Source organism: Convolutriloba macropyga, chromosome 4 (genome assembly GCF_964194025.1).
Source record: "Convolutriloba macropyga chromosome 4, txConMacr16.3, whole genome shotgun sequence".
NCBI classification, from domain to species: domain Eukaryota; kingdom Metazoa; phylum Xenacoelomorpha; order Acoela; family Convolutidae; genus Convolutriloba; species Convolutriloba macropyga.
Genome location: NC_134471.1, coordinates 4117533 through 4189621, shown reverse-complemented (window position 1 = coordinate 4189621; position 72089 = coordinate 4117533). Strand labels below are relative to the sequence as shown.

The following is a 72089-nucleotide window of genomic DNA, read 5'->3' as shown; positions in this document are numbered from 1 at the left end:
TCGGCTTAGTTTGCATTCACCGAAAGATCCGTTTTCTCTTTGTGATTCGTGAAACCAATGGAGTTCACATTTCAACGGAACCGTCGCTAGCTAGTGTTTCGGCGTTTTAATAAAAATGAGAGCGGGATTAATTTTGTGAAATCTGTTTCCCAGACTAATGTTTAAATCTGTCTAGGCTTCAAAAGAAGAATTAATTGTAATCTAAAAAAACTCATAAGACATTAACTAAGTCCACAAAACTTTTAGCATGTTTCCCGTTATTGACACCCTTTGATTGCATTACTTACACACACCCCAATTTACACAGCACTTGCAATTACGTCGTAAATCATTTAAAAAAAAAAACGTTGCATTTGCTCTTGGGGGTGCAAATAATTTGCACACTCTAAAATGGGAGGAATAAACTTCCATAAAATTCACTGAGTCGCATCAAGAACAAATTCGAGCTAAAACATAAGGAAAAAATAAAAAAAAACGGTAAGTTATTAAATTCAATCCAAAAATTTATTGTCATTTTTTATTAAACACTATTAAGATCTTGACATACTAAAAAAACTGCGTTTCAAAAACTCGCTTTAGAAGTGAGAAATGGTGGTCCAACTTTTGACCGATACGGATAAATTTTCTTCGTGAAAACAAAATACTTTGCTTTATTTTCTTCACTCTCTTGCATATAAATTACGAAAACAATTAAACAGTTATGCTGCAATCAAACGATTTCAAAATTTTGCCAGTAGTAAATTGTATGAACGCTACTTTTAAAATGCATCTTTACAAATTCGAGAAACAATTTTTTTTAAAAAAGTCAACAGAATATTGTTACACTGAAAAAAAATTATATATATTTGACAACGAACTTTTCATATAGAGTACCTACCGTGCTTCATGCTAATGCTAAGAAAAATTTGTTTTCTTTGTTTCAACATTTCTATAACGATTGTTGGTTTTTGAGAAATTTGACTCTTTGCTTTTTGGGCAATCTTATGTTCAACACAATTATCCAAACACAGTAGTTATATCAATCTTTTAATTGATAAACAAATAGCGCCTTTTAAAAAGTAAGTTTAGTAGTTGCGCATCTTAAATTCGGGCGTTCATGTCCAGACTTTCGTGCGTTCACCAGACTTTCGTGCGTTCATGTTCAGACTTTCGTGCGTTCATGTCCAGACTTTCGTGCGTTCATGTTCAGATTTTCGTGCGTTCGACAGACTTTCGTGCGTTCATGTTCAGACTTTCGTGCGTTTTGTGATGTTTCCAGACTATGTAATTTTGAATGCACGACGCCCCCATCGTGCGTTCATCTTCGGTCTGGACATACTTGCTTCCGTCTGGGACCTCAACCTGGGTTTCATTAAAGTTTGTCAACACAACCGTTTAGGCAAAATGATCCAGCGATCAACGATCATCACTATTTATGAATAACCTACGAACATCGACAATTGCATTCCATCATGCTTCTTTTCCATTTAAGAAATATTTAAACAGTGGGAAAACTGGAGTGATTTTTGAAAAAAGAAGTTTAATTTTACGCACGTTTATTTATTGCCGGGTGTTCTAAAAATAGATTAACTTCAAAACCTGTAAATGTTGTTCAAAAATTAGGAATTATATCAAAAACAAGATTTCCTATATCTGGTGCTTTTTGATAAATCAAATAGCGGGTAAAAACTTTACCAATTAAAAAGAAAAACATTTCGCGAGTTCTTTTTACTTTAAATTTGAATATGTTTTAATAGAATGGTTGTGGCTCAAAACGTGCAGTTTAAGAAAGCATGATGCAAAATGATATTTATTTTCTCTCACTTGTACAAAGAGAATAATATTCTTATGACGTTAATGTTATTAAAAATTTTATTGATCTCAATTTTCGCGTATGAAAGAATATGCACGTGGTAAAAAATGTTGCATAGAGACAACCACTTGTATAAAAGCTTACTTTCTGGATCAGTAGGGCTTCTCTCCGGCTTCAACTTTTTAATTTTTCAAGAAAAACAAAGGACCCCAATTTAGTTATTCAAATGACAGTTTTTCTCATATTTGTTCCACTTACTGTTAACGGATTCTTCTGTTAACGGATTTGCTTTCAATGAAGCAGTTTCAGGCAAAATTATTTTTAATATTATTTGTGTGATGATAACTAGTGATCCAATCGCTCTCTTGGAATTTCCAGCTGGACAATAACTTCAATTCTGTTCGAAACATTTGGTTATCGATCGTAAATTATTCTTTTAATTAAAAGTTAATCTAGTATAGTCTGTCCCATAAAGTTGAAATAAGCGAACGTTCGAAAAACGCCAAAAACGTGCAATTGAGCATCAATATGCTCATTTGAATGTTAGCGTTTTCTCGTTTAAGTTTTCAGTCATCAATTTTTTCTACATATTTTAAATTTGAAGTTTGACCTTTGAACTCTAATTTATGGCCTTTGAAACGTTCGCTTATTTCAACTTTATGGGACACGCTATATAAACATGGTTTACAATTTAGGATCTTCTGATACTGATTTTTTTTTATAGTACATCTTATACAAGTTAAAATGGTGTTAGAAATTCACTTTTGGATGAAAAATCCAGTTTTGTGACATAAAAACAACTTGCGCAAAATGCGTGGAATATACGAAGTATAATTATACAAAACAAATGAAAGTTGTTAGGAGAAACACACGCTTTTGAGAAATTTCCTCAGCAGTTTTGTAAAAAAAAATTGTGCAATGAACGATTGCTCATTTTAAGAGTTCATATTCGGCAGTGAAAAGATGCCATACAATCTTTTAAGATATTTAGTTTTTTTTTCTGTTGGGACAATACGTCTGAGAGTAAACACAAGGGTTCCTTTAGCAAAACAATACAAAAACTGATAGCGCCATGGTATCCCAATGACTGTAACAAAACAAGCGCGACACTCATTTCCAGTTTTGGCTTAATTTCTACCTAGCGCTCAAGCTCAATAAAACTCCTTTTTGACTACACAAATCAGACTAAACAGATTGAAAGCACAGCTTAGAACAACCTGATGTGCATATCTGGATATGGCCTTGATGAGAATGCAAGCTTTACCCCCGCTTTACCCCCCCCCCCCCCCCCCTATGTACGACCAAAGTCGTTCTGATTTTTTGTTATTGCTTATCTGGTGAATTTCTTTGTTACACAGATTAAAGTGCCTGATCGAAGTGCCCTCTGATCAGGCTATCCCAAGAACGAAGTTACCTTTTATCAGACTTATGTGAGCTGTAAACCTCGTGTGCACCTCGATTGCACTTTAAATTGTTCCTGATCAAGACTTTCCAGACGGAAGTCATCACTGATCAGGCCGATATCAGACATTTGTGCGACCCTGGCCCAGACCAATTCCAGACCGTTGTTAAGATATTTTTCGCACATTAAATGGTCTCTGATGAGACAATCGAAACTGCCACTGATCAGACGATTTTCGACATCGTGATACCGCGAGGACCCAATATTTTCCAGACCGTCGTCAAAACGTGCGCTCGAATTTTGTCTGATCAGGCCATCGTTGCGCTCAAAACTCACTCCTGACTATTGTGCCCTCGAATCCACCTATAATCAGAATCAAGTGCTCTCGAAAATGCAGCTGATCGGACTCAAGGTCACTCGAATTAGTTTGATCAGAGACTGCTTGTAAATGTAAACACGAATTAGTTTGATCAGAGACTGCTTGTAAATGTAAACAAACTTCTGGATATGGCTATATTATAGGACTTTCATAAAAATTGATGTTTGCAGTAATGTTTTCAAATAAGGAAAATCCAACTCTAAGAGTACTGCCTGTCATTAAAAAAACCAGAGTGTTAAAAAAGTAATTCGTTTAATATGCCATTTGTTCATGTTCCTAAATGAATAGATGAACTTAGATGGTTTTTCACGAAAAACGACTTGAGCTGCGTTATTGAACACACAAGGTTGAGGTCTCAGTCGCAAATGACCTCCAATCAGGCCAAATTCGAACGCACATGGAGTATTTCTAGAACAAAATTACAGGGCCTGCAAACTGGTTCGAGCGCGTATACGATCTGATTTCGGTCTGATTAGAGGTCACTTCGGTCTGGGATGGTATTACCAGGAGTTACTTTTGGGTGGACTTGAGGATGATCCACTCATTGGGTGGACTTGAGGATGGTCCAATCAGCGGTCTCTTCCGTCTGGTAATACCCGGGTCGAGGTGTCACCGCCATTCAACGCAAAATTATCGACCCGGGTAGTCTGACTTAGGTTCTTTTTGAGCGCGGAATAGCACTGGTAGATTGTCAAACTTTCCTAACCTTGACTTTTTATGTACGGTTTTTCAAAACGTTGTGGTAAGCGCGGGAACAAGTTATAAATTTTGTGGAAAATATTTTAGAAACTCGCCTTGCTTTCGTTTGCAATGGTCATGTGTGCCGCAATGACGACCTCAACAAACTGGCGAGGAGGGGGGCAGGAGGAGATATCTGAGAGGCAAGACGGGGGTGACAACTCAGTTGCCCGAATGGCATTTGGAAAGAGACAGTACAACTATGACGTCACTCGCACTAAGACAGCTCTCACTGCTAGTCGCCATTTGGACCTCATTTTTGGAAATAACGGCGAAACAAGAAGACAACATCCACAGTGAGTATTGACTGGGTCCGTGTTGGTATTTCGAATCATTCCCGGAGGAGGGAGAGAAAGGTCCATGGTTCGAATCCCATCGTGGTCAACTATTTTTGCACCCATAAAGAAAAATTGATCTAGGCTACAGCCCCGGAATTAAATTGCCTCGCCTGTCGTTGAGGAGCAATTCTTCCGACATTAGTCGGTTTATGTTTTCCATTTGGGCATAAGCACATTTCGGTATAATTCCGAGGACACTCAAAAAACTTTCAGCCACATCCAGTACAGAGCAAATATTTTATCTGCAGTTTTTGAACGTGATCCCGAACAATAATAATGCTGGTAATTGAAGTCGCTGCGGCTATTAAGAACACATATTTTGCCCAAAAATATTTAATTTACGTGTTGCAATGTATACAAAATTTGCTTCGCTTGATACGCCAGATTTGTTTAAAACTACGTCGCAGAATCGATAAAAACAAAAGTTGGAGAAGGATTTGTTGCTAGGGTTAATTTTCTTCCATTTTGTTCACAGAAAACGCTGGGATGGGAAAGAGGAACAACCCGAAACATTCTACCCAAGTGAGTTGAGCTCGTTCTTCAAGGACGGATTCATCGGCAGAAAGTACCCGAAACAGGGCTCATTCTTTGCATGGAAGGCCATGTATTAACTAACAAACACGAAAGCAAGCAGTGATAGTCGAAATCAGTAAAAAAAATTATTCACAGACATACTTGTTTTTTGTATCCTTTAATACAGCAGCGCGAGAAAAACTGTTCTTTATGATACACAGCATTTTCATTACTAATCATTGATAAGGGATATGAAACAAATGACTTGTGGGCTTAACAATTGATCAGATTTTGAAAACTGCTTTTGAAACCCGTTTAAAAGTTTCCCTATTTGGCCTACTATGGCCCAAATTCAATCACGACTCGAATCGTAAACAAGCCGCAGACAGCTAGAGACCAGAATATTGTTCTGAATTTTTTGTACTATCATTGGAGCCTGATTTACATTTATTTAGTAATCTTCAATGTTTTTTATCTGAACCGAATATTAAAAATAATTAGACGTTGGGCTTATTTAAGTATCTATATCGCATATACAGGTCAAAAATTGCTTCTCAACAATATTCAATGTTATAAACAATGTTATACACTAAGTGACTAAAGTAAACGCACAAAATTTAATTTTTCATGGTAAACTGTCAGTCAACATAATTTTGCCCTTTTTTTAAATTGTTTTTATATTCAATTGTCTGTTTGAGGTAGTACAATTAGTCCCAATGGAAATCTGTGGGATTTAATCATAAATTTGTTGGATTCAAAACAGGCAGTACGTTTTTGTACGTTTACTTTAGTAAAGGAGTCTAGGTTAGCGAAAACTTGTCAGGTGCGTTAATCTGTTCAATCTTCGTCTGGGTGGTATTAGTACTACAGATTCTATTTTCAATGAAAACAAAAATGAAATGAAAACAAAAAGCATAAAATTTATGAAACGCTTGAACTAATAAAATTTGGAAATCTTGTTCTCCCAACATTCTGGTAATTTTTTTTACATCATCGGTCTCAAATTGAAATATACTGATTTTAGCGAAAGTGCCATATCAAATATAAGCTGAACTGAATAAACTTTTGACCTAATATTTAACCAACTCATGATCGGGCTTTGAAAACAAAAACTGCAGCTTTGATGCCTGCAATAGTGGTCTTGCGTAACTTTCAAATTGAGATGATACGCAAAATTAACTCACCGGATAGCCCAAGGTCAAGTTGATAATAAACTTCATCTCAGTTCCAGAATTTAAAAACGTCTCAACGTGCAAAACGTTTGTTCAACTATGATGGAGTTTAAATTTGCATCTCTGCATTAAGATAACGGCTACATTAAAATTACCTTCAACTTTCTCAAGTTAAATGGGATGCCAGACCAGCAGTTTGCGAGGTCGATTCTGGGGAAAATTGCTTTCGAAAATTGATTGAAGAAGTTGATGCATTAATAGAACTAAAATTGAAAGTAACAAAGGGCTTTTAATTAAATGGTTAAGTTTCATTTAATTTCTGTCCAACAGATCCGGAGAAAAATATCTAACTTAACATATTTTGTTTTATCCTTAGCGGTGGCCTTCACGTAGCATTTTCTGGTGTTTACTGTTCTAAATCATGAAAGGAGAATAAAACGGATAAATACCGATACTGCAAAATGTGGTAAACAAATTAACTTTTACAGAAACATTGATAAGATAGTAATCGAATAATCCAGGATTGCGACCTTGGGAGTCCATGAGTTTGGCCGTAATGCACCCAAAGGAGATTACGTCATTTTATATGACAATTTGTAAATAAAAAATTTTAATAAACAAAGGGGAAGTGAATCCCATATTATGACAAGTCGATTATAAAGTTCCCAAACGTTAAGTTCTTAGGGATGTCAATGACCAAAATATTCCGATATGAACTTGAAGATATATTATATTTTCTGAAAAATTTCTGAATGAAAAGCCTGCTGCCAGAAAAAATTATATGCTAAGTTTTCGCGCTTCGTGTTTTATGTACGCTATATTGTTATAAATAGTTTTGATAGACGTATGGTAGAACTGCTGAGATCTGAGGGTATCTCAACATAATTGAAAGGGAAGAAAAACGATGAAACATTAAGGAAAATATTGATAGAATATATGTGAAAATAATTAACATTCTTACGATGAACGTTCGACCACATCAATCAGCATCCAGCGCAGCCAAAGCTGTCTATCAGATGAAAATCAGAAAACAGTTGCACTCCTCTAAATCGATTCAATCAAGAGGACCCTATGAACAAAAACGTCCCACAAATGAAATTGAACTAAACTAGTTTTGTTATAACTTGTTGCTTCCATCTTGGGTAAATGCACATGCTCTTATCACATTGGGAGTCTATCTATAAAAACACGCCGAAAACGTGAAAACAATGTATATCGTTAAAACGTGATAAAATAGTGCTCTTAACAAATACTATTATAAGTTCATTAAAAAAAGTTAAAAATTGCTACGATCATTGCTGGATTTCCGGTTTTGTCAACTGCATTTAACTAACTTTCGTTATGGAAACCCCAGATGATGTGAGTTGCTGTCGTCTTCTGAATTTCTAACTAGGCTAACACTGAGGAGACTCTGTCGCCCAAAAGATTAATCGAAGAAAAAAAACCAAAGTTTTGAAATGGGCAAGCGAGCGCTACTTTGTTACTCCGCTTTTTCCATTCTTCAACTCTTGTACTCTTTTGCAAATTATATAGCCTTGAAATAAGATGATTCACATTGAGGCCCGTAATATAAATTCTGCTAATATGGATTACAGAGTTAATAAAATTACTTACACATCAATGTAGATACAAACTCAAGACATTTCATAATAGTAAATAAAATAATAATGACAAAATCCGTGGCTCACTTCCCAAATGAACGAAACCAAAAAAGCTCAGAGGATTCCAACTCGATCACAAGTTTTCAACCTTCAGTCTTACTAAACTCTCAAACTTTCTCGTTCTCCTCTCGGCTTTACACACTAGCTTCGAAAGTTTAGTCCCACTAAACCAGCTGCTCCCTCTCATCAAATGTCATTTTCATTTGTTTACTAAGTATACGTTGAACTTCGATTTGAAAAGTTCCCAGCGCACACTCTCCGCTATAAAAAACAATTAATTGCAAAAACCATGTGTTGGACATTAACCAAACTCTACGTTTAAATTATGAGCATTTTCATTCCCAATTTCCAAATCATTTTAAGGCATTACCTGTACTTATATAGGCCGGAAAAACCAATTGTCCTGAAAGCCCAATATTTGGACCTCCTGAGATTAATTAGGGGTCAATTATCTTAATTGATAAAAATAACTAATTTCACAAAAAGTCCCTCCACAGGTGCATCTATCTATCAATTTTTATGAACTAACCCATAATCGGGAACGAGCAGTGCAAGCGCACATCTCTCGCGTGTATTCCGCAGAGAATCAAAAATCAAAGGATCATATCTTGTGCTCTAGGGATCAAAATCACTTCGGGTGAAAATATTTAAAATTAGAAAATGTAGAGTAACAACTAAATGCATGCAAAAAATATTGTCCTAGCATTATACGTTGCAAATCGTTTGCGTTTTGAGTTTCTTAAGAAATCGTGGCTGCCGCAACCCGAAAAAAGCCGAGTTCGTCAAAATTGACCGGGATGGCTGTTTTTGTCACTAACTATGTCATGTTATTATATTATTAACATTTCGAAGTCATTTTGCTGCACAAAAAGGACAATTTCCGGTTTTTGGAACTCGGGTCATCACAATGCACCGACTTCTGGTCATATCCGGAAAAAAAACACCATTAAAATAGCACCCTTCAAAAATTGTAAAGCTACTATCAATACTCCTCGAGCAAATCAAATTTTACGTCCCGCATCACCAGCGTGCGCTAGTTCCGTGCGGATAATTCGGGGTCAAATTTGCCTTCAAAATTAAATTCCTCTAAGCGAAATTATGCTGTCTCTCATTTTTCAGGCCAATCCGATTTAAAGTTTTAGAGAAAATACTATTTCAATATCAAGTGTTAACAACTATTCTGTAAAAACTGCAATTTTATTTACAATATCACAATTTCTCTTCATCAGCTCTTTCCAAGATGAGCTAGTACATTGATTCAGTCGTAAACTCCATTTCGACCGGTTCATGCAGTTATTTCATACTTAAAACACCACCTATTACTTCAAAATATCCAAAATCTTCAAATCAGCCCCCTTCAGTGTCTAATTATTTAGGTTGATAAATTGCTTCCGGCCGCGCATCCCTATTGTACTTGAACAATCATTAGGGGAAAATACCAACAAAGTTTAAAGGTTCACGATGAATAGAACTTAAAAAGAAGCAGGGGGAAAATACGCTTTTGTTTAGTTATTTAATTGTTCAAGATAAATCATTCAACTTCTCTCAGTGGCGCCCCGAAGCAATAACCCTTTATGAAGGATGCTAAACTCAAATACCTAGAATAAATTTAAACAACCTGGTTAACTTATCTAACTTACTCGCTCGCTCGCATGTCCTGGCAAAATTTTATGAGTTCTACTTCCCTCCTAGATTATTATTCTCCCGAATAATTGCAAACCATTATTTTATGGTCCTCATTACTCAAAAATCCATCAAGTTAGTCTGATACATCTGAAAGTCAACCACGATGTTTCAGCTTAGGATTAACCTAAACTAACTGCCCTAAAATGTGACTAGCGCTTGACTCAATCAGATTTTAAAACTTACGGTTTTGACAATTTAACATATTTCAATTAACTCATCATCTCTACCACACTTTATTGCCTCTAAGGTACATACTTCTCGAAAATCCGAAAATCATTATTGAAAAGGTTCTAATATATAGATCTACCAAAACAACACACATTATTAAAAATCTTGTTTTATAAAATAAATTACCATTGGGCAAAAATGCTTGATCAGTTTGCCTTAGTAAACCATTTTAATACAGTATAGACGAAGTTCGGTTATAAACAAAAGGGCTTGAATAACTTCCCTGCCCACGTCCCTCTCATCATACACTCGTTCACCTGAACATTGAAAACTTCTTCCTCGGATGCTCGAATGGATTTTGACCCCTTTTTCCAATGTAGCTGCCATTTCTACTATAATCCCGCCATGACAACTGTCTTGATGCTTCCAATGGGCTGCATCCCTGTTCCCGACTCAACGATCTGTTCTCCGGTAACAATTTTGCAACCTCTGGAAATGGTAATGCAATCATTCTCTCCATTTTTTGCTCAATTTCCATCAAAAACCTGCTGAAATGTCCCCTCTTAGGTTGCTGATTATCGTGCGACCAAATCGTTCGACCCAATAGCCATTGACTTGGGATCGGATTTCCCTAATCTGTCATTTCCAGCACTTTACATTTGATGCTCAACCATTTGTACGGTCGAAAGACCACCATTAGGCTGACCTTCATTCAAATGCGTTTGCACCCATTCCTCCAGCTCCTTTCCCAACTGTGCGAAAGTATTTTATTCCTCTGTTGTCTCAACTTTAGCCTTTTTCGTGTTTTAGATGCTAACTGCCGGTCAATTCATCCCAAACTTCTTGACGATTTCTCCAATATATCATCAGGCACGTTTGTTGCATTGACGAACTTCTCACCCGAACGTCCGGTATTTAACTCCATCAAGCTCCAAGGTCCCAACAGTTTGTTACTGCAAACTCTGCCACCACCGCCTAAAGTGCTCACTATGGAAGTTATATGGTCGGATGCTTCTGAGTAAAATCTTGCGGCAAATATTGTCTCATTTCTGGCTTGGTAGATATCAAGTTCCTCTACATCCAAAAAAAATGTGTCCGAAGTATTTTCAACCATGTAGTCATCATCCGACTGTCATTGCTTAGCTCCTCACAGTCAGGTGACAATGTTTAGTCATTTTCCGTACCAAAATACTCATCCTGCCAACAAGAATGAAAACTCCGCGCAATGATTCTTTCTTCTGTAAGAAATTTTCTGATGCCACTGTATTCAAATTCGCTTAGAGCTGTTTTACAAATTAACTTAATTGGTTGACCAAAAACTTCTTCTGAAAACTCGTCCTCAGATCCAGTTTGCACTTCGTCACTGTCGCCCGGATTTCTAAGTCTACTACGACTCTCAGCAAATCTCTTATCTTTCACTTTTCCAAACAAATCTATAATACACGCTTTTTTTCTCAGTACACCACACCTGGACCCAATGCAAAACCCTTCTGATATTTTGCCGGGTTTCTGAAAATTTTTCTATAAGGAACTGCTAACGCTTCTACTTGTACCATTCACCTGCCTTTAAGCACATTGCCGTCGCGTTTTCTGATCCACAATGTCACTCGTTTCAACAATATCTGCCTTATTTCCCACGTTCGCTCTAACAAAAAAAATGAAGCTTTTCTCATTTAAAAAATGGAATGGCAGAAAATCGTATGTAAAACTGATACAGCGCCTCTGTTAGCGTCCATGCTTGCTTCTCTGGAGTTGACCGCTAACATTTTCTTGGTGAAACACTGGTTGCAAACAAGGTCCATCCACGCAATTTTGTAGGCAACCAGTTCATCATCTCGCCTTTTGTCCATCCTAGCCTCATGCCAATGCTCAAATAATGTTCACGCTAATCTTTCCAGTTTTCGTAAGTTGATAAAAGGAAAAGATTCACCAATTGATAACCATACATAATCAAACTATTGGTAACTCAAATCGCAAAGTAAATCAATTCTCAAAAGTTTAACCGATAAAAAACATCGCACGCTCTCCAATTCTTCAAAAACTTATGCACAGCATAAAAAGTAACAAAGAAACGAAGCCCAACCAGGAGCAACACTGTCATCTTCTGTATTTCTAACTAGGCTAAAGCTGAGGGGACTCTGTCGCCCAAAAGATCAATCGAAGAAAATAAACCAAATTTATTGAAATGGGCAAGCGAGCGCTATTTTGTTACTCCGCTATTTCCATTCTTCAACTCTTGTACTCCTTTGCAAAATATATAGCCTTGAAATAAGATGATTCACATTGAGGCCCGTAGTATAAATTCTGCTAATATGGATCACAGAGATAAAAAAATTACTTACTCATCAATTTAGATGAAAAACTCAAGACAATTTATAATAGTAAATGAAATAATAATGACAAAATCCGTGGCTCACTTCCCAAATGAACGAAACCAAAAATGCTCAGAGGATCCCAACTTGATCACAAAGTTTCAACGTTCAGTCTTACTTAACTCTCAAATTTTCTCAATCTCCTCTCTGGTTTTTTACTAGCTTCCAAAATTTAGTCCCAATAAACCAACTGTTCTCTCTCGCTTGTGCGAAAATCTCTCTTGTGTCCAAATCTCTGCCCGTGTGTCTTTCTATGTTTGTCATTTCAATTTATACTCAACCAAGACGTCCTATCTTAAGCAAACCAACCCTATTCTCATAAGTAAACATGGCAATTTTTATTTGAAATCTCTCGTGTTCCGTAGAAGGGCTCTATTTACTGTGCAAACAAATCTTCGCAAAAATGATGCTCTGTCATTCAACTGCTGCAAACCATTGTTCAACTTTCACTTTATCTTAAGTAAACGGTAAACGAACTTTAGACTCTTATGTAACCAAACTCACTCCACTTTAAATGCACATATGCACGTGTCATTTTTGTTTGTGTTTGCTTAGTAAACGTTGAACGTTTCTTTGAAATGCTCCTATCGCTCCCTTTTCGCTATAAGAATCAACTAATGGATATCAATACTTCCAAAAACCATAAATGGGATAGACAATCAAGCTCACCGCTTATATAAAGAGCAATTGTTTTTCCAATTTTCAAATACTTTTACAAAATTACCTGTAATTATATATGCCGAAAAGGCCAAATGTCCTAAAAGTGAATTATTAGACCTCCAGGGTTTAATAAGGGGTCAATTATCTTAGATGAGCGGTCAAATTGATAAAGATAATTATTGTCACAAAAAGTCCTTCTATTGGTGCATCTACCCACCATGTTTTTTTTACTCAAAAAAGAGAACGAAAAGTCACATGTCTCGTGGGTGTTTCGCTGCGAAACTTAAATTCAAAAGATCATATCTTGTTTTCTATGGTCAAAATCACTTCTAGTCAAAGAATTTTAAATTGTAGAGTGCTAATTAGTTGCTTGCCAAAAAATTTCGTCCTAGCATTATTCGCTGCAAGTCGTTTGCGTTTTGAATTTTTAAGGAGTCGTGGGTGCCGAAACCAAACAAGAACGAGATCGTCAAAATAGACCAGGACGGCTATTTTTGGTCACTAACTGTCTGAGATTACTATATTATTTACATTTCGAAGTCATTCGCCCTCCCAAACACGCCATGTTCCGGTTTTCGTCACTCAGTCATTGCAAAGCACCAACTTGCGGTCGCGTCCGGAAAATAAAACAGCAACTTTAAAAATCCCATTAAAAGTTACACTAAGTCTGAAAATTTTAAAAAACTACAACCAATTCTCCACGAGCAAATCAAATTTTATGACCCGCATCAACGGCGTGTACTAGCTGCGCGCGGATAAGTGCGTGACTAAATTGACCTCAATATCAAATTCCTCGCACCCACATTTTTCTATCCCCCATTTTTCAGGCCAAACCGATTTAAATTTTTGGAGAAATTACTATTTCAATATCAAGTGTCAACTACTTTTCTGCAAAAACCGCACTTTTATATGCAAAATTAAACTTTAGTTCCTCAATTTTTCTCAAGATCACCCAATACATTTTTTCAGACGTTGGCGCCATTGCGGCAGGTTAATACAGTTATTTCATACCTAAATCATCATATTTTACTATAAAAAATAAATAAAAAACAAAATTAGCCCCCTTCAGGTGCTAATAGTTTGAATTGAAAATTTTCAACCAAGGCGCATCCCTACTACTTTTGAGCAATCATTATGTGAACATCCCCACAAAGTTTCATAAGTGTCGGATGAATATAAGTTAAAGAGATGCAGGGGGTCAGGTTTTGCGACCCTCCTTATCTTTGTCACCTCTCTGGTTAAACTCATTTTCTTCGCTTCAAATCCAAATTCGATTGCTTTTCAAAATGTCTAATTCACTTCAAAATTTAATTGTGTTCTCTAGTGGAGTTCTAAAAAAACGCTCTTTTGAACTTTGGCCTGATGCACAAATATAACTCCGATATGTAACCAAACTATATTGACAGCTCAATATGCTTTTGTTCAGTAACTTGTTTGTTCAAGATATATCACTCAACTCCTCTCAGTGGCACCTTCGATACGATAAGCCTTTATGAAAGAATGCTAAACTGAAATACCTAACTTATTTTAAATAACCTGACTTAATGTATCTAACTTACTCGCTTTCTCCCATGTCATAACGAACTTTTATGAGTTCTACAGTTATACTTGGTTTGATACTTACGTTCTAACGAGTTATATAGCTCAATCATTGAGAGGGGATTGTAATCACGATGACTTGCTGTGATAACCATATGGTCTCCAAATGCAAGATTTGCTTTCAAGTGGCTTGAGTCTACACTGCCCGGGTCGAGAAAATTTCCAAAAAATATGTAAGAAAAGCGCTGAAATGCGCTCAATTTTCAAAAATTCAGCGCAAAACTTTACATAAAAAAGCGCTGATATGCGCTGAAAGTGCTGAAACTTTGTAAGAAATGCGCCGAAATCCGCTGAAATTTCAAAAAGTTCAGCTTTTTTCTTTCTCTCCGAGGCTCGAGCCCCGTTCGTTGTGTCTCATCTATCATTTAATCCATTGCGCTTTTGAGAACTGAAACGCTTCCCATTTATTTTGGAATTATAATAATAAAACGTTTGATATGAAAAGCGCTGAAATTATGTAAGCAATGCGCTGAAAAATGTGCTGAAACTTATGTAAGAAATGTGCTGAAAATGCGCTGAAATCATGTAAGAAATGCGCTGAAGATGCGCTGAAACTTTGCAAGAAATGCGTTGAAAAAGTGCTGAAAGTTATGTAAGAAATGAGATGAAAGTGCACTGAAATTGTGTAAGAAATGCGCTGAAGTTGCGCTGAAATTTTATAGTTTCAGCGCCATCTCAAAATTTCAGCGAATTTCAGCGCATTCAGCGCCTGTCTTACATAATTTCAGCGCATTCAGCGCATTTTGTTACAAAAAGATGCGCTGAAACGGCGCTGACATCTCGACCCGGGTGGGAACTTGGTACAATTCGTGATCTTGGTACCACCTTTTTGCATTTCCATCAAACTTCTTTTATTTCTAAACTGATGCTTCAGAGCAAGGACTAGCAAAGCCGAGCACAATGATCCTGGCCCACAAAACCTGATATTATCTTCTTTTTGCTGAATTTTCAGGAGTAATGGAAGGGCTTGTTATACCCTTTCTTGTAGATAAGTTAATAGGTTTGTATATTTACCATTCTTCATAGCAGTAACAGGAAAAAAAACAAACTGTTGGATTTATAAACTGAAGGCCCTCTGCAAATAATATTCTATTTTATACTACGAGCATTGTGGAGCATTGTGGAAGTTCAATCATGAAAAATAATTTCATTTCAATAGTTTCTTCAATTTGGGAGATAATCAATTATCTTTGGCTTAGTTGCATATCAACGATAGTTGGCATGTCACATTTGGACTACACTAGAAAGAATACGGATATAATGATGTAATTTAGCACCTGGAAAACTTCATATACTGATAATCGATATACCAATATCCTATTTGCCTTTAAAAAACAGCCATAATCTAATATTTTTTATTCTACCTGTTTTCACCAAAAACTCTGTTATAATGAAGATCATTGAAGGCTAACTCACTAGCATACCAATCCAGACAATAATATTCGCCGGCAATTTCGAAACTTTTACTGTGTCAGATGTGATAAGATGCTTAGTCGATAAAATCTGACAAGATCGTTTTTTTTATTTTTTCAGTTTCTTAAACAAAAAATCTTGAATCAGTGGGTATAATAAAATTTAGATTCCATGGTGGGGGTATCTGTATGGTAATGGTATGAACTCGATCAAAAATGTTCAAACAAAACTCAACGAATTTCATAGTTTGAGTTCAGTTAGCCACTTCACAGGAGATTGACGACCATCCAAACAGTCGTTAACCGATTCTTCTGTCCAAAACCTACTGTTTCTTCATGTCAACACTTGACAAGCTTTTCTGTCCAGTTGAAGTTTGTTCAGTGTAGTACGAGTCAGAATTAGTTGCATTCTGGCCTGTAGTTTCCGTAGTTTTGGGATCCAACAGCTGGCTGTTGCTGGCGTTGGGTCCGGCACCTCCTCCCGCCACCTCGACTCCTCCACCCGAAGCACAGAGGGAAGTACGAACTACCACGTGGTTCTTGTCCCCAGGGCCCATTTCATCAACCTGTGCAAACAACTGATCTTTTTGCACCCCAGTACGTTTAGCAGCCCTCCCCCCCCCCCCCCCCAATCTCCGCCTCGTTCCAGTTACAGAGCACGTGCTAATTATGTAAAAATATTGTTGCACGAGCGTCGGGGGGGGGGTCGAAATATGCAACCACTAAGCTGGGAGCACAAAAGGAAAAGACCCGAAATTATAAAGAAATTCGGGGAAAGTTAACTGAGCTCTTTTTAGAGCGCACGATCTCTTTCCGTCAACCCCAAAAATGGTTTTCGTGTTTATGGGCGTTTCTGTAGCTTAAAGAGGCAAAAACTACTTCAATTAAATCTTGTGAACTTGAGTCGTATGATTTATTTTTGACCTTTTTGAAAATTGTAGTTTGTTGTTCATTTCATTTATCAAGTTTGAATTTATGGATCTTTTCCGTTTGTGCCCCCCCCCCAGCTTAGTGGGTGCATATTATTTGCAACCCCCAGACGCACGTGCAATATTTTTACATAATGATTTACTATGTAATGACACGTGCTCTGTCACTGGGGGGAGCATAACGTACTGGGGGGCTCAAAAGGAAAAGATCCGAATTTATTCATGCATTCGAACGTTGATGTCTTTTACTACAAGTACAAATACTTACCTTAGTAGTAACTGGAATAAGGACGGGTTCTATTGGCTCAACCTCCCCCTTTCCATCGTCACCAACACTGGGACCCTCGATGGCCGTCACCTCCTCCTCAGGCTCAGGCAACTCCTCCTGGGTCGCTTCTGGCTCATCAGGTGCAGAGGTCTCTAGAGTCTCCTTTCGGGGCCCTGGGTCTTCATCCTAAAGACATACACAAAATTTTCATGTCAAATAATAAACTTGACGAACTGTTTTGAAGAAAATGTATTTCCACTGAGATGTTTTTAAATTAAGATCTGAAGATTTTGTCGTTTTAGTATTTCGGCGTTTTATTATTTTGTCGTTTTAGTTTTAGCAACAAAAATTTCAACGGAATAAAGGTTATAACCTTTATTCCCCTGAAATTTTTGTTGCTAGCCATAGATAACAGGAACACAACTAGCTTGAACAAACTGCTGTTAATCAACTCAGCTTTCAAAGAGATCGTGACAAAAATTGTTCTACTCAGTTTTGGATCGTAGGATATTAGGTGAAAACTCGATCACACAAAAATTTAAGTTATGAAATGCAGCCGAAAAATTTCTATGAATAAAAAGTCGCAATTTGGCGAAAACAATAAAATGAACGCAAAAGCAGCAAAAATTATTCAAAGTTGCGACAAATAATTCTCGCTGTTCCAATATGTTACTAAGTTTATTAAACCTTGCGCATAAGAAGTTTTGAGTTTTAAAATGTTTGCGTTGAGTCACCTCTAAATCTTTTTGTGTTGGGGCTGGATCTCCACGCTCAAATTATTCTGACGCGATATCCGTTATTTTTCTTGTTTCTTTCAATTTCTAAATAAAGTAAAATCGTTTCGTGCAAATTTTTGTTTGAAAATGAATACCAACTATCGCGTGTTGGCTTTCCATTGTAGACATTCCACATAACATCAATTTCTATAATCCAAAAAATCTCAAAACAATCAGGAAACTCGGAAGAAGACGGAAGAATTATAAAAGTTCTGCAGCGAAGTGAATGACGTTTCAAGGAGTTGACGATTGGGAATCTATTCTGTTCGATCGCGCTTAGTGCGCGTTTAATTTCTATGCCCCTGCGAACGCACTATTTGTAACATAGTAACGTGCTAACAACGTATCAACTGTAAATGAGGGTAGGGTGTAAAGAACACTGAAGAGGTGAAACAGAATAGATAGTGTAAACGGGTAAAAGGGAGCCCCCCCCCCAAGCGTGCGCCAAGTAGGAAACTAAGAACAAGCAGACCGGATTAACGTTTTTACGAAATAAGGGAACTAAAACTGCTATTAACCAAAGTTTCGGTTTTCACCTGGTAACACCAACGTGTTAGTCTGACTTTTCTTAAAAAAATACAGCTGCTGCCACTTATTCAGAAGTGAAGTGAAAGTAATAAGAACCCCAAATTCCGCATAATTCCGATTCCACAAATTTCAAAGCTTTTATAAATTTAGGCGCGTGTGTGTCGCAGATTGCTGCGAAGAATCGGATAATTATGCCTGATCTTTGTTGTGATCAGAAAAACCAGGTTTAGGTTTGTTAAAAATACATGGTGGAAAACCAGAAGAAAACGGGAACTCTAGGTTGAGCAGAACACCAAAACTTATTGCGGAAGCCAGTTGGGCTTGAATGTTATAGGAATAGAATTTGAACAACAGTATCCAGTCTGCTTAACCGGTTTAGCTCAGATTCAGAAAATCTGGAAAGTTGAAGTTGGAATATTAAGAATTGTCAAAATTGAAGTTTAAAGATTGGAAATTGTCGAGTTAGCAATTTGGTATTGGAAAATAAGTGTATACCAGAACAAAGTAAGTCTCACCCTTATCAGTTACTTTTGTGTGATTGAATTAATTGTGTAAACTGATGTCTGTTCATTTAGGATTTTCCTTTTAATTTTAAAAGATCAGAATCAAACCTTTGTCCGTTGAATAAGACTTATTGGGGCCTTTTCCAGACTTTGGACATTTAGGTTTAATCTCATAGTGGTCGCTTAGATAAAAGGGTATTTGCACGACCTTAAGATTATACAGAATACCCCCCACGACTAACTTTTAACCGCGTAAATCTGGTGCGACAGCAGCTGAACTCAATATACAATTTGACATTAACATTACAAACAATTTCAAAGAATCTTTAACTGTGATAATTCTTTTTTCCCTAGGCTGACAACTGATTCAAAATCAGTTCGTCGAATGTATTAGGTGGTGGAAGATAGATGTTCGATTCACAGACTTGAGTTTTCCAAACCAAAAATTTAGATGCTACGTCGTCTCTATGGCTTCGGCCCCAGTGACTAACGAGAACCTCTGTTTCGAACCACGATTCAAGTTCGCTTACGGCAAAAGAGGAATTCTCCTCTGTGAATTGTGTTCTATTCTGAAACCGAATGTTCCCTCTTAGATCTGTTTAGCTATTTTTTTTCTGGAATTTTTTTATTAGTTGCTGTCTAACCAAAATTGCGCTCGCCTATAACTGGTATTTCTTGGTGTTTCTCAAATTTTATATGGACTAATTTTGTTCTTCTAAAATCTCCCCCGCACTTTCAGTTTTTAATAGCAACCAATGGGTAAATAAACTTTTTACTTTTATCATAAACAAATCTTTAGCATAAATTTTCCCTTTTAGATTGAATTTTACATAAAGATCAATTTCTTAACTTGGAACATATTTCCCACCCTTGCTCCATTAAAACAAATTTTATCGAACTCTGTGTTATACTTTCCGATATATTCCGAACGCTGACTTTCTCTGCTTTTTGAAAAATTTTTGTACCACATAAATACTTTTAATTCTCTGTGTTTTGCTAAAAAATTTCATAATGGCCAACATTGTTGCTTATCCCGACCTAGCATTGGAAAAGTTCACTGGTCTAGACCCATCAGAGGATGCACAAGATTTTTTGAACTTAATCAATAAAAAAAATCGACTTTTCACTAGGAATACGACCTGCCCATCCTGGTAACCAACCGGCGTATGACGCTAGAAAACGAGCACTTTTTGGCTCTGTCTTACGAGGCCCGGCCGCTAAATGGTTTGAAACCCTTCCCGCTGGCCAAACCTGGGTTCAAATAAGTGACGCATTTGTCAATAGATTCTCAGATAACCGAGATCAGTACCGTAAGCGCATCGAAATTGAAAATATTAAACGGCAACCAAACGAATTGATTAAAAGTTATATTCATCGGGTCAACACAGCAGTAGAAAAAAGCTGGCCAAACCCCTTCACAAATGAACAAAGAACCACAAAAAAGCGGATTAACGCCCCCAAGTTTAAAACAAAAAGCTCACCAACGACAAATTGAGCATCCAGGGGATACTTGGCAAGATCTACAAGACTATGTAATTAACAGAGATCTAAGTTACACAGTGAGTAGTGAGTATGCTTGCGCCGGCTCCTCCAATTTTGATAATCAATCCGAAATTCAGGCACTAAAAAAAATCAACTAACAGAACTTACAAACCTAATGAAAGAAAACAAAATAAATGCAATTTATGACCCCAACCAACCAAGAAATCGACAAAATCACACACGTTTTTGTAATTATTGCAAAAGATCAGGTCACACTATTGCTTATTGTTTTGAGAAAAAAGTCATGACGAGCAAAACAGGCAACCCCCTAGTTATCGGGACAAATTTACTGATAACTACCGACGTTCTCGATCAAATGAATACAATAGACAAAACACTCCCCAACAAAATTCTCGGGGCAGAGCTAGGGACTTTATTTCAAGTAATAACAAAAACAATGATTATAATAATAGTCCTAAGTTTTACCACAACCCTGCTCGCTTACCATCGAATTACTCAATGCAACGATATCCCGATTCATATAACCAAAATCGTGTTGCACAAAATGCAGACACGCGATCGCGTTATCGAAGTTTTGAACCTAAAAACCGCTCTCATGAAAATTATCGAGATAATAGTAGGGTAAGATACCGATCTGAGTATAACAGAGAACAAAATCCTGCGTATTCTAGACAAAATTCCAACAACTCTCGAAGTCCAAGTAGGGACAGAAAAACTGTTCACTTCCCATCAGAGCGTGCACAAGTTCAGGACCCAGGCAGAAATGAGTTTAATTTAAACTAGAGCAGTCTCCGGAAATTGATAAATCTCATATTTACATGAACTTGTATCAACGACCCGTCGGAGACGATAAAAAATATAACGGTTATGAAACTCAGTTCCTTGTAGACACTGGCGCAACTTGTTCCTTGTTAAACTACTATTCATACGAAAACCTTTGTAATGTACAAAAACTAACGATCATCCAACAAAGTCAAGCACTATTGCAGTCAATGGTGAACGTCTCAAAATCCTTGGGAGCATAGTTCTAAAATCATCTTTTGACATCGAAGGGCAGTACGAAGTGGAACATAGAATCCTTGTATCCGAAAAAAATGGCGCGAAGCATAACATATTAGGAATGGATTTTCTTCAATCATGCTCAAATAACATTGATCTAACGACACCAAAAATGGATCTAAAAATTCATCCAGGTGTGTCCGCAAAACTTTTCACATTTCAGTCCAAAAGCTTTCCCTACATTGGGATATTCAATCAAGTTTGCCTTGATAATGTTATTGAGATTGCACCGCTAACAACACGCATCATAACAGTACATCCGCCTAACTATAAAATTCCCAAGGGAACAAGTTTTGTTTTATGTGAAAAAATAACGGCTAAGGGTGTACACTCTCATAACGTTTTTTGCTCACAAGATGAGAAAGAACTTCCTGTAATGCTGAACAATCCGGGACACCGGAAAGTGGTTTTAGCAAAAGGTTATATCGGACATACAATCCTTGATATTGACTACGAGCAGTTCGTTCAATTTTCAGTTTTTGACAATATCGCTTTTATAGATTTAATCTTGAAGAATGATGCGGATATCAATCATTTGTTCCACGTCACGGATTGCGTACTTCCATCAATCATTAATGAACTTGATAAAAAAGAAGATGACAAAATTAATCCAGCCATCGGTAAACGAATAAAACAAAAACAACAAAATTTTTCTGAAAACTATGAGCTACCAACAGATTTTAGTGACGAATTGAAAAATCTGAAACCAAAAGCCGAACAAACCTTTATAACAATAAGGGATGAAAAGTTGGACAAAAAATTATTATCAAAGTTTCAAAAATCTGACCGTGAATTCCTACAAAAGTTTGATTTTAGTCAATCAGATATCGATGAAAAACAATTGGCAGAACTTCTAGAAATTCTTGTCCTAAATAAAGATGTTTATTCTCTTCACAAATACGACGTTGGCGTCATAAAGCAAAAAATTCACGTTAAGTTACTCCCAAATGCTCTTTTCCGCAAACAACGACCTTCACGGGTTCCTCTGCACTATGAGGAAAAACTCAAATCATTACTTGAACAACTAATCCAATCGGGTATTATCCGAGAAATGGGTGACGATAATGAAATGGGTTCGATGTTTATTAACCCCATAATCATCCTACCCAAAGGGAACATTGTCAAGCTTGTCATAGATGCTCGATACTTAAATTCAATTACCGACTTGACGTCGTACTCCTGGCCACTTGAACCAGTGGGTGCTTTGTTAAATAGACTCAATGGTAAATATTTCACTACGAGTGATCTTTGCTCCGCATATAATCAAGTCCCTCTAACGGAGGAAACCCAAAAACTAACAAGTTTTGTTATTGGCTCAAAGCAATACACTTTCCAACGTGGTTTTTATGGACTTTGTGGTTTGCCAAATTTTTTCAGTAGAATAATGACAATTCATTTTGCGCCCTTGATTAGAAATAACCAAGCAATCACTTACATCGACGATACTATCATGCAAGCTCAAACACAAAGTGAGATGTTTAGAATTATCGTTCATTATCTCCATCTGCTACGAAAACCCGGATTAAAAGCCCAGCCAGAGAAAACTAAATTTTTCCTGCGAAAAGTTCAATTTCTTGGTCATGTAGTAGGTAAAGACGGCATTCAACCTGTAAAAAAAAGGGTAGCAGACCTGAAAATCTCCTGAAAATAAGAGAGATGTTATGCGAGTACTTGGTTGTCTAGGTTTTTATAGCATGTACATAGAAAATCTTTACGTCGATTGTAAGCCCTTTTACGACCTTATACGTGATGACACTGTTTTCGAATGGAAACCAGAACATGAAAAATCATTCTGTGAAATAAAAAATAGATTAAGTTCTGACAATGTACTAGCTATTCCTAACACTAAACATCCTTTCCATGTTCATGTTGATTCTTCTTCAATAGGAACAGGTTCTATCCTTGTTCAGGAAATCCCCGAAGGAAAAAGCATTGTGTCGTATAATTCCAGAGTTTTTGATAAGTCTAAACAAAAAATGTCAACTACGCACAGGGAGTTATGTGGTATCGTGTCCGCACTACAAACATACGAACACTATCTTTTAGGTTCGCCGCATCCCATATATGTTTATTGTGACCACAAACCAATAATTTACTTGTGGGGAAGACGCGGAAAACTTTCTCATCGTTTTTTTAGATATCAAGTTTTTATTACGCAATTTCAGAATCTAAAAATTGTTTGGACCGAAGGAAAAAACTTAGCTTTTCCTGATATCTTGAGTAGAAATGTTAAACTCCGTGAACTAGACAGATACCAACTACAACACAAAAAAATTGCGAAAGATATTAAATTTTTTGATGAAAAGGGACTTGAGGAAAAATACTCCATTGTCCAGGACACTGAGCGAGGAAAAACAAACCACTTTCTCCCAATAATTAAACAAAGTGTTAATGGAAAAGAAAAATTACAAATTTCGGAATCAGAAATTGTGTCCGAATCACATACCGAAAATGATCAAACGGTGTGCTCCCTTTCTAACATAAACGAATCCTTCAGCTTAGGAAATTCAATAAATCACTATCGAAAACTCAAATTTCCTAGGGTAATAAAAAATTTTGGACCCGCATCTGAGGAAGAACATTCTTACTCTCAGATTTCAGAGACTTCTGATTCGGAGGACTATAGCGATTTCACCACACAAAATCTTGACTCCTCTGAACTTGAAACCTCAGCAGAAAGCCTTGAGGGCTCTGACCAAATTTTGATCAGCCAAAACCTCGAACTCCCAGATCAAGCTCTTCAGGAAGAGATAAGTTTTTGCAGGCAACAATTCAAAAAAAAGTTTCAATCAGTTTCGCTACTAGAACAATTTTCGGACTCCGATTTTTCACAAAAAACTGACGGCGCCGAATTAATAACTAAACTTTCTGAGTTTGCAAAAAAAAGTTGATTTAAATATCGAGTTCATCATGCATGAGCAGATGAATGATCCAGTGCTAAGTATTGTGAGAAAAGATTTCCAAAATAATGACAAAAATAAATTAAAAACTGTACAATATTGGCAATCAAAAGGCTTAAGAGCTTACATGAATCAATTCGAAGATCTTTGCCTTGTAGGAAACTTGCTTTGCATTAAAAAATATTTCCCAGATTCCCCAGATTTTAGTGTCAAAATTTGCGTGCCTCTTTCACTAATTTTGAAAGTTTTTGAACTAAGTCACCGCAATTGTTACGCTGGCCACTCTTGTAAAGAAAAAGTGTTACCAAATATCCAACGTTTCTTTTTTTGGCCCGGACTTTACAAATGGGTGCATGTTTTATGTCAGGATTGTTTAGATTGCCAAAAAAACAAGCCGAAACGAAAAGACGTAAATGAAGCGCCATTGGAACCGTGGTCTAGTACGGTCCCTTTTCCTTTCCGGTTCATATTGACCACAAGGGTCCCCTAAACCCCCCTTCAAGAGGAAAAAGACATTGTCTGGTAGTGGTAGATGCTTTTTCTAGGTTCATTCAAGTTTATCCTCTTGCAAGCGTAGGTGCGGAGGATACAATAAAAGCTTTCGAAACTTCAATTTAAGCTTTGGTATTCCTCAAAAACTAGTCTATGATAGGGGTTCGGGTTTTATGAGCGAAGAGTTTGCCAGCTGGACTCACGAATTAGGAATAACACATGCCCCTCGCACCTCTCATTCACCTTGGACGAACGGGAAAGTTGAAATTCAAAACAATCATCTTGCAGCTCATTTCAGAATTTTTTTAGACAATTCAAAAAGTCAGTGGGCTGACTTAGCAAAAAATTTGCTTTTTCAAATAACACCACTGTAAATTCCGCCACTGGCCTAACACCTTATGAAATTGTATTTGGAGAAAAACCACAAATCCCCCTTTCCCTAAAATTGGGTTTGCTGAGAAATTCCGAGCTAAATTGCTCCTCCGCTTTTTGTAAGGATCTCCCATTACATAGGCACACCCAACAACAATCCGAGAACCAAGATATTGACAGGCTATTAAAAAACAATTTAAGTACAAAACTTTTGTTACGTGAAAACACTTTTAAACATCTTTACAATACGGCTTATTTAAGAACATTTTAACATAAGCTTGGAAAAATATTGCCGGTCGGCAGAAAAGTTCTCCTCGAAAATCATTCTTTTCAAGACGGGAAATCAAAAAAATTGCACGAACTGCGAAGTGGACCTTACACTATCACAAGAAAAATAACAAATGTGAACTATGAAATAACATTAGATAAGGACGAAAGTCACAAAAGGGTGGTCCACTGGAACCATCTCATCGAATATTTTCCAATTGAGGAAAAAACAGTAGATCTGATTACTAACTATGGACTAACAAATGATGATAAGAAAACTTTTTATCGAGGTTTATTAACATCTCAGATCGACAAACTAAATGCCCCCCTTAACAAATTTAGTTTTCAAAATCCATTTGAACAAGTTGAATATGTGCCTGTGGAATTGTTAAGCTCTCCTCCAACTACTGATTCACAAGTAAATGAGCCACAAAATTCACAACAAAAAACTGAAACTTTGGATTCGGGTTTTCCTGATATCAATTTTCCCTCGAGAATACTTACACCCTCACCGACTCTACCGCATAGACCAAGGGGTAGAACCTCAACACCATACCCAGATTCTATTCGCACTAATGTGTCATCAAGAAGTACCCCTCCTGACAGTCGAACTCGTGTAATCAGCTCACCTCAAATGCCCTCAGATAATGATTACGGAAATTTGCCCTCGTCATCTTTTCGTACCCGTAGACGACCAAATTTTTACCAAGCAGGCTTCACCTGAGCTAATAATAAAATATATTTTTTTATGTTAAAGAATCGTCTGCACAAATTGATAAAAACGACTTATCAATCATTGTAGATCAACTCTGCCACGGTTCCTTCATTCCCACAGTTTCTGGTCACTTCATATGCATGCTTCACCAGTTTAGTTAGTTCTTTATTATGTATGCTTTTTCCTATCTTCTTTATATCGTTTCCTTCTATTTTCTTTTTTACTTTACTTACTCTGAGTCTCATCACGAAGATGTGTCCAACACATTAAAAGTTTCTCATTATGACTGTTCTCACGCCAATGAAAATCGAATGTATGCCTTAAACCAAGTAGCTCCCTGCAAACTCAGCCCTGAAAACCTTTATGTAACAGAGGTTTCTGATACATTGTATCAAAGATCCTATCGTGTTTCACTCAACGGGACAATGTGTCGCGTGAAAGTTTTTCCCTTAATTTTTCATTGCGGAGTGAACTCACACTCCTCTATAATTCATAACCAAAATAGTATTACGTACGACCTGATCATATCTCCGGAACAATGTGCACTCGCTTCAAAAAACATGAATTTGTTGTAAAGGAATTTGGTCACACTTTTACACTTCCAATTAATTTTAATGAAAAAAATCAGTCAAATTATAATCACGGTCAAACTAGAGAAAAAGATAGTGTAATTGATTGTGATGGCAGAGGCCATATTAAACATTACACATTTGAAACTTACATGCAGCAAGTGGAATTAAAAGTAAATGCAGACAACAAAAAGCTACAGAACCCATATGGTTTTGTCCTACCGTGCAGTCTGACTGACGGTGGATGTGAATCCACCTTCTTAGATCCATTTGCGTACACTTGGACCCAACCTAGTAATTGCCTTCTCTCTGTTTTTTTCCAAAATAAAGCTAAAATGGTTAAGTATCTTTTTGATCCTACGCCCGCTCAATACTACATTGTGAGCGACGGAAAAACTGAACCAACTGAGAGAGAAAAAATGTATGGTCGTGATGAAAACAGTGAAAAACTTGACATGAAATTTCGTATATATGACAATAAACAGGAGTTGTGTGGCAAGAAAGGAGCACGGTACCAAACAAATTTTGGTTCCTTGTTTATTTCTTATTCAGGTGGTTTTGATATGAGTACGGGCAAACAAATGTTATTCATCAAGGAAAAAATAATTATAAAATGACAGTTGATTCAAATAATGTGGTTTCAATAAACGGGATGTCTAAGGTCTCTTCTAATCTCGGTAAATTTGAAAAAGATAAACTCTTCTGGAATTTTGTAGGAACAGATAAGATAGACTATTAGTTACATCTAGGCGCCAAACTCTCCTACCTTATGTACTTCAATGCAAAACAGTTGAGACATTCTGAAATGACTCTTTTACGAAACCAATGTGAGTTAGAGAGAACCCAGATACTAACTATTATGATGCTTGCTGTGCAAAATAACAGATTAGCAGGTTATATGCTTAACGGGAACCGTTCGATGTTTTTGGACACCGATGGAAGTATCGGATGGCTATATCAGTGTCCAAAAAAATTGTCCCCACCTAAAGTTCTTGATCGTTGTTTTGATAGAATTCCAATTTTTTATGAAGATCGTACTATGTTTGTTGATCCTATTACCCGTCAAACTTTTCCTATTGCTAATGAAATAAAGTGTTCTGGAGGCTATCAAAATGCCTTCCAACTTGATGTTGATGATGAAAAATCTTGGTACCAGTTAATGCCCGCTCCCATGCCTTTTTCCTCTCCCGCGATCATGTCACCCCATGACATTGGTCATATAACGCAATTTCCCACTTATGACACACGACGAGCCGGAATGTACACACCTAATCAAATTAAACAATTTTGGTCAAAAATTATTCAAAATACCGTTTCAAACGATATCTTAAAAAAATCACCCGAACGGTAATGACTAAAGAGAACATAAACTTTGATGATCAAAAGGGATACGATTTTGCTAGCTCAGTGAATTTTAATCGCGAGGTGTATCTTGATTCGCTTCTATCTCCTACCTTTTTTGTGAATCAATTTATTGGCACCTTTGGAAAAATAGCCTATTGGGTTGAACGATTTGGTGCCTATTTTGCTTGTTTTCTTCTCGTAAAGTTTCTTATTGATATCTTAATCACAATTCTTCGGGCTCTTGAAATTCATCGTTTGTCAAAACAAACTACAGGTTTTTGGAAAATCCTCCTTGGAGCAACATATAACCTTTTCGTTCTTTCTATTTTTACTTCTGTTTTTTCACCTAATGAAAACGAAGAGCAAAAAGAGAGAGCAGCTGAACACGGTATTGAGCTCAAAGGCGTAGAATCACCTAAATACAATTTTTGTACACAGGCAGAAAACGCTCAACCACTGCCAGAAGAACCTCCACGAAATAAACATTACCCCGTTATAGCCCCTGTATAAAAAAATTGTAACTTTTTATCTTTTTACCTTTCAGCTTTGAAGTTTGCTAGTGAAATTATACAAAAAAAAACACAAAAAACAAATTTTTTTCTTCCTTTTAGTTACCTATGGTGGCGCCACTTCCTATATTTTACAGCTCATTTCTTATTATATGGAGATTATTTGGGACACTGGCTTAACTTATTTGACTAATACCAAAGTTATTGTCCATTTTCGCTCTTTCACTGGTAGAATTGTTGCTTTCCATATAACTTCATCAAAAAAATACATCCAAATTAAAGTTTGCATTAGCTTAGACTTTGCTGTTCCCGCATTTTCCAGGAGCAAACTGAGTGGTGAGGACATTAATGTATTTGTACCGAGAAGCAATGACAATTTTTATAATTTATTAGATTACTTGCAACACGAGGAAAATGTACCTAAGACGTATATGTTGGGAACTAATGTCAATTTGCTCCTCTAATGACTCCTCCTCTGTTTTCTCTTTGTCTTCATCAGATTCTTCAGATGATGGTTATCCTTCTGATATTTTTGTCTCAGAAACTGATCATGAAATCACCATTATACTCAATCAACAAAAATTAGCTCAAGTTAGATCTTTTTTCATACCCCGTTCGCGAAACTTTATTCATCTCTATATTAGTGTTGTTTGGGAACGATATGATGTAATTCCTTACAAAAACGACGATAACTTCTCGGAAATTCTTGATTTTTTTATTAGTGAGTCTCAAAAACACCGTAAACCATCACATGGACTTTAACCCGTTGGCAATTTTTACCCCTGTTTATTCTCTAGATTTTGAAATTGAATTTTTGAATTATCAGGGAAAAATTCTCTCTTTTTATATCCCCTCATCCAGAAACATCATTCACTTAAAAGTTGAAGTAAAACTTGACTTCTCTCTTCGTCTTGAAATAAATGAGACTGTACGACTCTATTATGAACTAATTTTGTATAAAGAACATGATACATTTGATACACTCGTGTTTCATCTTGAATCCGGAACCTCTGCTGATGAAAAAATGTACTTGGCTCCATACTTCCTTAAAGTTCTCTTTTAATGGATTTTAACCCATCTGCTTTCTTTACTTCCCTCCCGTCTTCCAAATTCTTTGTGCAGTTCTTAAATTTCTTTGGCGAAAATTCGTCTTATTATATTCCAAACTCAGAAAACCTCGTTCACCTACGTGTCAAAATTATTAATGAAGGTTTTCCTAAATTTTTAATCAACCTTCCAACTGCATTATATTACGATGTTCTTGTTTTCCCAGTAAACACTACCTTCGACGTGCTAATAGAACATCTTGAATCCGAAAGCACCTCAACTGAAACAATTTTATTGGGTTTCGATGTAAAACTAATAGTATGACTTAAAATCAGTGTGCACGTTTTCAGGTTCATCGACTTTATGTACGAAATATCTTAAATAAAACAGATCACGAATCGAATTTTTAGTACCACCATACTTTTTCTGTCCTTCCTTTTTTCCATCCTATATCTTTATTTCCTTTGTTGTTATTTTGAGTTATTCTGCATTTGCAAGCTATATCTTTTATCCCCCTGGAAAATTTCTTCACTCCCATATATCTTAAACCATTATCTCTGTAACGAGCGAGATATTTGCAAACCTGCTGCGTTAACTTGAACAAGCTCAATGTACCTATTTATCAATCATCAATTTTTTGAAATTCTAGGTTTTGAAAAAACATTCAAAGCAAAACCGGAACCACAAGCTTTTCTCCGTGTTAAAATTCGTTCGATAGGCTCATCAAATGCTGGTGAAATGTCTGTTTATCCTAGTTCAATTTACTGGAAATATTTTATGTTCTGTTTGAACAACCCTGATTGTCTACCACATCATATGCAGTCGAATGATCTGATATTTAAATAATCTTCCTCCCAATGATTTTCAAATTTCAGAACACTTTTGTTGCCCTTACCCAATTCGAACGATCCTTTGTTTTTGCACCAGATGAGAATCATGTTTGCCCAGCCATTATAATTTACTTCGACTACTTGGATTCAATAAAAGAAGATTTCATTTATGTATTCCCTGATTCACCATTTTGGAATTTCTTTTTGGCTCTCTCGAATACAACACCCGACCTAGTACCTCATTCTTTAGATTATGTTTAAAAATTTTTCTTTGACTTAGGAATCATGTATTTTTGTCTCCAAGGAAAATTTATAAAAATAACACGAATCGAAAGATCCTTCACGCAGACTTTGGGAAACCTCCTTCCAATGATTATAATTGATTACAGGTTTGAGGAACCTCCTTTCGTTTCTAACACTACTGTTGTTTTCCCTGATAACTTATATTGGGACTTTTTTCTTGCTATAGTCGATATTCCGGATATGCCCTCGAACTTAAATCTTTTACCACTCCTCAAAAATAATCCTCCTGAAGATTCCTAATCCAGTAATATGGAAAACATTAAATTTACTGACATTTTCCCCTACTGTTTTTTAAGTCCAATAAAAGACCCAGTTATGCTTCACTTTGATCCAAATGTTCAAGTACAGCATGCTGCTTGCAAAAAGTGTGTTCTGTTGTCTTACCATCACATAAAAACTCAAAATGACCCTGACCAATATGGCCTTTACCCTCTGCCTCCCTGCCCTTTTTGTCGTGAACCCACAACAACGCATCCCGATCTCCAACCGTGCGAAATATATACCTTTGGCCGTCATTGCAGTCTTGGTTCCCACATGAAACAGCATACTGGACGACTAATTTGCTGGTCCTGTCTGCAAAGACTTAATTACTGTCCTATTTGCAAAATCAAGTACGACTTCTCGAGCCCCTTCGCCTAATTTTACTTGACCATTAGTTTGCTTACTTTTTGATACATATACGATGCTTTACTATGTAACCATTTTTGTAAATAAACACAGAAAAATAGTCCTAATTCGATCTATGTAGACGAAGGTATGTCGTTGGTTGCTTATTTGCCAGTAAAGGGTAACTCGAAAAACTGGAATAGATACTTTTGTGGTTGTTGATGTTCAGCCACCAATCCTTCAATGCTTGTTAACATCACCCTGAGATCAGCTGTTCCCTTCTCTTTAATAGCGCTCAGGTTTTTCTGCCTATCGGCACAAGCATTACCGTGATAGAGTTACCTTTGGTCACTGGAAATGATTCCTTTCGATATTTCTTTAATTATGTAGGTTCTATTTGGCCTACTTCAACTAAGCAGTTGAAATGAAAGAAATAAAATTAGTTTTACTTTAAATACTTAAACAAAAACGGCTTACTGCATTAGTTTACTTTAGTTCTTTATTGTAAGTTTCTTGACTCTTAAATGAGTGAATGTTCCAAGTTAAGATTTTGAGAAATATGAATGCCATTAAATTCTCTTCTACTGTTGCGACATTTAGATGGCAACATCTTTGTACGCAAAAGGAAGTTACAAATGCTGCTATTGCTTTGAAGACTCTCCTCAGGATATGGTCGTACTGCACTACGGCACAAAAAGGCTGCACGTGGCGTGCCGTGAGTGTGCCCTAATGGCACGAAAACTATGTACGGAGTTTAAGTGTCCTGAATGCAGGCAGCCCCTGACGGAGTTCCTCTTCGTCAGGACATGTGTGCAATGTTTCCAACAGAAGCAACAATTTCATCACGGCAGACATATGTCTCTGCATCCTGAATATAACTTCTGCTGGGATTGTTCTCAGCGAAAGAAAAGCTGTGTGATTTGTCAACAAAAAGTAGACTTCACTTGCCTTTCGCATGAAGTCAATACTAAACTACTATTGCTTGATGATATTTCAAATTTCCTCGCTTTAGCTCACTTTATTTAAATTTTAAGAACACATCTCTTTTAATTTTTTTCAAATTGAGCAAATGTAATGTTCAGTATTAAATTAACTGGATTGTCTCTCTAGGTGCAGTGGAACATCATCGTCTTCACAGGTAAAGTATTACAGGTATGTATAAGGTTGCTTTAATCCTCCAGTGGATTAAGCGGAAAGGTTTATGGTTAGGAAAATTTAAGACTTTTTTCCCTTTCTAAATTCTTTTCAACTGGAAGGAGGCATTATCTGAAATCACCAAAGATGTTCTAAAATGTTTCTAACGGTTTCTAGAGTTTTTGCGATGCTGCCCACAGAAAAGGCAAATGTTATTGATTTGTTTGAACCGGAAATCAATCTTGCGGGGTTATCAAACGAATGCCCTCTGAGAAAAACACACTCAGCAAAAGTCAGCATCAACAATATAAACAGCTCGACAAATTTATGGTCGACGAACGTCAAATTGAACGAAATCGTGCCCCGTTTGTAAAATGCAAAGGCCTTCCAGAGCGAGAACAGCACTCACGAATTATTGAATCGACACTACCTCCAACCAAACGTTTCCTCCTCGATGATGGCTTAAGCCGTTCTCGAATGCCTACGTTGACAACAAAACTCCAAATGCAACGGGAACGAGAGCTGAATATTAACCCACACAACCCAATGTAAATACGTGCGTTAATTTATAACCTGCGGTTGGCTGCTAACGACTATACGTTTGTTGGAAGGGTTATCCTGAAGAACGAGAGATTCGGCATAACCCTTGAGGGTGATGCGAATGATTTCCAACTATCTAACGTGCATTTACCTCACCGTGTCAACGTCTGGAAACTTGATTCTCGCGATCCCGAAAAGCACTCTTATATGTTGAGACAAGACAAAGGAACTCTCCGAACATCAGTGCCATACGATTCTATTACTGCATTTGGCATTCCCATTGACGAAATCCCAGTCAGCGATTATCAGCTTAGAACTTCTTTGTACGAAGCTGAAACCAATCTTCAGGAACTTCAGATGAAATTTGATAATTTAAAGTTGGAAAACGATAAATTATCTGATGCAGAATCTACACTGAAAGAATTGCAAATGAGATTCGACAATCTGAGGTTGGAGAAAGATCAACTATCGCAGGACTGTATGAATGCTAAGAAAATGGGAGATGTTCGGCAAGACAGAGAGAAACGATCAGCTGAGCTTCTCAATATAGAACGACAAATTACACAGAAATGTGCTGAAACCCTACTGAAGTATGAGAAGACATGCAATACCTTTGTAAAGAACGAAAAAATATATTTGAAAAAGATTGCTAGTTAGAGGAAAAAGATCAAAAGTCTTAATAAAACTGTGAACCGCCTGACAAAGAAGAGATAATGACAAACAAATCCTCAATATGGCATCTTGACTATTTTATACATTATCCGCTTCAGGCTTTTATATGTGTGCTTATGATGTTTTTTGTTAAATTCTTTTGCTATTATTTGACTGGGGTGAGATGTAAACGGGTAAAAGGGAGCCCCCCCCAAGCGTGCGCCAAGTAGGAAACTAAGAACAAGCAGACCGGATTAACGTTTTTACGAAATAAGGGAACTAAAACTGCTATTAACCAAAGTTTCGGTTTTCACCTGGTAACACCAACGTGTTAGTCTGACTTTTCTTAAAAAAATACAGCTGCTGCCACTTATTCAGAAGTGAAGTGAAAGTAATAAGAACCCCAAATTCCGCATAATTCCGATTCCACAAATTTCAAAGCTTTTATAAATTTAGGCGCGTGTGTGTCGCAGATTGCTGCGAAGAATCGGATAATTATGCCTGATCTTTGTTGTGATCAGAAAAACCAGGTTTAGGTTTGTTAAAAATACATGGTGGAAAACCAGAAAAAAACGGGAACTCTAGGTTGAGCAGAACACCAAAACTTATTGCGGAAGCCAGTTGGGCTTGAATGATATAGGAATAGAATTTGAACAACAGAATCCAGTCTGCTTAACCGGTTTAGCTCAGATTCAGAAAATCTGGAAAGTTGAAGTTGGAATATTAAGAATTGTCAAAATTGAAGTTTAAAGATTGGAAATTGTCTAGTTAGCAATTTGGTATTGGAAAATAAGTGTATACCAGAACAAAGTAAGTCTCACCCTTATCAGTTACTTTTGTGTGATTGAATTAATTGTGTAAACTGATGTCTGTTCCTTTAGGATTTTCCTTTTAATTTTAAAAGATCAGAATCAAACCTTTGTCCGTTGAATAAGACTTATTGGGGCCTTTTCCAGACTTTGGACATTTAAGTTTAATCTCATAGTGGTCGCTTAGATAAAAGGGTAAATCTATTTACGCGATGTATTAGACAAATATTTGCACGAACTTAAAATTATACAGAATACCCCCCACGACAAACTTTGAACCGCGTAAAATAGAAAAATTGAAAACTCAAAGATTTTCCTAAAAGTTGTTTTAAAAGTTTGGTGTATTTTTAAGCAGCAATCAAATGAAGAAGCTTCTCGGCAAAAAACTAGAGTAAAAATGACACGACAACTGCTATGATAAATGCTCCGCAACTTCTCAATTAAATCCATTTTAATAATTACAGAAATGTTATCTGAGCAAAATTATTTTTCAAAAAATTTTGACACTTTTTTTTGTTAGTGATTAAAAATAGTCAATATTTTCAAATAAAAAGAATTACAACTTTTTTGCAAAATACTAAGCTATTTGTTGTTGTAAGTGCAAATTGTTGTTGTTGCTTCTTACAAAATAAATTTTTATTTGAAGAACCTCAAATCTTTTGGACGCAAAAACTTCAATTTTCTTGTTTTCCTTCGTTTTTTTTCAATTAAAGAACTTAAAGATAGCAGAATTACCTTCTAAATTGATGACAAGGTACAAACGTCAACTGGTAGACAAATAAACCTGATCTCAAATAAGTTCAGGAATACAAAAGAGGGAACCAGCTGGAACAATTGAATAATTTAAGCCCAAAATTCTCTACCATGAATTTCGCGTGATTAAGTTCTCATTTCCTCCTGTGCTATAAACATTAATAATCTGTTATTCCAACAATGTCAAACCGAAATTATAAAATAGTCGCAATTTTGTGGAATTTTTTTTTAAAGTTGCAACATTAGCAGTTGGACTTTTGCTCGGACCATGTTTTTTGCTGCTGGATTTTAGCTACAAGTACCAGTTTATCTTGACACTTAATCTTCTTTGTTTAACAGACGAAATTAGTGGAAAGAAAATTGTTTGCCTTTATGAAGACCAGATCGAACTGTATGAAAATCTGAAAGAATTACACTAAAAAATTTTGTAATTTTGTCAAAAAGGTTGTCATTATTATTTATTTCATTAAACAGAGGGACCATTTCCAGTTGCACGTAAAATATGGCTCCTGAAAATTTTGTTGACAAAATTTTCAAAACCGGAGTTGTGACAATACTGGTTTGGATTTCAAATAGTTTTGGTTTTTTTGTTGATTTTATTTTGACTCGACTACCGTAACTGTTATTTATTGCTAGTACACACCCCATTTTAGATAGTTTGTTTTGTTTGTAACAAAATCAGTTTTTAATTGTTTACCAAATTTTTCCCGACGGAATATTTTGACTTTTCTGGTTTTCTTCACTTTTCTCAGATGAGGAACCTAAAGATGGCGGACAGATCGTCTGAAAAGATGCCACAATACAAGCGTGTACAGGTACTGAAAAAAAGTTTGTTTCATTTGCTGAATACCGAAGTGGAAACTAGATGCATCAGTTGAAGAATTTACTCTTAGAAGACTGTACCGTAAAGTCCGGGTAATCAACAGCTCATTTCCCTGTCCTAGATTTAACAATATTCCGCAACTGCAACAAATTCCAGCTGAAATTAAAAAACAGTTTCAAATAAACAAGGAAACAACTTGCCGGAATTCTGAATGCAAATCTTACCATTAGAAAAATTGGCCCCAAAAAAAGGAAATTGAGATCAGGCGTCTTAGCGTCGAATGTATATGGTGTTGCTTCAATGAAAACGTTCCGAATCTTTTCTGTTTGCGCCCCCCCCCCCCCCCCCCCCCCAGTACGTTATGCAGCCTGAGTTACAGAGCACGTGTCATTATATAGTATATCATTTTGTAAAAATATGCCACGTGCGTCTGAGGTTTGCAAATCTGCATCCACTGAGCTGGGGGGGGGGACACAAACGGAAAAGATTCTATTTTCCAAAAGTTAACCGCAGCTGATTTTGGTGAGAATTATAGTCTCAGGTCAAGGAAATACAGATTTTGCCATAACTGCTCTAGCTGCCCAATTATTTTGTAGTTATACTTTTCCTCGACAATGTTTTTGCCGATGCACTTCAAATATAAACTCCACTCAAATATAAGCTGAACTTTAGCGACCTAAAAAAACCTGAAGTTTGTAATGTTCAAGTTTTAATAAAAAGGAACAAAGGAACGATCAAAAACTGCATATTATGAGAATAAAACCACTAAAAAACAAAACTCGGCAGCGTTGAAATAATGATTCTCAGAGCTCTGGCCATTAATTCTATGCAGCCGTTCACACTGGGAATAATGTCCACTGACGTCAAATAGTTTATCTTATGAATTTAGTTTTCCTTCATTTTTTGTTGAAAAAAAAATTAAAGAATCCTACTCTTTTCTACGTTGAATTGACCATCGAAATGCTAGTTTGGATGCTTGCGAGCGTTAAAAGGCGGTGCTCGACCTCAATTTGCTATGACAAGACTTAAAATAGACAGGGTAATTAAAATCAATAACTCCTCCCACCAGGCTTTAAAACTATTTTCTATATGTCGAGGTCTGGGCTTAGGCAAAATGGCATTGTTTAAGCCAACTCCTGATTTGAAACCTTTTTACAGCGCAACAGATTGAAGCACTTTTGCATGAGGTTATTGGCGTTAAAAAAGCCAATCAAGAACTCAAGTTTTGCTATAACGATCTAATTCAATACTGGTATTCGACGATATAATTCAATACTGGCCCACAAGCGTTCGCAGTGACCAAAACATAAACGAAGATCAAGATATCGAGGACTATAGAGTACTCTAGGCTATTGGATGTAAAGGTAATAACTTTCCACAAGGAGCCAAACCTCAACGTCCAACGCCTTCTATTTTTCGATTCTAAAAAGCATAAAACGAAGACGAATTCTTTTGGAATGTCTAACGCAAGAATGACATGCACTTTCTTGACGCAGCGTGAACGATGATCAAATAGATATTTACCTAAAATGCAAGCGATACCAAACTCCAAAGGGTAATCTGTACAAGGTGGGAGACCATAAACTCAAAATACTAACTCCTTCGACAGTCAAGCCGGAACTGATTCAATTTATAACCATAGGATCTATAATGTCTTGATCACATGGCTCATTTGGCATATTACTTTTACACTCACCTAATACACGTGCTTTTTTGCGCCGTAACGTAACAACGACATAACATAACTTGTAACAACATAACGACATAATAGCATATTTTATAATTGGGAATCATAAAAACTACTGCGGGCCGAAACAGGAAAGATCCCAACACTATAACCGGCAGTCAAACTGAACTGAGCAGTTAGACAACAAAAATTAAGAAGTAAACGGTAAATAACATCTTGAATCGACTTCCTCATATTTCATTTTTCGTTTTGATTAATCGTACTTTGATCTTTTGCCAAAGCACAAAAATTTGAACCTCAAAAGTCAAAGACCCACAACGTCACCCAATCACAAATCACTTATCGACATGTGTAGCAAAAAGAATTTAACGCAAAAAAAAACACGCAATTGGGGTCACTTTTAACGTGAAGAAAACACGTTAAAGAAGAAAACTTAACGTGAAAATACAACATGATATGCGAGCAGTCTTAAATCCGTTTGCAAAAATATCGGTCCAGGAAAACATTACATTAAAAAAGTGACCAGGTGACTGATGATAACAAACCAATATCCAGCTTAGATTACCGCCGAAGGACATGTGCTGCGATCCCAGGACAACTCCGAATGGTTATCTTGTAAGATCTTACAAGATCCTGACAGAATCTTACAAGAGGATGCATCGTCTTATAAGATTTTCTGACAGAACCTTACAAGATATCAATTGTCTTACAAGAATCTTACAATATAGCCATTCACCGTACGGGATCTTATAAGATAACTATTTGTCTTAAAAGAATCTTACAAGATAAACATTTGTCCTACGAGATCTTACAAGATAAACATTTTTTGCAACAATCTTGTAAGATCTTACAAGATAACCATCCAATCTCGCCCAGGGCTGTTACAATAAGAACAACAACATCAATAACAACATCGAAAATGTTCTACTTCATGTAAACAAGAGGTCATCCGAAGTGCCCAACAAATTCTACACTAAACAGATTGCAAATAAATCGGATCTTTCCCGTTTTTGCCCCCCATTTCGTTATGCCCCCACAGTCACAGAGCACCTCTCATTACATTTTAAATCATTATGTATAATATGGTACGAGGTTCTGGGGGTGCAAATAAAATGCACAAACTAAACTGGGGGGCTCAAACGGAAAGGATCTAATAAATATTTAGCTATGATAAAATATTTCAGAAAAATTTAAATTGTCGATTTGGTTTTTGGCGTTAAAGGTAAAAAGGGGCGTGGAAAATTGTACGTGTCAATTCCAGTGTATGCTCTTATGTTAATTTAACAAAAGATGTCAGCGAATGTTCAACTGTTGCTCTGTTGTCATTGTGTAGTTGGTACCATTTTTAAATGCAATTTTCTTTGATTTATTGCCCCATTTGCTTAGCGTTCAGTATTATTAATTGTCTAAGTCCATTAATTTTGTTGGTGTCGTAAAAGCTTGCTCAATTTTTCAAAGTATTGCCACTCTTCTCCGTTGCTTTAGTTGTGTATAGAATTTCGGATCTTTTCCGTTTGTGCCCCCCAGTACGTTATGCGCTCAGTTACAAAGCACGTGCCATTACATAGTAAATCACTATGTAAATATATTGCACGTGCGTCTGGGGGGTGCAAATAATATGCGCCCACTAAGCTGGGGGGGCACAAACAGAAAAGATCCAGAATTTCATTAAAATTATAATTGAAAATAATTGTTGAGTTGTTTAATTTGTGGACTGTAAGCTTAAATCTCAGGAGTGGGCCTGCTTTCATCACAGTAGATGTTCGGTCAGTGTATTTTTTTAAATTCCTTTAGTGCTAACCTTGAAAATAGTTCAACTAATCGAAAGATGTGATTGCACAACTGAATTTGAAAACAATAATCTCATTTTTAAATTTATGTGATCTCTTATAAAATACGGCGAGGGAATAGCAGTTAAGTCAATTAACCAACGTTAAATTTAATTTTCAATTTATAAACTGAATCTATTTGAAATCTCGCTGGGAGCAGGTTTATGAAATTTTTGTGGTGATCAGTTCAAACTGAAAGCCTGGTCCATTTTCTATTCTACAAATAACACCTCTGTTCTATCTGCATTTTTCAGAGCTGTTTTCAGTTCAATTACTGTACAGTTGAAGTCGGACTTGTCAAAAAAACTTTAGCGTTACGTGTTTTCTGTTTTGTTTTGACGCGCATATCCTATTTGTAGTCAATTATGAAAAAGTACTTGGGAATTTTTATGCAAAAAACTATTTAAAAATCTTTTGATGTGTAGTTGGACCTGTCTCAATTCTCGTCACTTGAGATTGCCATTGATATCTATCTATTAAGCTGAGGGCACCAAAGGAGAAAAACTACGTCGTGATCTGACGGCGGACATTAGTACTCTTTTCCATTATTGCTCGCAGTACTTTGGTCAGCACAATTTAGTAAATACGACACGCTGATGTTTGTTTCAGAGATATTTGTCTCAGGGCAGCAAAAAACGTGTCTATCACATAATACCCCCACCCCCCATTTTAGTGATCAAATGGCGCATAACATCATATAGAAGATGGGGGGTTATGATTTGTTGGGGTGCTTTATAATGCAAAAAAAAAATAAAAAACATTTGACCGTTCAGTAATATTAATTGTCAAGTTCTACTGGTTTTGTTGGATTCGTAAACACTTCCTCATTTTTTCAAAGTGTTGCCACTCTTCTCCTCTCCGTTGCTTTAACTAAGTATAGAATTTCATTAAAGTTATATTTAAAAATAATTGTTAAGCTGTTTAATTTGTCGATTGTAAGGTTAAATCTCAAGAGTGCTCGTGCATTCAACGCAGTAGATGTTGGTGCACCACGCACCGGTCGTTGTATATGTTTAGATTTTTTCCGGGCCAATCTTGAAAATAGTTCATTAGAACAAATTATGTGAATGCTCAACTGATTTTATATCCAATAGTCTCATTTTCAAAATTATGTGATCTCTTATAAAAAATGGGGGAGGGAATAGCAGTTAAGTTGATTAACCATCGTTAAACTAATTTTCCATTAAAAAACTAAATCTATTTCAATTCTCGGTATGAAACGTTTCGAGAAATTTTTGTGGTTATCAGTTCAAACTGAAAGCTTGGTCCATTTTCTATTACAGAAATATAAATCCTGTTTTATCTGCATTTCTCGTCAGCTGATTTTAGTTTAATTACTGAACTGTTTGGCTTAAAATTGTCAAAAAAGCTCTGTAACGCTACCCTTTCTGTTCTTTGACTCGCAAACCTTATTTGAGGTCAATTATGAAAAGAAACCTGTGATTTTTTATAACGTTTTTTTTTTTTGAAAATCATTTGATATGTAGTTGGACCTGTCTCAGTTCTCGTAACTTAAAATTGCCCTTGATATCCAGGATATATTCTGTTTCAGTCCCAGCTTTGTTGGAATATATGTCTTACGACCCCCAGGCGCAAGTGCATTATTTCACGGGCAACAGAATAGATCCGAAATCTATCTACGGGGCTGAGGGCACGAACAGAGAAAAACTAAATAGTGATTTGACGCGAAGTTTAGTAATCTTCTCCATTATAGCTCGCAGTACTTTGGTCAGCACAATTTAGTAAATACGACACGCTGATATTTGTTTTAGAGAGATATTTGTCTCCAGGCAGCAAAAAAATGTGTTAATCGCATTATACCCCCCACCCGGCTTAGAGTCGTATGACGCATAATGCCAGATACCAGAAGGGGGCTATGACTTTTTTGTGGTGCTTATAATGCGAAAAAAAAACAAAATTTTTGACTCAAAAAATGACGTTTTTGAGAAAAAAGCTTTTCATCAACAACGTTCCAAAAATAGCTCGTCCTTTGACGTATAGACATCTCAATTTTTGGCGCTATAGTAAACCAGGATTTCCGTGACTAAGCAAAATGAGGCTATACGCTATCGTGGGGTTGAAAATTAGAGGGAGTCAAAAATGCGGAAGATTTTGAGGGTCTTTCCCATTATAGTCCCCCATGTAATTATAGCCCCCCCCCATTATGGTATAATTACCATGACTGGGGAGGGGGCGGCTGAGGGGCTATAATGGGAAAGACCCGATTTTGGTACCTCTTGTTCCTCTGGCTGCTCGAAAGTTTGTGTCTGTTCCATCGTGTCCCTCTTGGGAGGCTCGGGTTCTTTCGGGGGAGGTTCCTCGGGGGGATCCTCCTCCACTTTCTTCTTAGACCCACAACACCCCATGTCTCTGCCCCAATAGATAAATTACACAAGTTATAACGAGCAAGTAATAATAAATTGGTGCTTTAGTATGATGTTGAAGCCAGCCTGTCCAGAGAATTGTTGATCAAAGTGATAACAGCGGCCGGCATTCAAAAGATTGAGTTAACCGTTCTCATGCTATTTTTCCCCATTATAGCCCCCCCCCCCCCGTTTAATGGTCATATAACCAATGCCGCCAACCTCGTAATTATACGTAATTATAATATAAGGGGGCTCCATAATTTGGGTCTTTCCCATCACAGCCCCCATGAAATTATAGCCCCCCCCCATTATGGTATACTTACCATGATTGGGGGCTATAGGTTATCTGACCACTATAAGCTGGGGGAGGGGGGGGGGGCTTTACTGGGAAAGACCCGGAGTAGCTACGTTACATTTTGGGATCTTTTCTGTGTTTCTGCCCTGAAGTTTAATGGGTAACTTCCGGGTCTTTCCCATTTCAGCCCCCCGTTAAGGTGTAGGTAATAGAATGCCGATATAACAGCTGATAGCTTGACCCCACCCCTGAGTAAAAAAACTGGCGGTAGAAAAAATCCGGGTCTTTCACATTATAGCCCACCATGAAACTATAGCCCCCCATTATGGTATATTTATCATGATTGGGGGGCTGTAGGTTATCTGACCATACTAAACGGGGGGGGGGGCTATAATGGGAAAGAGTTCCTATCTTAGGAAAAGTCGAAACGAAAAAGAAAACGGTTAATTCTGACCTGAAATGGCCAAAAGGTAATAAAGAACTATATTCAAACTTAATTGCTCCTGTTTAAAGGTAAAAAGGTAAGATGAGTAACGTCGATAAAAATAACATCTAACCTAATAGCTAAACAGGTTTTATTTCTCTTGCTTGGTTTTCATCAAAAGTTGTCATCTTGATATAAAAAAATAACAAAGTCTACAGACGAAGACTTGGAACAGCTGGTTATTTTAACACGTGTTGTTAAAATTCGCCCAAAAAGGTGACTTTCTCGGTATGACGTCCACTTTGGTCAATTAGGCGGGAAAAATCCAGTACTGTGTATTAGAAAGACATCAGATCTCAATAGTCCGTTGAATTGTCACACTTTGGTTTCACGATTTTGTATCACTCTGCACCCCCTCCCCACCCCCCACCCCTCGCCCCCCCCCCCCCCTCACTCATGCTCACTCTAAATATTGTTGAACCCCGATCATTGATAAACAGGATCATTTCCGTTTGTGCCCCAACCCCTCCCCCCACCCAAGCTTAGTTGCGCCCACCAGCACGTGGGGCTAATCGAGTGCATACTGCTGTAAGGAGGGGCAGGAATATGCAAGAAAAAAAGAAGTAAAATTTTAGTTAAGTTTAGCGGTCAAAAAGTTCCGATTTTTTCCATTTTGCTTTTCTTTCATCCTCTGTCTCTCTCATATCTAGGTGAGTCAAAAAAATCTTTGTTCTCTATTCAGGCGGTACCAAAAAAGCATAAACTTGCTTATTTACCGTCCACCTTGGTGCTTTTTATCTCATTGATTTATTAAAATAAAATTGTTATTTATATAACATTGAGGAAATTTGTTGTGAACGGCTTTAAATTTAAATTGTATGCATACCAAAACAAGGAACCGTATCGCTGTTAGTATAGTACTGTACTCTCAATCTAAGGACCGGTGGTTCGAGCACCCACCATGTCGAACTCTACGAAGCAAAATCCGTACTCTAATACAGGTGCCTTGAGCAACGAACCGTTTGAGAGCGGTTTTAAGCCAAACTAGTCCTATTTAGACTAAGATGACTTGGATATAAAATTATTAGAGTAACAAAACGCATTGAATGGTTTAAATTTAAGGCCACATTAAGGCCAATTTAGGTCACACATGAGCAGAATTGAACTCTATTGGCTTACAAAAGGCTAGCAGGTCGTGTCTGGCCTTTTTGCCGCCAGTGTTACTTAGATATCTTATGTGTACAAACATGAGGATTTCTATAGGTGAGCGAATAAGAAGTTATCGTTGAAAAATACGTATCATTATCTTGAATAAAGACTGTTCTTTTACCGTTTTCTGTAGATCGAGTCTTAGACGTTTTCTAGCTCGAATATTTTGGTCCACCGAGTGAAAGTAATCGGGTTAAGGATTACATCGCTTTACGTCAACTTCTGGCGCACAGAGGCCAGGTCAGTGATTACTATTGGAACTTCTGGCGCACAGAGGCTTGGTCAGTGACTACTATTGGGTCTTCTGGCGCACAGAGGCTGGGTCAGTGACTACTATTATTAAATGTGACACGTGCGTCTAGGGGGAGAAAATGATATGCACCCACTAAGGTGGGGGCAATAGGGGTATGATCTCAAAAAGGAGGCTAATCAGGAAAACAAATAATTTTAAATTCCATCCTAACTTTCAAATCAAAATTAAACACCCAATAGAGTCTTTCAACCAATAGAGCTTTTTATATAAAATATTTTGGATGACCTCGTCTATTTTTGGAGCTATATTCTTCTATATTCTCTATCTTGATTTAATAAGTGAATGAGAATTTTGGATCTATTCCGTTCCCCCGTGTTTTTTTACGCCCGGCAGTTAAAATATGTTTTATATAGCACGTTACTAAGTAAAAAAAAAAGAGCACGTCCGCCTGGAGGCGTAAAAAATATAAGACCACTGGGCTGGGGGGACAGAATAGATCCCGAATTTCGGCGTTTGAGGGATGTAACGTGGCTATGATAAAAAAAATATCACAGATTTCGCCAAGGACTATTGACCAAAAACAAGTACCAAGGAGATTAGTAATCTTTTTTGTTTGTGCCCCCCAGTACGTTATGCTCCCTCAAGATACAGAGCAGGTGCCATTACGTTGTACATCATTATGTAAAAATATAGCACTTGCGTCTGGGGAGTGCAAATAATATGCACCCAATAATCCGGGGGGTACAAACGGAAAAGGTGCGAGATTAGAATAGCTACTTGGCAAGTATCGCAACAAAAAGTACAAATTCAAAAACATAGAAGAAACATTTCTGAACCAGTATTTACAGAGTTTTATCGAAGAGTTTAAAAAAGACCTAGAAGAACCTAGAAATCGATTTCAAAACAATTAACGGATCTATTCTGCCCCCCCCCCCTCCCAGCTTAGTGAGCATCAATCATTTATGACCCCCCGACTTACGTGCTATTTTCTTACATAGTAACGTGTTTCATAACAACATATAATTTGTAACTGGACGTCATAAAAAACACTGGAGGCTGAAATAGAATAGATCCCAATTAACTTAGAAAAAATCGAAAAAAGATAAGTCAAACTTCTGCATGAAAAAAGCCAACGATTCAACCATCAATGTTCTGTTCAAATGTTTTTGTTCACTCCACTTAAAAATTTCACATCTCAAAGAAGATTCGTTTCTTGTTCCATATCTTGTTTCGGCGTGACCAAGATCACTGCTCCGTTTTGATTTCAAATTTATTAAAATTATAAATAATAAATGGCCAAAAGGTAATAAAGAACTATATTCAAACTTAATTGCTCGTGTTTAAAGGTAAAAAGGTAAGATGAGTAACGTCGATAAAAATAACATCTAACCTAATAGCTAAACAGGTTTTATTTCTCTTGCTTGGTTTTCATCAAAAGTTGTCATCTTGATATAAAAAAATAACAAAGTCTACAGACGAAGACTTGGAACAGCTGGTTATTTTAACACGTGTTGTTAAAATTCGCCCAAAAAGGTGACTTTCTTGGTATGATGTCCACTTTGGTCAATTTGGCGGGAAAAATCCAGTACTGTGTATTAGAAAGACATCAGATCTCAATAGTCCGTTGAATTGTCACACTTTGGTTTCACGATTTTGTATCACTCTGCACCCCCTCCCCACCCCCCACCCCTCGCCCCCCCCCCCCCTCACTAATGCTCACTCTAAATATTGTTGAACCCCGATCATTGATAAACAGGATCATTTCCGTTTGTGCCCCAACCCCTCCCCCCACCCCAGCTTAGCTGCGCCCACCAGCACGTGGGGCTAATCGAGTGCATACTGCTGTAAGGAGGGGCAGGAATATGCAAGAAAAAAAGAAGTAAAATTTTAGTTAAGTTTAGCGGTCAAAAAGTTCCGATTTTTTCCATTTTTGCCTTTCTTTCATCCTCAGTCTCTCTCATATCTAGGTGAGTCAAAAAAATCTTTGTTCTCTATTCAGGCGGTACCAAAAAAGCATAAACTTGCTTATTTATCGTCCACCTTGGTGCTTTTTATCTCATTGATTTATTAAAATAAAATTGTTATTTATATAACATTGAGGAAATTTGTTGTGAACGGCTTTAAATTTAAATTGTATGCATACCAAAACAAGGAACCGTATCGCAGTTAGTATAGTACTGTACTCTCAATCTAAGGACCGGTGGTTCGAGCACCCACCATGTCGAACTCTACGAAGCAAAATCCGTACTCTAATACAGGTGCCTTGAGCAACGAACTGTTTGAGAGCGGTTTTAAGCCAAACTAGCCCTATTTAGACTAAGATAACTTGGGTATAAAATTATTAGAGTAACAAAACGCATTGAATGGTTAAAATTTAAGGCCACATTAAGGCCAATTTAGGTCACACATGAGCAGAATTGAACTCTATTGGCTTACAAAAGGCTAGCAGGTCGTGTCTGCCCTTTTTGCCGCCAGTGTTACTTTAGATATCTTATGCGTACGAACATGAGGATTTCTATACGTGAGCGAATAAGAAGTTATCGTTGAAAAATACGTATCATTATCTTGAATAAAGACTGTTCTTTTACCGTTTTCTGTAGATCGAGTCTTAGACGTTTTCTAGCTCGAATATTTTGGTCCACCGAGTGAAAGTAATCATGTTAGGGATTACATCGCTTTACGTCAACTTCTGGCGCACAGAGGCTAGGTCAGTGATTACCATTGGAACTTCTGGCGCACAGAGGCTTGGTCAGTGACTACTATTGGGTCTTCTGGCGCACAGAGGCTGGGTTAGTGACTACTATTATTAAATGTGACACGTGCGTCTAGGGGGAGAAAATGATATGCACCCACTAAGGTTGGGGCAATACGGGTATGATCTCAAAAAGGAGGCTAATCAGGAAAACAAATAATTTTAAATTCCATCCTAACTTTCAAATCAAAATTAAACACCCAATAGAGTCTTTCAACCAATAGAGCTTTTTACATAAAATATTTTGGATGACCTCGTCTATTTTTGGAGCTATATTCTTCTATATTCTCTATCATGATTTAATAAGTGAGTGAGAATTTTGGATCTATTCCGTTCCCCCCGTGTTTTTTTACGCCCGGCAGTTAAAATATGTTTTATATAGCACGTTACTAAGTAAAAAAAAAAGAGCACGTCCGCCTGGAGGCGTAAAAAATATAAGACCACTGGGCTGGGGGGACAGAATAGATCCCGAATTTCGGCGTTTGAGGGATGTAACGTGGCTATGATAAAAAAAATATCACAGATTTCGCCAAGGACTATTGACCAAAAACAAGTACCAAGGAGATTAGTAATCTTTTTTGTTTGTGCCCCCCAGTACGTTATGCTCCCTCAAGATACAGAGCAGGTGCCATTACGTTGTACATCATTATGTAAAAATATAGCACTTGCGTCTGGGGAGTGCAAATAATATGCACCCAATAATCCGGGGGGTACAAACGGAAAAGGTGCGAGATTAGAATAGCTACTTGGCAAGTATCGCAACAAAAAGTACAAATTCAAAAACATAGAAGAAACATTTCTGAACCAGTATTTACAGAGTTTTATCGAAGAGTTTAAAAAAGACCTAGAAGAACCTAGAAATCGATTTGAAAACAATTAACGGATCTATTCTGCCCCCCCCCCCTCCCAGCTTAGTGAGCATCAATCATTTATGACCCCCCGACTTACGTGCTATTTTCTTACATAGTAACGTGTTTCATAACAACATATAATTTGTAACTGGACGTCATAAAAAACACTGGAGGCTGAAATAGAATAGATCCCAATTAACTTAGAAAAAATCGAAAAAAGATAAGTCAAACTTCTGCATGAAAAAAGCCAACGATTCAACCATCAATGTTTTGTTCAAATGTTTTTGTTCACTCCACTTAAAAATTTCACATCTCAATGAGGATTCGTTTCTTGTTCCATATCTTGTTTCGGCGTGATCAAGATCACTGCTCCGTTTTGATTTCAAATTTAATAAAATTATGTAAACAGACCATATAATGTTCAGTTCTCTAATACAATTCAACTTCTTTGGTGAATTGCATACCAAATAATATCGTCTGACTATCACTTCACGGCTACTATCTATTAATTGGATCCTGATCCTGTTTTCTTCTTTTTATTCTTCGACTTCTTCCTATCATAACTCCCTTGTTTCCTTTATTTGTTTGCTAACCTTTTTGTTGATCTGCTAGAAACGTGCAACGCATAAGGTACCTTAAGATTGGTACCGTATTAAAAAAAACATTGACAAACATACTTGAAACTAAGCGGCTATTTTAATATGGCATGCTTTCAAAATATAATATGTCATTCAGATTACTATTTTAAATGTTTAGAAGTTAAAAAGGAGCATTTTTTAATTTTTGAAGTTCTGCTTAATGGTAGTGAGCGGGGATATTACAAAAATTAGCAACCTTTTTTCTGCAAAACGTTGAATTGGCTTTGTTGTTCCGACCCCCACTGCAGTGGGGAGGGAGGAACTATATACTCAACTAGGTTTTTTTGTTCAGACAATTTTGGCCGATCGATATAATCATCGCAGAGAATTGTGAGTGGTATCCTTAAAAAGCACGCACATCCTAGAAAACGTAAATAAAAGATTTTTTCGATTTTTGTTTTGTACAGGGAGTGATAGAGGTTTAAAATTTTGTAAATATTCGACTGGTTTGATCCACAATTTCAGTAATTTTTAGTAAAATTTGGCACATTTTCGGTAATAAAATTTTAAATGAGTTAAATTTTTTAATGGTAGAGTGTTATTGTTACCACCAGAGATAGAAGAGCAGTGCTGAATTGTTTGATTGAAGTTTAAGTTTTTTTTGGCTAAAATTTTTGACACAATTTTTAAAACTCGAATTTTTTTTCATCAAAATTGGCACAAAATATGCTTTTTTGATCCACTTTGTAAACATTTGCAGGAAGTACTGACCTAGAAATTTTAACACCGTCTCATCAAACAAAGCTAGTTGAAATTTGGCGCCCCGTGAAGGTCTTCTGGGGTTAAAGTTTTGCCGGTTTTGCAGATTTAACTTGATAATTACACAAAATGTATCGTTGTTTTTAAAAGAGAGTATATTTAAAAGAATAACCACACTAAACTATTGATCTAAATCGCAAACAATTGGTACACTCGGTCAGTTTTTTGGACCCCCGGAAAAATTAGGGATAAATTTGATATTATCATGGATTCTTAGAATCAGAAACTCTTTTAATTTTTTTATGTTGCTTTTTTCAAATTATTTTGCTTTTCTTTTTTAATGTTAATTAATGACAATTTTTTGATGGCTCCTTTGATGACAGCTCACGTAAGCACGAGGTCGAATGTAGATGTATTTTGCTTTCAGAGAACCAAAAGGCTTTTATGGCTTTGAAAAAGAGTTTTAGTAAATTTTTATAGAAATCTTGTGTTTTGACTTCAATTGTTCTTTTTGCAGACTAATTTTTAGATATAACCGTTCACGGATCCAATTGGCTTCTCATATGCTGTAAGTGAACTTTTACCGTGCATTCGGTTGTTACCTAATGTCTCTTAGGTTACTGATTGTATTTGTTTTAAGGAAATTTCAGTGACTTTTTGAAGTTGTCAATTTTTTAAATTAATTTAGTCAACATTTTTGCGTTTTTCAGTACATATAGGTCAGATTTTCTTCTTTATAGAATACAAACTAATTTTTTGGCTGATTGTTTTAACAGAAGTTTTTCTTGTTTTTAGTACTACTAGTTTTCATACAAAATTTTCGTTTTTTTTTTGTGCATAATTGCCCATTTTTGCTGTTGTTTTTGTTTTTTGCAAAACTTGCACATTACCCAATAATTCAAATGAAAAAAGTTTCACAAAATTGAGAGCTGAATATATTTTTTTGACGTAACATATGATTTTAAGGGCTGCAACACCGTTCTCTTGAAGAATTTGGTAGAGTTTTTTTATAATTGCCCTCTATTTGTTGTTAATTTTTGTTGTCGTATGCCAAAAATTGGGAAATTAAACGTCTCTTTGACCTACTGTAGATTTAAAAAAGGCACTTAAAAACTGATATCTGTAAATAGCTGATGGTTTTATTGACTTTCAAACTAAATTTCTAAAAAAAATGGAGTAATAATATTTTTCATTTTATACCTTTTATTCTGGTTTGCGTTTTTTTCGTATTTTATAAAGCTGTGTCATTTTCGTAAATTACCCTCATTACCTAGAATTCGTTTTAAAGTTTTGTTGAATCAAACTATAACCTTTCTGTTGTTTAATCGTTTTGACTGATGTCTTCAGGGCTTAGACAATTTGTTTCAGAAGAATTTTGTGAAATTTAGATACTTTTCATTCTTTGTTCTTCTTTTTGCTGCCATTTTGTGTTAATCGTTTAACAAAAAGACTTAATGAGGATTAAAAGAAAGTCAAATAAAGAATCTATATTCCCGCGTTTAATGTTTAATAAACTCTATTGCTTCAACACTGTGGTTTCGTAACGTTGTTTGTGAAATTTTTTCGTCCAGCTTGTTTTTAATGTTATTTTATAGTCTTGTGATTTAGTCTCCTTAATAAAATGCGCTATTAATTTTCCAACTAGGTGTAAGACAAAGTGTCAACTATTTGAGTCGAAAGCTTTTGTTGGCTATGAATTATGAAATTTCTCTATTTTTAGGAAGACTATAGATTTTTGAGATTTGCCAATCTTATTTCTGTTAATTTGTAGCTTAGCAAATCTCTATGCAAGTAACATCATTTACCTATTGAAACACAATTTGCTCTTCTTCACGGTTTTTTTCCCTCAAATGTTCTTTATTCTTGTTACAACCAGTTTTCAAAAAATATTCCTGATTTTTGTATATTAACTCTTTTTTTGTAGGTTTTTGTTTTCTTTTCACAGTATCAGAACATAAAAGTCCCTTGATTCAAACATATTGTCAATTGAAAAAACGCAATTGAAGTTTTTGGTTGTTTTTAATGAACAACTTAATGTTTAAATGGCTGGGACATCGTCTTCATGCAAATTTTTTTGAGCAAATTTTTTCTTTTTGCCTGTATTCGTCGTTCTTTTTCTAGTCGTATGACACATCCTGGATAATGAAAGGTCTCAATCGCTCTCTATAGAGGTATAGAAGAATCTGTCAATGATTTCATTCGATGCATATTTTTTGTAATCAGTTCAGAATTGATTTTTCAAAAAAAGCAATGTTTTATAAATTTTACACTTTTGCTCATTTCTTGTGTACTTGATATAAGTTTTTTCTAATGCCATTTTCATTTGATTATTAAAGGTTTTCAAAAGAATGGACAACGAGCTTTGGTCGTAATTATTATTTGTACCTATTTCATTTTTATCGCTGTCTTTTTTGGTATTCATATTATGGTAGTCACAGGTCTCCTAGGCACTCCAATGTAGATTGTTTTTATTCGTTCAGTAGTTTGTTGAACGAGATGTTGATATGTCAGTTTTTTTCATCTCTCCATCTTTTGGTAGACAATTAAGTGAAAAATGTAGATGAGCGGGGTCGGAACTTAATGTGCGACCGCACATTACCGATCCTCCTTGTACGTTTATATTTTCAGACAAAATTTTTTTAAACGTTAAACTCAATGCGCTGGACCTAGACGAAGAATGACAGCACAAATTGCCAACCAGCGCTCAAAACTACGCAATTCAAAGTTGCCGAGGTTGAAATAAAACATGAATAAAAATAAATATCCTTAAAACCACTTTTAACAAAGTTCTGACGTATGGTCTTTAATTATTTAACTTGTAGTTTGACACAATTTCGAAAAAAAAGTGTTTCACGCAAAACTGCCAAACTGTTTTTCTTCTCCCTTGCTTAAATCTACTTTTTTCAAGCTATAAAAATGCGTTTTTAGTTAAGAAATAACTAAAGATGGAATTTTAGAAGTTTTACTTCAAAGAAATCAAAAAGGCGATTTATTCATTTTCAATTGTGATCAATTGCATTGTTGGGCAGCACTCAGATAACATATTAGAAATTTGGTAAATTCTTTGAAATAGATATGCTATGGAGCACTCGCCTCAATTTATTTCAGCTCTTTAAGTTGTCACTAAATTTTAGTGAGCGTAAAACGATATAAGTTTGCCTTCTTCAATAAAAAATTGTAGAATCATCAATTCAAAGACGGCCAGCTGATTGTAGTTAGAGCTCAGGAATGACCACAGCTAATGCAGGAAAATATATTAACTGCCGGTACTGTAAGATTAAAAGCAAACAATAAAAATATGAATTAGGTTGATTCAAATTACAATTAGAATAAATAGAAAAAAACCTGAACACGATTAATATCACGCAAAGAGCCTCATAACTTACCATCAAATCGATTTATGTCATTGAGCCACTTCACTATTGAAACTATCAAGTGCCATGGTGGAATAAATCATAACTAATGAGTATTGATTTCTTGAATTTTTTTAGATTTCAACTGTTTTTTCAATAGATTTGGTCTACATCGGATTTTTGAACGATTTAAAGCACGGCTAACAAATATAGCATTTAAATAGGACGCTCACTCCTGGCGCCACCTATAACGCAAAAATTCGACGATAATCGAGAAATTGGATATTTATAAAAACTATGCGCTTCTTGTAGAATATCATGAAAAAAGCAGCTTTGATGTTAGATCCTGAACATTATTGGGGGGGTGGGGGGGGGCTATAGGTCATCTGACCACTAAGCTGGGGGGGGGGGGGCTATAATGGGAAAGACCCAGATACTTGGATTAAAAATGGTATGGAAAGAACATGCTCGGTCCAAATAGTTTAAGTACAGACTTGATATCGGTGAATACTTGCACTTTAGCTCAACCCTAGTTTTGACGCTGTAGTTTTGCTCGACTCAAATCTACTAACCATAGGAGAGGTGATAACAGCCTCGAGGTTAAGAAAAGTTTGTTTTTTAAGCAAAAAAACTGAGCAAAACATAAGCCGTTGAAGTCTGAATTTGCAGTCAGAGGACAAAATTGCAATCTCAAAATTTTCCGGTTTCTGAGTGACACAAGGCATTAATTTTATTTTTGAAGGCTAAAACTAATTTTGTAATCTCCTTTTAGAGCCGATTCCTCAAACCCCCGTAATGGGTTTTGAGGGTGTAACGCAACTTTGCTCAAAACACAAACCTTAATACCGTCGGTTGCTGTGTAGTTATTGGCGACCTTAACAGGTTTGTAAAATGACTCGAATTTGTAGATTAATTCCGTTTTATAATCCTAATGCATAAGTGAGAGCGTTTCAAAACGGATTTCGCTTGGACTTTTATCTTTGCCAACTTTCATGAGAGTATTTCGCGTATAAGAACATCCGGGATATATGGAGCTTAAGGCAATTGCAAGATAATTATGAAACCATTTTAGTAGGCAGAATCCAAAATTCCTAAATTTGCCAAAATTTATATAGCAACGGCATGTATTGCTTCGAATTTTCGATCTCGCGCCATGAATAAGAAGAACTGGCATTGTAGAGTCTGCAAGTGTAGAGATCTGACAGTAGAGATAGATGAAGTGGAAGCTAGCTATTTTTTACAACATCGAAGTTATCAGCATCTCTGGTACCATTGGAGGTAACGGTTATCAATTTTTCTGAAAAAAAAAGAAAAACGAAAAGTAACAAAAGTTTCAATTCACTTAATTTTTGCTAATCTTAGCAAGCAAACATTATAACCAGTTTGTGAACAGTCAGCGTAGCAATTCTCGACGAAAACAAAATTGGTTTGAGAAAACACAAGGGAACATGTTCAAATTTTTTGTCGTATCTTTTGTACATCAGAAGAGTGCTAATTTTCGAAGCTACAATGACATAAGTGAAAAACCATCTCAAATACCATTGTATTCTGGCACCAAAGGGGGGCCTCCCTAGGTGTAAACAACTTTCACTTGAGGGACCAAATGAGAGCTAAAGAATTAAAAAATGTGAGTGCTAAAATTTTAGTGAGTGCTAAAAAACTGTTTCTAAATCAACGTTACTGAGTTCGTATTTTTAAAAACATTCCTAGTTTCCTTCGGGGATAGTTGCACTTTGCGTCCACTATTTGGCTCATATCTATTAGGTTCATGCCCAGAAAGTAATTTAATAGTTTTGACCCACGGTACACTACTGAGTGTCTTACTTTTGCATGTGGATTTTACCAGAGGTACCTCAAACAGACCCAAGCTCAATCTTCGACAAAAAATTTGTGAGATCGACAAAAAATTTTCAAATTCTGTCTATAAAATTTCTGCTCAAACTTTTTGAGTGGTAATTTAAAAATCACCATTCTGGGTTTGAATGCTTATTATCAGAGCGATCTGAGTTTATATATTATGTTAAAGAAAAACAAATTCTTAATTTCCTCTAATACACAAATGCAAATGGTAAAGAGGCGATGTGCAGTTAAGAATATATCATTATGTAAAACTAAAAAAAACGTTAAATTAAATATTTAAGGAACTTCACTTTACATCAGTAAAAGCGAGCTAAAAATTTGTTTGCACAATTTTCTAAGTACAACGCGAGGATTCAAAATGTAATTAAAATTTAAATGTTTACCAAGAACACCCCCGCAGATATAACTATCCATAAAAATTTGGGATACACGACCCTTCATTGTACCAAAACCCGACCGAAAGGAGACTTCTAGCTTCAGCGCGAATTCTCTCCCGTGCACGCGATACGAGTATACAACCCACGACAGTTCCGGTGAAGCCGGCTGCGGAACCCAAAAAGAAACCGAAGAAACATTATAACCAGTTTGTGAACAGTCAGCGTAGCAATTCTCGACGAAAACAAAATTGGTTTGAGAAAACACAAGGGAACATGTTCAAATTTTTTGTCGTATCTTTTGTACATCAGAAGAGTGCTAATTTTCGAAGCTACAATGACATAAGTGAAAAAGCATCTCAAATACCATTGTATTCTGGCACCAAAGGGGGGCCTCCCTAGGTGTAAACAACTTTCACTTGAGGGACCAAATGAGTGCTAAAGAATTAAAAAATGTGAGTGCTAAAATTTTAGTGAGTGCTAAAAAACTGTTTCTAAATCAACGTTACTGAGTTCGTATTTTTAAAAACATTCCTAGTTTCCTTCGGGGCTAGTTGCACTTTGCGTCCACTATTTGGCTCATATCTATTAGGTTCATGCCCAGAAAGTAATTTAATAGTTTTGACCCACGGTACACTACTGAGTGTCTTACTTTTGTATGTGGATTTTACCAGAGGTACCTCAAACAGACCCAAGCTCAATCTTCGACAAAAAATTTGTGAGATTGACAAAAAATTTTCAAATTCTGTCTATAAAATTTCTGCTCAAACTTTTTGAGTGGTAATTTAAAAATCACCATTCTGGGTTTGAATGCTTATTATCAGAGCGATCTGAGTTTATATATTATGTTAAAGCAAAACAAATTCTTAATTTCCTCTAATACACAAAATGCAAATGGTAAAAAGGCGGTGTGCAGTTAAGAATATATCATTATGTAAAACTAAAAAAAAACGTTAAATTAAATATATAAGGAACTTCACTTTACATCAGTAAAAGCGAGCTAAAAATTTGTTTGCACAATTTTCTAAGTACAACGCGAGGATTCAAAATGTAATTAAAATTTAAATGTTCACCAAGAACACCCCCGCAGATATAACTATCCACAAAAATTTGGGATACACGACCCTTCATTGTACCAAAACCCGACCGAAAGGAGACTTCTAGCTTCAGCGCGAATTCTCTCCCGTGCACGCGATACGAGTATACAACCCACGACAGTTCCGGTGAAGCCGGCTGCGGAAGCCAAAAAGAAACCGAAGAAACATTATAACCAGTTTGTGAACAGTCAGCGTAGCAATTCTCGACGAAAACAAAATTGGTTTGAGAAAACACAAGGGAACATGTTCAAATTTTTTGTCGTATCTTTTGTACATCAGAAGAGTGCTAATTTTCGAAGCTACAATGACATAAGTGAAAAACCATCTCAAATACCATTGTATTCTGGCACCAAAGGGGGGCCTCCCTAGGTGTAAACAATTTTCACTTGAGGGACCAAATGAGTGCTAAAGAATTAAAAAATGTGAGTGCTAAAATTTTAGTGAGTGCTAATTCAATTATTAAAATGATAAAACTCATGTTACTCCTGCTCGAGACCACGACACTTGTACCTGTACTCAGCATTCGAGTGCAAACGCCCTCGCGACAGATCACCGGGTCCATCGGGGACCCTCGATACAGAGCACTAGTTAGAACTTAAAATTAAACGGTGATCATCTATTATGATTTATCCTCTAACGTTTACATCGAATGATGAACCTCCCCTTTTGTCCACAATTAGTGTCTGAAGGGAAATATGAAAGCAAACTTAATGTATGGTCCGCACAAAATATATGCATTAATAGTCGCAGATATTAACATCACTGTGTAGTGCAGCAAGGGTGATAGCTGGACTAAATGACAATTAGAGCACTTCTTTCGAAGCTAGATGGCAACATTTTTTACCGGCCTACGGGCCTTAATTCATTCAACCCTTCAATATATCAATAAGTCGAAAAGTAGTATGCTCTTCTGAAGCAAAAGCACATGCTTCACATTCCTACCAAGTCACCCCGGATATTATAATAGTCTTAAAATTTGATGTAGATTGAGTATATGTTAGAATGTAAATCTTGTCGCTTGAGAGACTTAGTGTCTTGATACGAGGATGTTTGCGCGAGAGTTCTGGGTACAAGGAACGAGCAGGACTAAGATTTATGTTCTAACGTAATTGGATAATAAGGGGTTGATAAATGACGGGGTTGCACTTGATGTCTTTTTTTTAAACAAGTAAATTGAAAATATAACCCAGGGGTTAAATATTACAAGTTTAAAATTATATAAACAAAATCAGTACAATGTTAAAAATCAAAATTAGTGGTTCCGTTTTCTACAGGTAAAAATAACTTTTGAAGCCACCAACGTTCCTTTTCCAACGGTACAAGTTTGAATTGTTGGAGCAGATGCTGTTTTAACATGCGTTTAAACTTTGATTTTGATCTGATAGTCCGGACATCACGCGGAAGTTTATTCCACTTTTGGATGCTTCTTTTTTGTATTGATCGACTGCTCGACCTTAAGAGAATTAGCTGTTCAGTTCTGTTGTTTTTTCTTACTAAGACATTACCACTTAGACAAAAACTCTCAGTGCCGTGTGTTTTCAATAATGAAATATCATTCCTAAGTTTTGAAACACTCATCTGGTTTATTAAAAGTTCTGCAGGCAAAATGTCAGATTTTACTAAGAGATCTGTAGATCTCTCAAACTTTTCATCTTTTGGTTCTCTTATAGGTGAGAACAAATCGTGGTCTCCTCGAGACTCATACCCAGCACTCGGACGCAAGCGCTCTCATTTCATGGCACTAAGTCCCTGGGGGCGCTAAGATCAATGTTCTATTACATACTTAATGAAGTATTAGTGAATATTTGATTCAATCTATAGCCAGATATGTCAAAAAGCAACAATCAGTATGCAGTACACTTCACTTTTTTTTCGCTGAGTGATAAACTACCCGCAACTACCCAAGCACCCAATCAACAACTCAAACAAAAATTGAAAACTGAAAGCCAACAAGAAACGGATCCAAAATGGTTTATGCAAAGGGAGGGTGCCAAATGAAACAAAGTTTTGGACCAATGAGAAACATTTCCGCAGCTTACGGGCAATCAGGGTACTTATATCCGGGGTACAGCCAGGGGATGGTCGGGTGCTTTTGTACTGGCAAACAGCCGCTGGTTGTTCGTTTTGGTTATCCCAGTCAGAACGGAAATGCATATCTGGGGTTTCCGGATTACCAACCAGGATACGACAGGGGTGTTGTTGGGATTCATAAGATTAAATAAAATGTGACAACACCGGTTTAGACCTCTACATAAGATACTTGGGTCTTTCCCATTATAGCCCCCCATGAAATTATAGCCCCCTATTATGGTATATTTACCATTATTGGGGGGGGGCTATAGGTCATCTGACCACTAAGCTGGGGGGGGGGCTATAATGGGAAAGACCCAGATACTTGGATTAAAAATGGTATGGAAAGAACATGCTCGGTCCAAATAGTTTAAGTACAGACTTGATATCGGTGAATACTTGCACTTTAGCTCAACCCTAGTTTTGATGCTGTATTTTTGCTCGACTCAAATCTACTAGCCATAAGAGAGGTGATAACAGCCTCGAGGTTAAGAAAACTTTGTTTTTTAGGCAAAAAAACTGAGCAAAACATAAGCCGTCGAAGTCTGAATTTGCGGTCAGAGGACAAAATTGCAATCTCAAAATTTTCCGGTTTCTGAGTGGCACAAGGCATTAATTTTATTTTTGAAGCCTAAAGCTAATTTTGTAATCTCCTTTTAGAGCCGATTCCTCAAACCCCCGTAGTGGCTTTTGAGGGTGTAACGCAACTTTGCTCAAAACACAAACCTCAATACCGTCGGTTGCCATGTAGTTATTGGCGACCTTAACAGGTTTGTAAAATGACTCGAATTTGTAGATTAATTCCCTTTTATAATCCTAATGCATAAGTGAGAGCGTTTCAAAACGGATTTCGCTTTGACTTTTATCTTTGCCAACTTTCATGAGAGTATTTCGCGTATATGATATGAAAAGAACATCCTGGAGCTTAAGGCAATTGCAAGATAATTATGAAACCATTTTAGTAGGCAGAATCCAAAATTCCTAAATCTGTAAAAATTTATATAGCAACGGCATGTATTGCTGCGAATTTTCGATCTCGCGCCATGAATAAGAAGAACTGGCATTGTAGAGTCTGCCAGTGTAGAGATCTGGCAGTAGAGATAGATGAAGTGGAAGCTAGGTATTTTTTACAACATCGAAGTTATCAGCATCTCTGGTACCATTGGAGGTAACGGTTAGCAATTTTTCTAAAAAAAAATAGAAAAACGAAAAGTAACAAAAGTTTCAATTCTCACAATTTTTGCTAATCTTAACAAGCAAACATTGTAACGAGTTTTCGAACAGTCAGCGCAGCAATTCTCAAAGAAAACATAATTGGTTTGAGAAAACACAAGGGAACATGTTCAAATTTTTTGTCATATCTTTTGTACATCAGAAGAGTGCTAATTTTCGAAGCTACAATGACATCAGTGAGAAACCATCTGCAAATACCATTGTATTCTCGCACCAAAGGGGGCCCTCCATAGGTGTGAACACCTTTCACTTGAGGGCCCAAGTGAGTGCTAAAGAATCTTGAATGCACGGTTGATTAGAAAACTGTTTCAAAATCAACGTTACTGAGTTGGTATTTTTAAAATAAATTCCTAGTTTGCTTCGGGGATAGTTGCACTTTGCGTTCACTATTTGGCTCATACCTATTAGGTTTAAGCCCAGAAAGTAGTTTAATAGTTTTGACCCATGGCACACTACTGAGTGTCTTACTTTTGTATGTAGATTTTACAAGAGGTACCTCAAACAGACCCAAGCTCAATCTTCTTGCACTTACACACTGCTCATCTTTAGCATTAAAGAGATTTCAGACTTCCAGTTGGGCAACTGTTCGTAATTGCTTATTTAAAAAACTTCAGAATTTCAACTGCGTACATATCGTACACATTTGACGCTTCAGTCAGCTCAAATAAATAACCGATCTGAGCTAGCTTCGATTTGAAAAGAATATTTTCCAACAAAATTTTTTGCTTTTTAAAAAAAGTAATGAAAGAGCTATTATACTCAGCCATACACTAAAAAACGATATGGAATAATAGGATTTATATAAGCCTTGTAATATCGAGTGAGAAACTTTCTTGATACCATTTGGCGCCATCTTAAAAAAAAGAAATATTTTTGATACTTTTGTCAATACATTCTATTCATGATGCAGAAAAATTAGCATACAGTGAATGGTTATACCCAGATAAAAACACTGTTTTGCCTTTCTGATACTTTCTTGTCCAATATAACATCATGGTACGGTAACCCAATCATAAGGTTGGTTGGTTTTGATCAATTTCGCTAGAAACTGCAACAATTGGAAAAAAAATCATTATAAAAAGAATTGGTTCTAAGCTGATGATCTTTTACTATAATACTGTATATCTATTACCCTATAACAAGAACACAGAAAAACTGGTCCTCTTTTTGTAATTAAATTCTAAAAAACGGGTCAAATAAAAAATTATGATAAAACACGAAAATAATGTCGAACAAGTTTGATTCATCTTCATTTCACGGCTCCTAATGAGCAGCAAAAAAATCTAAAATAATTTGCTTTTAGCTTCAAAAAATTAAAATGCGCCTACAAAATATCCAAATACATTCTACAATTTCACTTGTTTCAAATAGTTGCACTGTGTGGCTTACCGGCCTCGCTTCAACCCATTGACAACTTTATACGTTGCAAAGCAGTAGTCTGATATAACCAAAAATTGTGAGTAAAGCTTACAGTAAAATTTGTACACGTTTTTTGATACTGTTGGTTCCTCTGCTATCGCTATTTTTCGTTATAGTCAGGTTTTAACTTAACACTTTTCTGGTGTGATAATCAATGCAACAACCTGTCAATTAATTTATTTGTAAACTCTTTCAGAAAAGCGACGTTGAGTTCTAATAATTATGAAGCATTTATAACGTTTTTTACCCGGGTCGAGGTTTGGCGGTGAATTTTTGTAAGAATTGCAGTGAAATGCGGTGAAAACGAAAATTTTCAGATGGTTTTTATTACTTTTTTGCAGTGAATGCAGTGAATCGCGGCGAGTTAATTATTTTCACCGCGTTCTCAGTATTTCTACAAAAAACTAGCTTCCTGACACGGTTTCCAACCTCTTACCTCCTGCATGATTTCAGTTTTTTGTTCCACTGCGCCAACTGTCACTTACTTGTAAGATATTTCTCGTGAATCTAAAACAGATTTAGTAAACGTTCGAAAGCAAATGCGATGAACTTCGCGGTGAATTTTTGAAAGAAATGAGGTGAAGTGCGGTGAAATATTTTTTTCACCGCATTCCCCTTAATCACTGCATCTCTTGAAGAAATTCACCTCATTCATCGCACTTCTTACGAAGATTCAACCAAAAACCTCGACCCGGTATGCATTGTACAAATGGAGCTCGAACTTATTTTTTCATATATAAGAATAAAGGCAACAAAATTTGTGAGATCGACAAAAAATTTTCAAATTCTGTCTATAAAATTTCTGCTCAAACTTTTTGAGTGGTAATTTAAAAATCACCATTCTGGGTTTGAATGCTTATTATCAGAGCGATCTGAGTTTATATATTATGTTAAAGAAAAACAAATTCTTAATTTCCTCTAATACACAAAATGCAAATGGTAAAGAGGAGTTAAGAATATATCATTATGTAAAACTAAAAAAAACGTTAAATTAAATATTTAAAGAACTTGACTTTACATCAGTAAAAGCGAGCTAAAAATTTGTTTGCACAATTTTCTAAGTACAACGTGAGGATTCAAAATGTTATTAAAATTTAAAATATTTACCAAGAACACCCCGCAGATATAACTATCCTCAAAAATTTGGGATACACGACCCTTCATTGTACCAAAACCCGACCGAAAGGAGACTTCTAGCTTCAGCGCGAATTCTCTCCCGTGCACGCGATACGAGTATACAACCCACGACTGTTCCGGTGAAGCCGGCTGCGGAAGCCAAAAAGAAACCGAAGAAAACTCGAAAAGTTCAAAAGAAAAAACCTAAAGATGAACCGAAAGATGAGAAAAAGGCTGCAGGGTAAGTTCCCTCTGGGCTGGTTCGAACCCCTCACTAGTCTGAAGTTTTTGCACAATAAAAGTTTCTCTAGCCTATGCCCCCCATCTAAATTGATTGCCTCGACATTGGTTCGGGAGCAATTCGTCCGATGTTATTCGGTGTATATTTTGTCGTATTTATTGGCCTTTAACAGTGATAGCTTCATGAGTAATTTTCAGCATTGAAAAAAGTATTTTCAGGTAAAGTTTGCGACTAAAAGATGAAATTGATTACCCGTTCCGCACTTCCTGTGTTACCTGCAGTGATCATATACGATGTCACAACGTATATTATGCATGAAACTTATCTTCCTGGAAATTATATATGATTTTTGCAGTAAAGCTAGGAAGTAAAACACAAATTACCGTTTTATAGGTTTTTAAAAAGCCATATCAGTAGAATCGGTCGACATACGACCTTTTTAGCATCCTAAACGGCCTATATGAACCCAGAAGAAGTCCATTCTCTTAACATTTTGCTTTATTTATTAACAGTAGTTAATAGTGAAGATAAAAGTAAAAAATATTAAAGTAAAAATTAATATATTAATTTTTTACTTTAATATTTTTTACTTTTATCTTCACTATTAACTACTGTTAATAAATAAAGCTCAATTTGGGTCTGGACCAAAACATGGGTAGTAAAGACAGTTATTAGAAACACATAACAATAGTAAAGACAGTACAATAGAAACAGTTATTGGATCAGCGATATGTGTGACGTCATACAATTTTGTTCTGCCATAGAGTCAAAAAAGGAGAAGCTGTCAAAGCCGCCCCACCTCCGCCACCATCCCCAATTATCTCCAAAAGGAATTCCCTCAACATAACTGTACAGAGAACATGTCAAACTACACTCAACGGGAATGTAGTCTGAACAAAGGGAATGAGCTATTCAATCCCTCTTCACGTACATAATTGGATCTTTCCGCCTAAGATCTAGCCGCCAACCCCCCCCCCCCCCCGCTCACTCTCTCCCGTTCACCTCACATAAGTCACCAAGATACCGTTGTTATACAATAAAAGCGGAAGCTACATTTCTAATTTTTTTAAAAAAATAATTTTTATGTAAATTTTATGTCAGCAGCGGTATGCGAACAAAGCAGTAAAGGAAACTAATTATAAAAATTCAGCGTTTTTCAACGCCATCTGTGCACTTCTGTTTAATTGTCCACGCATAATCTTGTTTGTTACATAACTAGAGAGTGCTCTCATTTCTCAACCCGGCAAGTCCAAGTCCCAGACCAAAGAGACTCCTGATCAGACCATCTTCTGCACTTGAAATCTGCGCCTGAAATTCTAGAGTTCTGATCCTTGGTTCGAAAGTCTGGACAAGGGGGGTCTGAATTAAGTCTGATCAGAGGTTTTATGGTTTAAAATGATCTAATCAGAATTATCTATGTCCAGTCTAAAATGATCTATGTCCAGCACTCACAAATCTGATCAGAGACCGCCTCCAACGCGTAGAAATCTGATCAGTTCTCGTCAACCGGAGCTGAATAAATCATGTTAATTGTTACCCTAGGAATAACATATTATCGAAAACTTACTTTTATTGTTCCGACCCACTTTAGTGGGGGAGGAACTATATACTCAAATGGGTTTTTTTTTGTTCAGTCAATTTTGGCCGATCGATAGAATCATCGCTGAATAAATCGGTGAACAGACAAAACAGTCCCCAATAGCAAAATATTCCCAGACAAAAGAGTCCCAGACAAAACAGTCCCAAAAAAGCAGACGAAAGGGTCCCAGACAAAATAGTCCGAACTAAACAGAGTTAAACATATGCACACCAATTAACACAGGAACCACTTAAGATATTCATATAATTGCAATTCATTGAACTGTCAATTCATTGAAATATTAAGCTGATTACATAGTTTTATCCAAAATATATTTTTGAAACAACTTTTTGGTGTAATCCTCGTTCATATCAATTAAAAACAAAGCATTCAGAAAATTAACTCATAGATTATGGTTGTTAATTGTTTCTAGATTACTTTTTACAATTATTTCGATATTTATTCGGGACTATTTTACCTGTTTTGTTGGACTATTTTGTCTGGGACTGTTTTGTCTGGGAATATTTTGCAATTTGAGACTGTTTTGTCTGGGACTGTTTTGTCCGAACACGGAATAAATCATGTTAATTGTTACCCTAGAAATAACATATCGAAAACTTACTTTTATTTATGATAAAGGATAAATTGACTTTTAAAAAAGGATTATTAATTGCAACATTTTTCACTTTTCGTATTAGCACACAATAACAAAACAATTGTGCAAAGAGAATCAATCACAGGCAACCTCAACTGGGATAAGTCGGGCTATTTGAAAGCTAATGAACTCTCGAAATTTAAATGGCGCAATCGTTAACAACTGTCAAACTAAGGAAACTAAGAAAACAATAAACAACGCTGAAATTAAAAATTAAAATGTTTCGAACAATTTGAACACAATAAATAAATTTAGAATTTTTCACTTGACTTCACATTGCTTCACTTGTGTTTCTAATCGCTAGTTTATTTTTATTTATTTCAACAGTTAAAAACTTATGCGCTACAATCATCATCTACTAGCGCTAAAAGTATAATAGACATTGCAAATGATTAAATTTACTTCGATCTTAACATCTCCGAATCATACAATGTTGCACCGTTTCCATTCATTCATGTTTAACAAACGCGAACCGGTAGCAAAGCTTTCAATGGATGCATCGCTGTATTTTTTTACAATTCAGAATTCAATTGCATTGAGGGAGCTGGCCTTCTTCTTTCAATTTAAAGATTTGGGACGCTGGCTGGGACTCCAAGCGGCGTAATATTTTCTGTTTTTACGAACCACGCTGAGTTTACAAATCAAAAGGTAGTTATGTTGATCTTCTGTTTTTTAATTGCTCTTGAACGAAGTTCATAGCAATTATTGTAAACGTGTGTGTATTTTTACGACTCGAAGAGGAGTATTGAGATGCTACAGGTTTTTACGACTCGAAGAGGAGTATTGATATTCTACAGGTTTTTTTTAGCAGAAAGCAAGTTTGCTCATGACTTGAATTTTGACTTCTTTCTATTCGAGCTTTTACCTCCGTTTTTGATTGTTGACTTCTGTTTTCGAACATTGGACTTTAACAATAGCTTAGTTTCTAATGTATAGCAATTGGTAACAGTCAGTAATTCAAGGTGAAGAGGTCAATTTGAGAAAATTTGATCCCATTTAACTACTTACCCCGCCCCCCAAAAAACTACCCCCCTCCACCAACGACGAACGACGTACCTACCCCCCCCCACTCCAAACCCTTGTTTTGTGCTTTCATTGCACTTTTCACAATTATATTGTATCTGGGCTGTCATTGGCTAAAAATGAAAGGCATATAAATATCTTTGGAAAGCAATTAGAAAAATTTAAAAATTTGGCGGAATTTTTCTTTTACGGAATTTTTCTTTAAGCCATCAACAGCTTTTTAGATTTTTCCCATTTAATTTCTCCCTTCCACTGTTTTTTCGTTATATACCACATTTTTCTCTGTCGAATATATTGTTTACTTTCTTATTTAAAAAAACGTTGTCCCAAGGTAAATTGAGGTTGACTATTCGAATTCAATTAATTGTGGGTTTTCAAGAGAAAGTTATCGGATTTCCTTTTTTTCATTTTATTTCGAGAATCCAACATTTGCCTCTTGTCCCAAATTGAATGTCGTTTCTGTTTCTGTCACAAGAATGTCTTGTTGACAGTGTTTGAAAAGAGAATTTCAAGGGAATACAGACAAAATTGTTTGAATTTATAGAGAATATTTTGCACAAAAAAGTGTCGAATTCTTAATATTTACTGATTTTCCTTTCTTCCAAAATTCGGGTCGCTCAACATTTCTTAACTTCAATAGGTATTGCTTGCTGATTGTTTTCGAACCATTCAATTAGAACAGAATCTAAAGTTGCGGCCCATCGGCAACGTTAGATTCTGCACTGTTTTTATTACGTTTTTTTCTAATTCCCGCCCTCCTAACCGTTCTTGATACAGACTTGTCCTTTTTATACTAAAATTTTTAAATTTGACGAAATGATGCATTTATTTATAATGATATCACGTTTCTTCGCCCATTTGTCTGATAGCTGAGCCGACCTGTTGTTGGCCTTCTCTTAGATTTTTTTATTATGTCGTCATCAGTTTTGTTACGCTCATATTACGTCACGTCTAACTCAACTAAGCACTCGTTTAATCATTCATACATTTTTTGTGTCTAAATAGTGTGTGACGTCTTTTTCTCAACTTTTGAAATGAGTTTTTCTGTTTCTGTGAAAATTTTTTGGTCACACGTGACTTTACCTCACTTTCCAAAATGATTTTTCTGCTTTACAATTGATTTTTGTGCTTTCAAATTTAGGGGCTGCGATCAATTTAAGATATCTTAATCTTACAAAAAGTTTAATTGAGGGCCGTTTTGCAGTATCTAAGTCTAAATCAGTTCCAGACAACTGTTGCGAGAATACTTCTTTTTCAAATATTTTGGTCTCAATTTCTTCTATGTATTTGGAGCGTAGAGTCCAATGAAGCTACTGCAGAAGTTTGTGGCAGTTTCTCGTTCATGTTCCATTTTTTTTGTAAATTTTGTTATCAGTTTCAGTGTATTTTCCATCGTTTTTCTTTGTCAAAGTTTCCCTTCTCTCTGAGCCAGTAAAGCCATTCAGTAGAATTGTTCTGGATGTGATTCAATAGTTGGGTAGTTCTGTGAAATCAAGTAAAAACTATATACAGGGCAAATGTTCAGCAGAAAGTATTTTCTCCGCAGCCTCAATCTCAGTTAGATAGGATTGAAACCTAAAGGTCTCAGTATCACTCCTTATCAATCGGTTTGTTATTTAATGAAACTGGCTTCTAGTTCACCCATTGAAATCAAAACCATCGCTATGTGCGATAAACAACTTCTATTTTCACAATTCATTACATTTTTTTATCTTAATTAAGCAAGTAGTGGATAAAACAAGGGACTCAACCACCAGCAAAATTTGTCCCTTTCTCCTAACGCTAATCGCGCATGTCGAATCGGGCCAAATTTTACTGTTTGTTGAATCCCTTGTTTTATCCACTACTATATATTAGCTCTATATTCACTTCTTTTATATTTTAAAACTATCATTTCTTGTCTCACTTAGTGCAAGCCACTAGTACAGAGTTAAGCTGGTAATTAACCATTATCAGACGGATCCGTGAAGCGGTTTCACCGATAGTTTGGGTTCTATCCCCACCGACTCCAGTGGACGTCCCCAGATACTAGTATAAAACTAATCAGTGAAACTGCTTCGCAGATGAGACCGTGTAACAAGCACGTAAACAAACTTGCAAAAAAAACTTGAACAAATTGAAAAAATTAAAATAATAAAAATTTTCATATATCCCCCCCAAATCAATATTTAATCAATCTAAAACTAAAACTTTCTGTCTCACTTGGTGTAGTGGTTAAATCACCGAGTCTAGTTAAGTTGCCTTAGCAAACGGAAGGTTTGGGGTTCCTTCCTCACTAACTCCAGTGAACGTCCCCCGACTCTGATGAAATACTAAGAAACTAAGTGAGATAAAAAAACCAAATTCACAGTTCTTAAAAAGGATGATCCCTGCTGTGAGACTGTATATGGGACACACTGTGATGGGTATACAGTCAAAAACACTGAGATCGGTGGAAACACAGTGATTAGTGTTTTTCTATGTCTCCTTGAATATTATACTTATAAACATGCTCTCTGAATTGATTTCTAGTATGACCATACCTATATCTATGAAGATGAATACATAGTCTACATTTCCTATTTCTAAATCTTTATAATGATATATGTTTATAAACATTACACATACTACACGTTAGATATTGATCAGGATCAGAATAATGATATCCCAAATGTTCTATATAATCTTTAACCTTAACCATATTTTTACATACATCACAAGAATACTCTAATTCTTTACAATTATTACAACATTCTTCCAAGGTTTATTTATACACTTATCGCATTTCATTTTCATTTTTCGAAAAATTATTTTTTGATTATTTCCCTAAAAAAGTACATCATGTCTCAATCAACTAATACTAGTGTCATAAACTTCTGCGATGTCTGTAATCTATCCTTTGAATCAAAGAAGGCTTTATACAGGCATCAATCATACGATCTCAAACATAAGGAACTATTGGAGAAAATGTTTGAGTCTGAAGAAGAGGAAATCTCGGAGAGGGTGTATAATTTGGATGAAGATGATTATATTATTAAAACTAAACCAGCCACCAAACCTAAAACTAAAACTGAAGAGGATATCTACACCAGAATTAAATCGGCGAAGCAGTTTCACGGATATGAATGTGAAGAATGTCATGAAGAATTTAGAACTAAAGTAGCTCTAACTACTCATTCATATATTCACAATCGCATGTATCTAAAAAAACACAGAAGACTTCGATATAAACTCAAGTCAGAACATGAGAGAATTTTATATTACAGATAAAGGTGGGAATTACATCGAAGACATAGACGAAGCAACTAATTACTCTTTCGAAGAATTTAAAAACTGTTACCAGTTTCGTAAAGTTAAGAGTTTTAAATATAAGATCACGGCTGAATGTGATTATAAGAAGAGAAACAAAGAAGAAGTTAAAACTACTAAAAAATTTTTCAATACTGATTATATTAATAATAATGCAATCCGCAAAGCGGTTTCACCGATATATGAATATGGTGACTTCAATCAGTGGCTAGATTTCGCAAAGGAAATATACGAAGGTTATGGTTATGATTTTGAGTTTCTTGGAATAAGAAGTATTCAGTTAAACAATGAACCAACTAAAGTATCTATTGGTAGTTATAAAGATTTACCTCCAGATCTCAAAAACTCTAAATCGATATTAAATATACGTAGTTATAAATACAACTGCTTACAACTAACTATTACTGCTTGGCTACATCCCGCCCCACACCATGCAACTCGAGAAAGTAAATATGTAGATAAACTAATTGAACCCAGACAACAACATGAAGATGATTTTGCTTATCTAATAAGAATACAGAAATTGTATAAAATTAATATTTGGGTATACACAGCTTGTGGTAATGGTAAAATAGAATTGTTTAAACCAGTGGATGATTTTAATAAAGATAGAAAAGATGTAATTTGGCAACTTTTACGGAATTTTTCTTTAAGCCATCAACAGCTTTTTAGATTTTTCCCATTTAATTTCTCCTTTCCACTGTTTTTCGTTATATACCACATTTTTCTCTGTCTAATATATTGTTTACTTTCTTATTAAAAAAAACGTTGTCCCAAGGTAAATTGAGGTTGACTATTCGAACTAAATTAATTGCGGGTTTTCAAGAGAAAGTTATTGGATTTCCTTTTTTCGTTTTATTTAGAGAATCCAACATTTGCCTCTTGTCCCAAATTGAATGTCTTTTCTGTTTCTGTCACAAGAATGTCTTGTTGACAGTGTTTGAAAAGAGAATTTCAAGGGAATACAGACAAAATTGTTTGAATTTATAGAGAATATTTTGCACAAAAAAGTGTCGAATTCTTAATATTTACTGATTTTCCTTTCTTCCAAAATTCGGGTCGCTCAACATTTCTTAACTTCAATAGGTATTGCTTGCTGATTGTTTTCGAACCATTCAATTAGAACAGAATCTAAAGTTGCGGCCCATCGGCAACGTTAGATTCTGCTCTGTTTTTATTACGTTTTTTTTCTAATTCCCGCCCTCCTAACCGTTCTTGATACAGACTTGTCCTTTTTATACTAAAATTTTTAAATTTGACGAAATGATGCATTTATTTATAATGATATCACGTTTCTTCGCCCATTTGTCTGATAGCTGAGCCGACCTGTTGTTGGCCTTCTCTTAGATTTTTTTATTATGTCGTCATCAGTTTTGTTACGCTCATATTACGTCACGTCTAACTCAACTAAGCACTCGTTTAATCATTCATACATTTTTTGTGTCTAAATAGTGTGTGACGTCTTTTTCTCAACTTTTGAAATGAGTTTTTCTGTTTCTGTGAAAATTTTTTGGTCACACGTGACTTTACCTCACTTTCCAAAATGATTTTTCTGCTTTACAATTGCTTTTTGTGCTTTCAAATTTAGGGGCTGCGATCAATTTAAGATATCTTAATCTTACAAAAAGTTCAATTGAGGGCCGTTTTGCAGTATCTAAGTCTAAATCAGTTCCAGACAACTGTTGCGAGAATACTTCTTTTTCAAATATTTTGGTCTCAATTTCTTCTATGTATTTGGAGCGTAGAGGTCAATGAAGCTACTGCAGAAGTTAGTGGCAGTTTCTCGTTCATGTTCCATTTTTTTGTAAATTTTGTTATCAGTTTCAGTGTATTTTCCATCGTTTTTCTTTGTCAAAGTTTCCCTTCTCTCTGAGCCAGTAAACCATTCAGTAGAATTGTTCTGGATGTGATTCAATAGTTGGGTAGTTCTGTGAAATCAAGTAAAAACTATATACAGGGCAAATGTTGAGCAGAAAGTTTTTTCTCCGCAGCCTCAATCTCAGTTAGATAGGATTGAAACCTAAAGGTCTCAGTATCACTCCTTATCAATCGGTTTGTTATTTAATGAAACTGGCTTCTAGTTCACCCATTGAAATCAAAACCATCGCTATGTGCGATAAACAACTTCTATTTTCACAATTCATTACATTTTTTATCTTAATTAAGCAAGTAGTGGATAAAACAAGGGATTCAACCACCAGCAAAATTTGTCCCTTTCTCCTAACGCTAATCGCGCATGTCGAATAGGGCCAAATTTTACTGTTTGTTGAACCCCTTGTTTTATCCACTACTATATATTAGCTCTATATTCACTTCTTTTATGTTTTAAAACTATCATTTCTTGTCTCACTTAGTGCAAGCCACCAGTACAGAGTTAAGCTGGTAATTAACCATTATCAGACGGATCCGTGAAGCGGTTTCACCGATAGTTTGGGTTCTATCCTCACCGACTCCAGTGGACGTCCCCAGATACTAGTATAAAACTAATCAGTGAAACTGCTTCGCAGATGAGACCGTGTAACAAGCACGTAAACAAACTTGCAAAAAAACTTGAACAAAAATTGAAAGAAATATTAAAATAATAAAAATTTTCATATATCCCCCCAAATCAATATTTAATCAATCTAAAACTAAAACTTTCTGTCTCTTTTTGGTGTAGTGGTTAAATCACCGAGTCTAGTTAAGTTGCCTTAGCAAACGGAAGGTTTGGGGTTCCTTCCTCACTAAGTCCAGTGAACGTCCCCCGACTCTGATGAAATACTATGAAACTAAGTGAGATAAAAAACCAAATTCACAGTTCTTAAAAAGGATGATCCCTGCTGTGAGACTGTATATGGGACACACTGTGATGGGTATACAGTCAAAAACACTGAGATCGGTGGAAACACAGTGATTAGTGTTTTTCTATGTCTCCTTGAATATTATACTTATAAACATGCTCTCTGAATTGATTTCTAGTGTGACCATATCTATATCTATGAAGATAAATACATACTCTACATTTCCTATTTCTAAATCTATATAATGATATAGGTTTATAAACATTACACATACTACACGTTAGATATTGATCAGGATCAGAATAATGATATCCCAAATGTTCTATATAATCTTTAACCTTAACCATATTTTTACATACATAACAAGAATATTCTAATTCTTTACAATTATTACAACATTCTTTCCAAGGTTTATTTATACACTTATCGCATTTCATTTTCATTTTTCGAAAAATTATTTTTTGATTATTTACCTTAAAAAAATACATCATGTCTCAATCAACTAATACTAGTGTCATAAACTTCTGCGATGTCTGTAATCTATCCTTTGAATCAAAGAAGGCTTTATACAGGCATCAATCATACGATCTCAAACATAAGGAACTATTGGAGAAAATGTTTGAGTCTGAAGAAGAGGAAATCTCGGAGAGGGTGTATAATTTGGATGAAGATGATTATATTATTAAAACTAAACCAGCCACCAAACCTAAAACTAAAACTGAAGAGGATATCTACACCAGAATTAAATCGGCGAAGCCGTTTCACGGATATGAATGCAAAGAATGTCATGAAGAATTTAGAAGTAAAGTAGCTCTAACTACTCATTCATATAGTCACAATCGCATGTATCTAGAAAACACAGAAGACTTCGATATA

At 36.1% G+C, this 72089-nt stretch overlaps 3 protein-coding genes across 6 annotated transcripts in view; 2 read left to right on the top strand and 1 right to left on the bottom strand.

The window, feature by feature from the left end:
- LOC142338217 (uncharacterized) overlaps positions 1-5460 on the top strand; it is a 5979-nt gene extending 519 nt beyond the window's left edge. Inside the window, exons 2-3 of the mRNA XM_075387874.1 lie at positions 4360-4607; positions 5125-5460. Coding sequence (XP_075243989.1) covers positions 4360-4607; positions 5125-5260 — 384 coding nt within the window. The 3' untranslated portion in view covers positions 5261-5460. The remainder of the gene's footprint in view (positions 1-4359; positions 4608-5124) is intronic.
- Positions 5461-16039: 10579 nt separating this feature from the next.
- Positions 16040-43016, bottom strand: LOC142338215 (uncharacterized). Of its 4 annotated transcripts, none has more exons than XM_075387872.1 (4): positions 42754-43016; positions 41873-42088; positions 17090-17275; positions 16040-16458 (listed from the first exon to the last, which is right to left on the bottom strand). In XM_075387872.1, the coding sequence occupies exons 2-4, from the start codon at positions 42002-42004 to the stop codon at positions 16216-16218; spliced, it is 561 nt and encodes a 186-aa protein (XP_075243987.1). In that variant the 5' UTR covers positions 42005-42088; positions 42754-43016; the 3' UTR covers positions 16040-16215. The 4 variants fall into 4 exon arrangements, with proteins under 4 accessions (XP_075243987.1, XP_075243986.1, XP_075243985.1 ...); XM_075387871.1 differs by having other exon boundaries at positions 41873-42130; positions 42754-43015; XM_075387870.1 differs by having other exon boundaries at positions 41873-42127; positions 42755-43015.
- Positions 43017-57664: 14648 nt separating this feature from the next.
- Positions 57665-63123, top strand: LOC142338214 (uncharacterized). Its single transcript, XM_075387869.1, has 3 exons — positions 57665-58000; positions 61655-61888; positions 62653-63123. Exons 1-3 carry the CDS (start codon positions 57777-57779, stop codon positions 62780-62782), a joined length of 588 nt encoding a protein of 195 aa, XP_075243984.1. The 5' UTR covers positions 57665-57776; the 3' UTR covers positions 62783-63123.
- The last annotated feature ends 8966 nt before the right edge of the window (positions 63124-72089 follow it).

Coding starts and splice junctions, on each gene's coding strand:
- LOC142338215 (XM_075387872.1), bottom strand. CDS start 42,004: ATGGGGTGTTGTGGGTCTAAGAAGAAAGTGGAGGAGGATCCCCCCGAG. Junction 17,276..41,872: donor AGCAGCCAGAGGAACAAGAG/GTACCAAAATCG, acceptor GTATGTCTTTAG/GATGAAGACCCAGGGCCCCG. Junction 16,459..17,089: donor TTATTCCAGTTACTACTAAG/GTAAGTATTTGT, acceptor TTGTTTGCACAG/GTTGATGAAATGGGCCCTGG.
- LOC142338214 (XM_075387869.1), top strand. CDS start 57,777: ATGGTTTATGCAAAGGGAGGGTGCCAAATGAAACAAAGTTTTGGACCA. Junction 58,001..61,654: donor TACCAACCAGGATACGACAG/GGGTGTTGTTGG, acceptor AACACCCCGCAG/ATATAACTATCCTCAAAAAT. Junction 61,889..62,652: donor GATGAGAAAAAGGCTGCAGG/GTAAGTTCCCTC, acceptor GTTCTGCCATAG/AGTCAAAAAAGGAGAAGCTG.